Source organism: Carassius auratus, unplaced genomic scaffold (genome assembly GCF_003368295.1).
Source record: "Carassius auratus strain Wakin unplaced genomic scaffold, ASM336829v1 scaf_tig00214575, whole genome shotgun sequence".
Taxonomy (NCBI): domain Eukaryota; kingdom Metazoa; phylum Chordata; class Actinopteri; order Cypriniformes; family Cyprinidae; genus Carassius; species Carassius auratus.
In genome coordinates this window covers 1,039,008-1,111,096 of record NW_020527719.1, presented here as the reverse complement: position 1 = coordinate 1,111,096, position 72,089 = coordinate 1,039,008, and the positions used below count along the sequence as shown (strand labels likewise).

General features: G+C 37.1%; 1 protein-coding gene across 1 annotated transcript; it reads right to left on the bottom strand.

Annotated features, from left to right (window-relative positions):
• Nucleotides 1–23,622: 23,622 nt before the first annotated feature.
• LOC113092385 (zinc finger matrin-type protein 4-like) lies at nucleotides 23,623–61,581 on the bottom strand. The gene is made up of 4 exons (XM_026257976.1): nucleotides 61,531–61,581; nucleotides 55,477–55,569; nucleotides 30,997–31,156; nucleotides 23,623–23,840 (listed from the first exon to the last, which is right to left on the bottom strand). Exons 1-4 carry the CDS (start codon nucleotides 61,579–61,581, stop codon nucleotides 23,623–23,625), a joined length of 522 nt encoding a protein of 173 aa, XP_026113761.1.
• Between the last annotated feature and the right edge of the window lie 10,508 nt (nucleotides 61,582–72,089).

Genomic DNA, 72,089 nt, shown 5'->3' with positions numbered 1-72,089 from the left:
GCTTTCATCCTCTATTTCCATTTTTGTCACAGGGTGAGACAAAGGTATCTTCACTCACATTATCGTCACACCCAGAAAATGGGTCAGCGAACACTGAATCCTGAGCTCTCACGTGCCCAGTCCTCACCATCTGTAGTAAAACGCCACACTGTCAGCAGTCCTGCTCTCGCCTGCACTAAATCAGCGACTTATCCAACCGCTGGCCACGTACTACAAATCTCTTTAATAGTGCTGACGAGCAAACAGAGCTCAGGTGAAAGCCCAGTCGAGTAATGTAGCGAGGCCGGAGCCGGCCTGCCTGGAAGATAAAGGATGTGTAATCACAGCAGGCCAGACCTGTGCGCTCCTGAGCTGTAAAAGAGATAAGAAAACACTAGCGGGAAGAAAAAAAGCAGAGAGCGCTGTGACGATGAGTGGACTGGAGCGGCAGATATTTGCACTCCTTGTTCAAAGTGTTCTGTAATCACTCCGCTCCAGCTCCGCTTCAGGTTTTCTACATTGCCTGTCTCTGTGCTCAAAGGTGAGAGAAATTTCAAGTGTGAAGCTCCATTCACACCAAGGATGATAACTATAACGATAAGTATATAATCGTTGCAATGGCATGAAGAACAGGAAGTCCGCACCACAACTAAAATGGCACAGAGGAACATTATATTTGGACTCACTTTCAGATTTTCTCTAGGTGATGAATAAAAACAATGACAGCCAATCAAAATCCACCTGAGATTGAGCTTTTGAAGAGGCAGAAGTCCATAGGAAGGTCCTTTATGTTGTTTTCAAAAATACCATTAACTTCTATAATGTTCAGTTTTGTTTATCTATTCAACCTGTTTGACTCCAAGGCCCCAAATATATTAAAATAATTCAAGAAAATAATTACAAATTATTTATATTTTAATATTCCATAGCTTTCAATAGCTAAATATTCTTCAGCATTCTTCATTTTTTCTCCAATTTATTTACATTTACTTTTCTGATTACAGGGATGTCTAAAGATATTCTTCTAAACCATAAAAATAATAAAAATAAAATAAAAAAATAATTCACATATTGCAATATCTACCTAATAAAATATTTTAGAGCTAGACATAACTAGAAAATAATTTTAGATTTTTATATGTATATTTTTATTTATTTATTTGAATATCAAGGTTTTCCAAGGGAATTACGAAATATAATATCACTTTATGTCACTGAGATCACATCTTTTTTTTTTTTTTGCTTTATATTATTTTATTTTGTTGTTTGTTTTTAATTTGTATTTTTATAATATTATAACAGACTACATATCTGAAAACAAAGAGTAGCCTGGTTTCCATATCACCCCAATTTATTTGATTTATGCAGTATTTTATTATCTGTGGACTCGAGAAAAAAAAAAAAAAAAAAAAAAAAGGAAAAGTCCACACTAGCCGCATTTCCACTGCCAAGCCAGTGCGAGCCAGGGCTTAAAATGGGCCGGACGAGGTTAATAGCCTCGGGCCAGGAGCACCGAGGCCAGAATAGGGCACCGTTTCAACAGTTGGTCCTGAAGCTCCACTGCGCGTCACTAAAACACGCCTCTCAGGAACAACGTCACGCAACCTCATCATTTCACCGGCAAAGAAAAGTTATCAGAAAACTAAGAAATAAGTCACTGGAACTAGCGCTATCACACACGAACATGATAAAAGCGGCCGTTTGATTGCATGCTTTGTTAAATATTCAAATTAAAAAGCATCAATGTTTTACTATAAGTGATACATTGAGCATAATGAATTAATTTAGAATGAATGATAATATCTCTATTTTTATGAAAGCTCCCGAACAAAAAACATAATATTTTAAGAAGCTGATGTCTGTTTCTTTAAACGGTCACATTTACAATGTTTACTGTGGTAATGTTAATATCTATCGTGCATAGTCTTTTTACATCGCTTATAAATATTTCTGCCTTGTATGGTGATAATAATCCACATCGGATCAAGTTATTTCAATTTTTTTGAGTTTTGAGCTCAAATTATTTAAACAAGTCTGTAATACTGCAGTTAAAGCTGTTATCTCTCTGAAATGATCCGCAGCGCTGAGCTCTCCAGACGCGGATAAACTCCGCCTTTGTTCATAACCACTCCTCTAGCCCCAGATGGCCCGCTTTGACTATTTGGTTGTCTCTGCACCTGTGTACATTTGTCTTTGATCTTTACTGTATATTTTGTATTTTTATAGTTTTCTGTCCATTAATAATAAAAAGTATGTTTATTTTCCCATTCTGGCAACTACTACTTTGCCACTGTTGCATAATGGCCCGTTAAAATGACATGCACAGCTGTATCAGAGTGATCCTGGAGCAAGAGAAAACACAGGCACTTTGACTTTCAAACAATTCACTCCTTGCTCCAGGCTAAATCATGCAACTCCTCTTCCACGCTTCTACTCTTTACTGCTCATATACTCTAGTGGGTGGAGAGGGGATCCAGTACAGAGGATGTGCTTTCAGCTCCCAAACACGTGTTTAACTCTTAACCTGACTTTCACCTGCAGAGCACATCCAACTGGCAATCCAACAACTGAAACGCATGACAGAGTTTAGACTGAGGCAGTAGCATCCATTTTCACCTTCTGTTTTGATGGAGAATATTAGAGGGAGGGAATGTTATAGATGAGCTGGAGTCTGCAACTGCAGGAGGAAATGAACTGAAATCAGAGCACTTATTGTCTGTTTTGGAGACCACAAGTTCCTTAGGTAACATACTTAACGTGCAACTCTTATGAGCACAATGCATCTAAGAAGCATCCTGTTGGAAAGAAAATCGCAAATTAGGTCACTTCAGTGTATCAGTTGTTTCTAATACACCACTGAGACTAAATAAAGAGCAAACGGAGACTGTTTAAATATCCTGCTTCTCAAACCTTTCACTTCAGTGAAACACACCAGTAATTTCACTTGTGTCCTTTAAAGCAGGTGTTTTCACACTCTTTAATGCTGATCCTGTTATATTCCTCTATTTTTACCAGATTATATTTTTATACATTATAATATTAATATTATACAATTAATATGGATATACTCATATGCATAGTAATGCATAGTAACATTGAGGTAAACTTTTTTAATTATTACTATCAGTGTTGATAACAGTGGTGCTTAATATTTTTTGTGCAATTTATGAGACACCTTTTCAAAATTCATAAATAGAATGAATAGAATGCTCAAAGTAATGGCATTTATCTACTCATTCCCACCTAATCTGACTCGCTCCGCACCCTCAAAAATGTTTATGCGTTCTTAAAAGTCAAACACGGAGCCTTTTTAAATATGTATGCAGCTCTAATTGTATCTTAGTGCTTGTCTCATATGTTTCTATTTTTGTGGGTCCTAGGAGGGAGATGTGTGCGTTTTGAAACCAGTACTGTGTGGTTGTTGCATCTTGGCTGACGTGTTGTGGTTGAGTGAGAGTTTGGGTGTTAGCGGTATGACTCAGCTGAGTTAGCGTGACGCTACAGAAAATGATGGCCCAAGCCTCACTGGCAGAAAGAGAGTGGCATTATGCTTTTAGAGGACGCAGTGGGAGTGGGACGCAGATGTTAAACCAGTCAGTCTTTCTCCAGCGGTGCACCCTCGAGCTCTAGAGAGGGTGACACTAGCCAGCGGCGGGTAAGCACTGCTAACACATTCTGTCAGCACAGCCTGGCGTGACCCTGTACCACAAGCTCTCTGGTCACAGTGAAGTGAGACAATCACTGGCCACCAACTGCGCTTCAGACAGTATCATCTGTCTGTGGCTGATTATAACAACCTGTCTGGCAGTCTGCAGGGGTCAGAGGTCAGTGCTGGGGACAGTGAGTTACTGCATCATCCACTCTGGTAAATCAGAGCCGGAAAGATGTGCAGACAATCACAGGGTTCTTTGAGGATGTAAGAGCACAGCTTGAATCAAACTGCTGCTCATTATCTGCCATATCATTATATCCCTAAATTTGGAGTGTGCTAAATGTGCATTTGAAGAGACAACGATTCAGATCCTGAAGTGTTGAAAATGCAGGTCTGGGTGCAGAAGAAGAAACATTCACACATACTGATTGTATTGATTGAGGTTGCTGAGTGGCTGCATTGTATTACTAAAAAGTAGCATTTATTTATTTATTTATTTATTTATGTATTTATTTTTTAGCTTTATGCAAGCATTATGATTTTATATATAATATATATGTTATTTATTATTTATACTTAAGCTAAAAGACGAATATGGTAAAATGCTAATAAAACTTATAATTTTTGAAGTAAAAAGATTAAATTATAACCTTGGGGTAATATGCCCAACCCCCCAATTGTATAATGAATATAATTAGTGGGGTTATTATTCAATATTTCCATTAAGGGTGGACGATATACTGGTAGACATGATTAACCGGTAGAAATTTGTCAACAGGTGAAGATTTTGGACTATTGTTCTTAAGTGAAAGCAAACAGCAGCAAAAGAAAACGTGTAACTGTATATTGGATCCGGGCAGCTCTTAAAGTGACAGCAGTCTAATATTCCTATCGTTAATGTTAATCAATAAACAAAAAAAGAGAAAATCTCTCACTGCTCTTAACTAAATCACTTTTGTCATTTTAATAAGAAGAAATATATAATTAATTTAAAAAGTAAAGAATAGCAGTGTTTTTATACATTTGATTACTTTATATAATGTACTGTATGTAGTATTTCTTTATTTTTTCTACGTTTTTCTTTTTCTTTTTGTCCTATTGCTTGCAATTAGTTTTTTATTCTTATTTTAATTGCTATCTATTTACCTGTCTTTAGTGAGCTTTTATTTATTATTTATTATTATTTTAGGCTAGTATTAGTTCTTTTGTGATATTGACACTGGTGAATTGAATTACGAAATATCTGTTAAAAATGTTAATATCATAAAGATCTTATTTAAAGCAAAGAGCTTTGTCCATCATCGGTTGTTCAAATAAATTGTCAAAATAAAAATGGTGAGCATAATAGTTGATTTAATAATTTATGATAATGACACTAGTGTACTTCAGTGTATTCACTGTTATTTAAAGAATCGTTTCTTTTCATTTGCATGAGGTTAAACTTTTTACAACTTTTTTTTTTTTGCATTGAAGGACACAGCCATATTGTATCCCTTCAGGACTTGCTGTCACTCACATTGCTGGAAACTGCAAACTGCTGAAATCTCAACTGTGTGTGAATGCCCCATCAGCTGTCCTACAGTGTCACCTTGAAACTAAACTCTGATATAAGCAAGAGGCTAAATGCTGCTCATGCAGAAGAGATGCTGATGGTTAGGTGTGCTGAACCGAAAATGCACCGTATGCGTGGCCATCTGATAGCGCTTGATTACTTCCATCGTGATGAAAACCAGGTAGATTGATGCAAAAATGCACATTTCACTCACCACTGGAGAAGTTCACTATAATCAGAGTTCTGTAATTATGTACTCAATTTGATTTGAGAAAATAACAACATATGGATTTGAAACAACATGACAATAACTATAAGTTTTGGATTAACTTTTCCATTAATCTAACACCAACGATTTTGTGAAGTCTGCAGTAGTGACAGGTGAAAATTTAACTTCAGATTGAGAGCTCATTCCACATACGGGCTACAGCAGGGGGTGGCAGGGTGTGTGACAGCTCTTCCTCCGCCTCTTAAAGCAGGAAGTCTCTCAGACGTTCCCTTCCTGCTTTTCAGATAATTATAGCCATCAGAGTTTGGACTGTCATTGCTGGTCTTCAAAGGAACGCTTGATTGGGTAATATGAGACTGAACAGTGGAGAATAAGAGGAAAAAGACAAGAAACATCCCTTAAGTCAGAGAGGACAGGCTGAGCATTTAATCTGTACATTGGTTTCCAATTCTACATTTTTCACCATTAATCAAGAGACAATAGTTAAGCTTTTGTCTGTAGTTCAGACGCTCAGATCTCCAACTAGCCTGTACAGCTGAATGGGAATTCATGATTCATTTATGACTTTTTTTTAGACTGCTATCATTATCCTTCCTGGTCTTCAAAAATCAATTTCCCTCACATTAGCAGCAGTTCCTTCTGGCTGAATTTTCCTCTTATTTAATGGCGTGAGAAAAAAAACACTTTACGACTCACAGTATATTGAACACTGATTCTATAAAATCTTTGTGTCTGCATTCAAAAAGTCAGGTCTTTTTTTTTCTTTTCTTTTTTTGGTGCAATAGAAGCACATTTTCTATCTCTTATTGCACACTTGACAAATTTACTATGAGATTTTGAAAATGATCTTAATAACTATGATAATGACTTCACAGATGAGCTTTAATTCCCTAAAGTTTAAGAGCTTAATTTGATAGAAATCATTGGATATGGATTTGTTCGTTTTTTATTTTATATATATATATATATATATATATATATATATATATATATATATATATATATATATATATATATATATATATATATATATATTTTTTTTTTTTTTTTGTAGCCATCTGCACCATTGATTATTATTGCTTTTATCTGAAGTTTGTTTTGTTTTGGAGGTTTGGGGGTTTTAAATTATATATTTTTAATTTAAGTTTTTATTGAAAATGACAATTTTTAGATTTTACTTATTGGAGGGTTTCCACTTTTTATTTTATGTAACATTTAGTTAGTTTGTATAATGCATTTTTATTTTGTTTTATATATTTAAATGTAAGTTGTAGTTACATTTATGGTGCACAACAAATTTTTTATTGTGTGTATATTTTTAAAAACAGAAATTCTTATATTTCAATTTTCCATTTGTTTTATCATCAGTATTTTTTTTTTTTTTTGAGTTTTTATTAATTTACTTATTAATTTACTCATATAAGCACCACAGCATACTGCAGTTTAAATGTGCCATTGCTGATAATTTAGCAGTAAATTGTAATACTGTAACTCTGAACATTTATGATTCAGCAACTTTGACTGGTTCCAATCAGGTCTGGTGTCAGTCTCAGAATGCCCACAGAAAACAGTATACTATCTGATTTACCATAAAGACTGACACCAGACAGAAACAGTCATGCGTAATGCAGGTAAATCTCACAATTGTATTTAATTGTTTCTTTCTCATCCTGACTCAACCTCAATTTGTAGTTTTTAGGTTCAAAACAAAGATAAAATTGTAGTAAACACAGCTGGGGTTTCTATGAGCATCTGCTGTGCCTTTTGTATGTGATAATGGTTCATTACAATTCCAAATATGACCTTGAACATTTAAATAACTGTAATAAGTTAGTGAAGCTATCAAAAGAAAGAGTTCACCCAAAACTATGCACTTTACATAAAAAAAAAACACATTACAACAACAGGCCAGACTGTAAATGCTAAATTTCTATTCAACACTCTACAATATCTCCCAGCATGCTGGCAGTTTAAAATGAAATCAGGTGGTTTTTGCCTGCTGCCCTACATAATGAAACCAACCTGGCAGATATTACACCCCTTTTGCCCATCTGCTGAGCATCAGTATGAGCGGGACGGGCCCCTGGAGCTCCTCTGATTAGAGTGTGTGTCTGTGTCTCAACATGAGAGATCCGGGCCTCTGGAGTCCCTCTGATGAGTGTGTGTGAGGGAGTGTTTCTCAGCATGAGAGAGAATTGCCCCCGTAATGTTGTGTGTGTCTCAGTGTACTGTATATGTCATCATTCTGAAGGACAATGGATGCTATAATATAATAAAATAGACTGGATGCTACTCAGAATTTAAAGTAGCTAAAACTGCTGACAAACATAAATATATGCAATGTTTAACCACCAAAAGGATAATAGCACGGATTTTTTGTTTTGTTTTCTTTTAAAGCATAAACCAGTTCAATTGTCCATACAAATGGAAAAAAAAATTGGGCTTACAAATGCAACTTGAAAGAGAAATTTCATTTTAAGATATATTGTATTCACTGCTAAATGCAGGTTGGCAAAGCATGTTAACGGCTGTGGACTGCAGCGGTTCATTTACAACAAAGAAAGTTAATGTGTATGTAGCAGGAAGCTGCTCGTGTTGTGCACAGATCGGAAACGCTGTCCTCCCACAACAGCATCCTGAGCACTGATGTTCTGCAGGAGGGTTACAAGACAAAAACTGTCCTTTTTTTGCTGTCTTAATGCAAAACAGACCCTTACATGAACTTTTCCTCTGCTTAATCAGAATGCGCAGCGACCCGCTGCAGCGACAAGATAGGGAAACATCCTCCTTAATCAATACTCTTCCTGGCTGTCAGTGATTCCTAGTACGAGAGGATGTAGCTCTAATTACAATTAATGATTGTAAGATAGTAGTGATTTGGATTTCAGCTGGAGTCCTCCTGCCCAACCCCGACTCTGTTGGCATGTTAATCAATTGGTTTATTGTGAAGAGCAATTAGGGGTTGCTGGAAGCAGTTGTAATCGTCTCACAAAGCTTGCAGAAACGGGCCAGCTGCCTCGAAGTGAAGACGATAACCACAGGCTCTAAACCTTACAGTTCCTCGTATGAAGGTGGGTTCATTTCTGTCAACCGTGTATGTGATTGGACAAACAGCGGGAGCTCTGCTACTCCTTTTCCTCTCTCTTACTTCATTTTCTTGCTTTAAATCATTTTTATTTCATTATGAGGTTGGTAGGCATGTCCTGCTAGAGGCGGTTGGGTGTATTTGGAGGCAAACGGGGTGGCAGATCAACTAAACACCACTGCCGATGCACAGAGGACTCTGCCAGACGGAAACAAGAAGTGACTTTAATTGTTTCTAAGTGCTCACAGCTGGCAATGTTTACCCACCTCGGTCTGAATAGAAAACATCATGTTATACCAACCTGCTTAAATAACCACTGTAGTCTAGCATGAACCTTTCTGATGGTTCAGGCTAATCTAGATGTTTAGCTAAAATGTTTACCAGCAAAAATTAGCTTGTGAAGCATAATGATTTTTTTTTTGCTGTTCCTTCACTTAATCAGAAAGAAAACGAGCTGGTTAAAAACATTTTGCTGGTCAAGTTAACAAATCCTACTTTATATATTTGATATGCAAATCAAATTTATACTGTAAATATTTGATATGCACATTTCTAAGACCTCTGATGAATTACACGCTATCAGAACTTTTTGCCATATAAATATCAGCAACTGTACCAAATTCCATATTTTTGCTCAGAATAAATTTAGGGGTTTGTTCCTACACAAGTGGAAATATGAGCTCCATATTTTCCTATATCCTGCTATATGAGCCATAAAAGCCTGATGTATCAAATACACTCAACAAAAATTCACCTGCATTTTATTTCTTTATTTTATTTTATTTTTGTAGAAAGGTTCAATAAACTGTTCCATTACATGGTTACCTAAAAACCTCCCTTAAAGAGACTTTAGTAGAATAAGATGAAATTCAAATTTCCAAATGACTTGTTGACTGTTTACAGTAAGCATAAAAAGTCTGGTTTGATGACTACATTTAGTCACATGAATCAATTATATTTATAATAATTTATCTACAAACATTTTTTTATTTTAAAGCTACGGTGAAACTTCTCCAAAACCTCTCCTTGTGTGAGAAAAATCAACATATGGTACAACCTGAGGGTGAGTTGTTTTTTAAATTAACTGTCCCTTTAAGAATGCTAATGGGAATGTAGCATCCCATGGTTCTTAGTAGGAAGCTGTGCTTTGAGTTCAAAGAAAGAATGAAACTGATGTTTTAAAATTGCAGCCTTAAGTCAGAGTGTTTTAATCACAGATATCCCACCGGTCAACAGCAAACATAAAGGTATCCTGCAGGATTTGACTGTGCGTTGTGGAAAGTTATGGCAGTATTTCATTGATTTCTATTGAACTCAACAGGAGGCAGGAGACCTGAGCAGACTATGATAACTAAGGTGACCACTGATTTTCCCTTTGAGGACAGAAGCAGTAGATGTCAGGTTGTGTATAAGAAATATGACCGATAAACCAATCTTAGAGAAGACATGAGGGATTAAAAGAGATTTAAAGAGAAGGATGAAAGTTTTTAAAGACTGTATTGATATACACCTGTTGTGAAACAGGAAGTATGGGTTTGTACTAGGCTAATAACCTTAAGTTTTATAACAGTAATATTGTTGTAATATTGTTTTGTATTTTATTTTAAAATATTTAAAATATGTATTTATTCTCGTCACAGCAATGCCGAATTTTCAGCAGTGTCTCATGATCTTTCAGAAAACATTCTAAAATGCTAATAGTTATATTTCATATAATATAATTGTATCATCTGTTTGCAAACACATGTCTTTTTATATGCTACATTTTAACAATGTCATAAACGTCAGTCAGATTTGTCAAGACACAGATGTGTGGAATCAAAAGTAAAAAAAATAAAAATAAAATATTTCTGTGTTTTTATTTCTGTTATTGTAAAAAATGAAATATTAAATAATATTTAAAAATTTAATATGAACCATTAATGGTAACTCCATTAACCTCCTTGACTATCAAGAGAGCAGTTTCTTGGAAAGACTTGAAAGAGGGGAGTATCATTCAGGACACTCACTTGTTTTGGTGTTTGGAGCCCTGGAGATGTGCGTGATACTGCTCGATGGAGTTCAGCACTACGTTACAAACACTGCAAGAGTAACTCCGGCGCAGTCCTGCAACACAAAGCAAAAAAATGAAAAAACAAACAAACTTGAAAGCAGAACAGAAACAAGTCCCCACTGAAATGCTCTTAAAATTGTTTGTCCCATTTCTCGTTTTCTTTTGAGCATTATTGATTGCTTTTTGTTTTTGAGATTGCCTTGGCTGATAAAGAGCAGAGAAATCTATATTTAATCCCTGTTGTTTTGTTTCTCTCGACATGACGAGGGTTTTCTTTGAAGACTCCATTCTCTGTGTGTTAGAAAAAAAAACGCACCCGCTCATAATACGACATCTCATTCTACAATCTTCATGGAATCCAGTATTAGCAGTTTTAGCTTCCTTTTGTCCTGATGACCTTTTGATTTGGGGGGTTATGCTTCATGATGGTCTTTTACATCGTGGGGGCGCCAAGTGCATCAGTTTGGGAGAGAGCGAAGCAGATGTGAGCTAATTAAAGGCTTTGCAGGTGGTACCACCAATAACGAACAGCATTGGACCAAAAATAGATGGATGTGAAGAATGGGGGAGAGATGTAGAGCAGAAATGCATAGAGGCTCGTTCATCACATGTGAAGAGACCATGTGTGCTCTTTCTGGGCAATATTTCTCTCAGACATCTGCAGAGTTATTTTTGATGACAGTGTTGTCTGTTCCTCGATCTGTTCAAAAACAGGCTTTCCACAACCTTTACATTGTCTCACTATCACACTCACACCATCAGGAACAGTTCTCAGGTTAGGAAAGACGATTATATAAAGGAATGCATATGAAATTATTATACTAATCAGTATTGCTATCAAAACGATTAATCGCATTCAAAATAAACCTTTTTGTTTACATTATACATGTTTGTGTATTTTGTATATTTATTATGTATATATAAATACACATACATTATTTTGAAAACATTTACATTTATACATTTATATATTCAAACCCTTATATTTTATATTATATATAAATATATTTAATATATAAACATATGTTTTTCTTAAATATATGCATGCATGTGTTTGTATTTATATATAAATACATAATAAATATATACAGTATACACACATATTATATCAATAAAATATTTTATTTTGTATGCGATTATTCGCGATTTATTGTTTGACAGCTAATCAGACAAATTAAATGCATTTTATGTATCAGAAGATTATACTTGTATAAAATCCAAATTTTAATTCTGAATGAATGAGCTGCATTCAATGCTAAATGCATACTTGTTATGGCAAATTTTACTGTTTAGTAAAGTGACAAGTTGCTACAGTGTGTTGCTTGGAAACCGTAAACTGCTTATAGTGAGGTTTTTCTCACACCACATGCAGAAGCAGCACATATTTCGACATATTGCTAGTAAAAGGACTGCAAAGCTGCATGAAAAGTTTCATGCTGAGTATATTTTGACTCAGGGAAAAACACATTGAAAAGTCATTGTATACAGATTTATCAACACAATGGACGATTGTTTTAAAAATGTCCATTGTTTGAAAAGACTTCTCTTAGACTTGAAGCTACACATGCGGTGACAGGCACATAAACACTTTCTATTCAGTAAATCTGACTGAACACAGACAATTGAAGTAGTTTGTTAAATGTTCACTATTGTTCAGAAGTTTGTGATTTGTGAGATTTTTTTTTATGTTTTTGAAAAAAGTATTTTAGGATCAACAAGGCTGAATTTATTTGATAAAAAATGCAGTAAAAACAATCATAATGCGCAATACTATCATAAGTTAACATAGCTATTTTCTATGTATATATTACTGACCCCAAACAAATCATTGTACCTATTAACTAAACATTGGTATATTTTGATGATGTTAGGTTTTGTGTTACAGCGACTTTACCATGGTTAAAGGAGCTAGAACAGCCCTTAAACATGGTAAAAACACTGTGATGCTCATCCTTTCATGGCTTACATTTGGTACTCTGAAAATACACAAGACAACAATTTTCACCAATTTGCTTCCATCAAGGTCTGGAACACTTGACAGAAATCATCTGAATGCTTATTACAAAAGTAGACAAATCAAATGAAGACTTTCCCCTATTCTTTAGTCTTACCAGGTCTGAGCAAATTCTGAGAGAAATGCTGCACTTTGATACCTGCTTAATCTTTGATCGATTATGTCATTTAAAGTGGCTTTTTCAAGGGCATCAAGAGATTATTCTTTTTTTTATTTTTGCCGGTGTTGTCAGCATATTGATTTGCATCATATTAGTTTAAGGACAAACATGTATTTATGACTTCCAGCAGCCTTTAAGTGCTTTTATTTCAAACTTATTTTTGAACATCTATACTTCATCATCACTGAAATAGAAACACACGTACATTGTAGTGATTCATTCTGGATGCTTTCTGTGAGTTGAGAGTGATGTGATGCATGTTCACAGACAGCTTGTGGTGTCAGTACACCAAACATATGGTGACAGCAAGTATGTGTAATGAATCCAAAACACTATTCATAGTAAGCTATTAATATGAACAAGGATGTATGGCATGACAGAGGAATATTGCAATACAATTTAACTGACGTTATAAAACACACTTTACATGCTGCTTAAATTAGTCTGAGAACAGTTTTTTTTTTCAGCAAAACTCTTGCTACTTTGCCATGTTGTTATGCTATTTAAACTTATTTTTATTTTTATTATTATTATTCTTCTGAGAAAAAAATTCTGAACGCTACTCCTCCTAGGGCTTTAAAGCCACAAGCCCCAAACTCGGCAGACACCTGCGGGATAGAGGGGTGGTGTGTGCTATATCTTTTCAGAGTGATCAGACTTAAAGTTTTTTTTTTATTAATTTTTAAATGTAAAAAAAAAAAAAAAAAATTGCGCCCCTACAGTTGCAATGAGATTTAGGGGCGGAGTCGGGTTTCGTTTCACTTTTAAACTGGTTAAAAATACTGCTGCTCAGCCCAGGCTGTCTACAAGGAGCTCACAACGAGCGAATTCATTCTTATTTAAGACCTTTTAAAAACGCGATTGCACGCAATCCACACCTTAGAACACACCAAGAGCTAAATTCAGATGTTTCTGAACTGTTTAAAGTAATAACATTATATATTCGCGGCAGCCAACTGCTCGCGAGCTGGCGATGTATTTCTCTGAACACTTGAAGTCCACAGAGAATTTACAGCCTTTCGCATTAAAACACTGCAGCGAAACGGCACAAAACAATTTGAATAATATATTAAATGGTTTTAAAGTAGTTTTGGCCACTGTCACGCTGGTCTTAGCTGGTTTCTAACTGAATCATCAGGCTGAACGTCACAGCGAGCTCGCGATGTATTTCTCTGAACACTTGAAGTACACATTTACAGCCTTTCACATTAAAACACTGCAGCGAAACGGCACAAAACAATTTGAATAATATATTAAATGGTTTTAAAGTAGTTTTGAGATTTAGGGGCGGAGTCGGGTTTCGTTTCACTTTTAAACTGGTTAAAAATACTGCTGCTCAGCCCAGGCTGTCTACAAGGAGCTCACAACGAGCGAATTCATTCTTATTTAAGACCTTTTAAAAACGCGATTGCACGCAATCCACACCTTAGAACACACCAAGAGCTAAATTCAGATGTTTCTGAACTGTTTAAAGTAATAACATGATATATTCGCGGCAGCCAACTGCTCGCGAGCTGGCGATGTATTTCTCTGAACACTTGAAGTCCAAAGAGAATTTACAGCCTTTCACATTAAAACACTGCAGCGAAACGGCACAAAACAATTAGAATAATATATTATATGGTTTTAAAGTAGTTTTGGCCACTGTCACGCTGGTCTTAGCTGGTTTCTAACTGAATCATCATGCTGAACGTCACAGTGAGCTCGCGATGTATTTCTCTGAATACTTGAAGTACACATTTACAGCCTTTCACATTAAAACACTGCAGCGAAACGGCACAAAACAATTTGAATAATATATTAAATGGTTTTAAAGTAGTTTTGGCCACTGTCACGCTGGTCTTAGCTGGTTTCTAACTGAATCATCAGGCTGAACGTCACAGTGAGCTCGCGATGTATTTCTCTGAACACTTGAAGTACACATTTACAGCCTTTCACATTAAAACACTGCAGCGTCCGAGCATTCAACACATCAAGTTGGCTTCAGCCCCGCGCTGCGGGAAACTGAACTGAGCAGCTGATGGCGCGTGTGCACGAGAGAGAGCAAGTATAAGTCTCAGAGAGAGCCGCGCATATCGCGGACAGGGACAGCAACACACTGACAAGTAGGGGTGGAGAAAAAAATCGATTATTGATTAATCGCGATTATGTTATGGACGAGTATGAATCGATTATTAAATTTTCAAAAATCGATTTTTTTTTTTTTTTTTTTTTTTCATTATTTTATTTTGTGAAAAATTTTATACCGGGAGTTGAACGTCACGAACGCGCCCAGTTCCAGTTAGCAAGCAGCCAGAGCAGGTGTGTAAAATGGAAAAACCAGGATCGATCAACCAACCGATCCACCCAGCTCCATCTGGGCTCAAAGCAAGCGAGTGGATTCAATTTGGTTTTCATGGCATGAGCTCTAGCCCTCTTGGTGCCAGGGTCGAGTTACGGCACTGAATAAAACGTACGATTTTGTCAAATAGGGTGTCAAATTTCACGCGACCTCCGCTGCACCAGATCGCAGACATGTAGTACTTAATCTCTGACTCAAAAAAACGTCATGCTCCTTAACAAAATCTTCGAGAGCGCAAAAAAAAAAGCGAAAAAAAGCGGAGCTAGTGTGAGAGTGAGCCATTTTATCTGACCAATGTTGTCAACGTCAGCGAGTATTGGCATTAGATTATTATTATTATTATTATCTAATGGCATCAATAAAGCTTCAATAAACCCGCAATGAAGTGTTGGGACTTCTGTTCGCGGACACTGATTCTGAAGGGGAATATCTGCATTCAGAAGATGACGGTGATACTGAAAGTGAAAGTATAGCCCTACACCAAGCACAAACGGTGAATCCTTTGCCCAATGTAAATGGTCCTTTGCCAAATGTCAGAAGTGTGAACAATGTTTGCAGGGGTCGGAGTGTTCATTGCGAAATTAGCAGGCGTGTTATTGTTGCGGGGACGAGGCGGGAGATTTTTTCCGCGCTAGACATGTATATTTGTCTTCTGACCGCACCTCTCCGCAATCGCGGTGACAGTATTGTAGTGGAGACTTTGTCTAATGCCTCTGGGTATATTAGACGAGGTCGAAGTATTCATAGGACAGTTAGGAGGCAAGGTGGAGAGTAGCAATGCCACTGACTGTAGTCCGAGCTGTGCACACTCGGCGCGTGCGCGAGGCAGATCTGGCCGCGCTGCTCATAGCAGAAGCAGAGGCGATGTGACACGGGGCATAGATTTTGAACTAAACCGGTCTTGTCTACTTGTGTTTGTGTGTCATATGAATAATATATATGTGCCCCATACATGGAATCAGAGTGCCTGCTGCATGTAGTAAACTGAAAATCCCAACCGCTACATGCATTCGGTTTGTTTCTACCATTTATTAGTAATGATTTACACAGTTTGTTTACTACTTACTGTTGTGAAACGGAAAATCAATAATCGCTAATCGAGAATCGTTAATAATCGAAAATCGACTTTAATCGAATCGGGACTTCAATAATCGTAATCGAATCGAATCGGGAAATCAGACAGATTAACCACCCCTACTGACAAGCTAAACCAACATATGTTATTATTACCCAATCGGATCTCATTAATACATTATGTCTCAGGCCAAAGAAACAAGAGAAAGACGAGAGAGAAATGAGCACTTCATCAACAGCCCATATGACAGCGTAATACAGTTTATGAATACTGGAAGGAAAAAAAGTCAGGACAGCCTTTTAAATTAAAACAGTGCAGCGAATCAACACAAAACAATTATAAGAATATATTATAGAGATCAAAATGAGTGCTTGTGTGATTTTTTTTTTTTTGTCTTAGGTGAAAATAACATCCATCTCTCCATCTTCAGAGGACAGTGGTCGGTAGATCGGTCAAATCAAGTACACGATTATTTCAAAATTCATAATAGCTTGGCGAACATAAACTGTTGAGAAATAAATTGAAAATGGGTAGTATTAATGCTGGATTGAATATTAAAACCCCTTTACTGTCAAACATCGCCGACGGCCCCAGTTTATTATTGTTTCACTTTCACAGCACGTTAAACATCACTAGGCTACTTTATCTAGACAAACTGTGCATCAATTGAAAGTTTAAAGACTCAAGCTTCGATATTTGACGAATATTTTGATAAAACGTTGTTGCAGTGAGAGTTATTTAGTAATTTATGTCAGGAGTGCAAAATAATAAATCCGTATTATGCAACATTTTGAATAGAAATTCACCACTCATTCATATTCATTTACATATCTGATTAGTACAGGGGTTAGGGCTCATTAATAATTTATTTCTGGGCAGAGAGCAGTAAAAAGGACGAGGCAAGAATCACGGCTGATCAGCTCAGTCATTGTCTAAATGGAGCTCACAATGATCGAATTTATTCTTCTTTAAGACCTTTTTAAAACATGTTATTACTTTAAACAGTTCAGAAACATCTGAATTTAGCTCTTGGTGTGTTCTAATGGGTAGATTGCGTGCAATCGCCGATATAATTTAATTTGAAAAGGTCTTAAATAAGAATAAATTCGCTCCCTTGGTCGCAGCCTTGGTCTGCGCTGATCTTCATTTACAAACACGTCATTAAAATGAACTGTAACTCCATGAATACACAACGAAGAGACATGAGAGATATTTCTATAGAAAGCTTGACATGTCTACTTTTAAACCAAACAAGTGCTGCCGAACAAATATTCTGTGATAAAGTAATCCATATCAAAACAACGCAATGTCCTTTTTTCACGTCTAATGTGTATGGAAGGCCAAGAGGGTCAAATATACGTGAAAAATCAGCGGGTATTTAACGTGTATTTCACGTGTTAAATACACGTGAAGTAAACGTTAAAAATCAGTTTGAAGAGGTCAATGTCATTGGCTGCTGAGGACTTGGGTCAAACCACTTCTGTGAGCTTAGAGGGCTGTAGGCTACCATTCATAGACAGGCAACCACCATTTAACATGCTATAGATCAGCTTATTCAGCCTTATTATTTAGTCTTTTTTCTTTTCTGTTTTGTATAGCCTATAGAAATAATATATTTAAGTTTCAGTTTTATGAAATATTTATTTTATAATAAATATTAATAAACATTTTGTGGTGATAGTATAAAGTTTATAAAAGTTACAGTATTTTGTAATGAAACAGGACTTTTTGTTTAGCTCTTGACACGCCTAAGTATACTATAAATAGTGTCCCTTCTTAAATTTTTCAGTAATGTGTGATAACTTAAAATATGTTGTCAGTACTATTAAAATAAGATTAAATTGAATGGTATTTAGGAGATTATGGTTTTTGCATGACTTTTTTTGCATTCAGCTAGACAACCCTGTCTTAGCTGTTATCATAGCTTAGGCTTTTTATTAAAAAAGAAAACAGCAATGGACCATGGAAAAAGACTGTTGCAGGTGTATTTTTTTATTACATTACACTTACATTTATTCATTTAGCTGACGCTTTTATCCAAAGCGACTTACAAGTGTTATATATGTCAGAGGTCGCACGCCTCTGGAGCAACTAGAGGTTAAGTGTCTTGCTCAGGGACACATTGGTATTTTATGGTATTATTATTTTATTTTTTTGCAGCGGGGCAACTCAAGAATGTTGGGCACACAAGTACTGTGGCTCTTTTGCCCCATGGCCAAGATGGCCAAGCCAACATCAAAGTTAGTTCACTAACTTTTAATTCTAGTTAAGAATTAGTATTTAACTGAAAAGTATTCAGCTATTACAGTATATCAGTAGCTGGAGAACCAGTCTCTTTCAAAGATTAAAATTGTAAAACTTGGCCTTCAGACTTCATAAGTAGCTTTACTGAGTGTTTGCTTCTGTGTGATGGGATTTTCCTTCATGTAGGACCCCTGATGACCTCTTAGTGTGCTACTCATAAACCAGCCATAGAAGACACTGTGGTGGCTTTTAATCCCAGTTAATTAAACCGACAGAGATGCCAAAAGAACCATAGAGAGATGTTGCTCAGGGTAAGATGAATGTTTACTAGGAGGAGATTAAAGTTTGCTCCTAACTGCTGGCTTGTGGGAAAGAGGTCTCACTTATTTCCAACAATAGGCCATCAATCAGTTTCTCTTCTCTTGCCCAGGAAATTGCTACCGAATAGATGAGACACTCGTCAAATTCAACTCAATTATTAATCGTGCCCGATCAAACAGAAAGAAAGACTTGATTGCTAGTGCTATTTTACTCAGAATTTGAGTATTACATTAGAACTCAGCCGAAAGTGCCTCTATTTCAATAAAAAATAAGGAAACTTTGAAAAGTAGGTCAGAATATACATATACATATTATTTTGACGATTGTGTGGAAAATGATTATTGTTAGGTAAGATGAATTTTGCTCGTAAACGCTGTACTCTAAATCTTAAACCATTCCCTGATGACAAAACATTAGCTAGTTTATCTATGTATTATTAGTTCTGAGAAAAAGTATTTTTGTTTCTAGATGGCACTTTGTATGATACACTATATGCATTTATGTATTCATTTATGTCATTTATGTTTTTCTATTTATGTTAGCAAGCTGAGTTAGCTGAAAATATACACTTATATATTGTTCGATGTACAATATATAATTGTTCAAATGTCCATAGTTGTGTGTGTGTGTTTTTTTGAAAGAAATTAATAATTATTATTTATTTTTTTTTAGCAAGAGTCTGTTAAATTGATCAAAAGTGGTAGTAAAGTAAATGCTGTTATTTCTATCAAAAAAAAAAAAAAAAAAAAAATCCTCCAAATTTTCCCAAAAATATAAAATGTCACCATAATAAGAAATGTTTCTTGAGCAGCAAATGCAGCATATTAGAATGACTTCTAAAGGATCATTTGAAACTGAAGACTAGAGTAATGGCTGTTAAAAAATTCAGCTTTGCCATCACATTTTTAAAATATTAAAACAAAACTCAAAACACCAAAATATGAGAAAAGAATGGTAGCATAAGCAAAGCCTCAGCCTTTGCATTTTACTGTAGCAAATCTAATGATATTCTAATGATCTAATCATGTACTACCAAAATTAATACATCAAGATAATTCCCAAGATGATTCCTCCAGCAATTATACACATTTTATGGAGGATTCATATCTATGTTAATCAAATCCTACATATCACAATCGAGACCATTTCCACTGGGTTAAGATAATGAATTCCTGTACTCAATTTTCTAATTCTTTCATTACTTTCAAGCACAGAGGTTCTCTTACAGTCACGCCAATAATAATCTAGTATGAATGTCAATTTTAATCCTGCCTGTCAAGGTGGATATGAATGGAGCAGGAAGGAGACGAATGCTTGTTCTTCACTTTTTACAGATTCTGTGAAGCACATAAACTACTCTTGCAATTTTAAACAGTGCAAATAGCTGCACTTTCAATATCCCCCTTCACGAAATGGCAGGAGGCTGTTCAGCGCCGAGCTGGTATTTACATCCTAAAGCTTGTCACTCTCCCTGCTTTTTTTGTTTAGGGGGAAATGAAAACCTGTTTGCAGCAGGAGAGGTCTGTGCTGCGCTCCAATTTTCTCAGCAACAAAATATAGCCTCAGTTGGAAGGCAATTACACTGAAGTGTTCTCCATGAAAATAGCCAAGAGTCTGGGCCGGGATCCGCTAGCAGTCACCTCTCAGATGAGCTCTACCAATGGCTTCCTGAACCTGATGAGAAGCTCGACTGGTAATGAATAGCTGCATCCCTCTGAAAAGCTACTGTATTCCTTTTGCTTTTCTCCAATTTTTTCAGTCTTTTCCTTTTAAAAAAGGACATGTGTGTTTGTCTGTATGTTGCATGTACCCTTTGTTCATGTGAAGACTGCTAATGAGGATGATGAATGAGAGAGGACAGGCCAAAAGAAGTCTTGACAGGCAGAGCTCAGGAGATCGAGGCACTCTAGACTCTGATACAAAGCTGGGCAGTGTTTTAAATAATGTCATCTTGATAAAAACCTATCCTCAGTCGGACCCCAAAGTGAGTCTGTCAATTCACTGTGACCTGTCAAGCTCCAAAATGGACCAGAAAACACCATAAAATAACCAAAATAAGCCCTGCGTTTAACATGTGGGCCAAAGTATATAAATCAAGATCACAAATTAAGAATTAATTCCTTAGTTGTATTAAATTGTTGCCTACTATTAACTATTCATTCCATCATTTTGGTTAATTCATGGCCACAAATTAAGAATTTGTTCCCACAACTTAATTAATTCACTCATTTTAGTAAATCATTGCCACATTGTTCTAATTCGTTGCCTCATTTTAAAATAAATAAAACAAGGGAACAAATTTGTACAACATGGCCAAGATTTACTAAAATTGATTATATTCATTCTTAAATGTGAAATTATTATTTATTTCAGGTTTGAAATGACATATTTTGACAGAAAATTATAGAATTTAATATAGAACTCTAATAAGAAGAAATCCTGCTACTCTATCATACACATTTTTGTGATCTCAGTTTTGTTTATTTATTACCCTATTTATTTAAAATAATTATTGGAATACTGTATATGCACTATATGAAATTAGGGTTCCAAACCCATATTTTTAATGAAACCTGAGAGGTTTCTGTATCTCGATTGAAAGTCCATGTAACCAAAGCCTAAAAGATCCAGAATGTTTCTAAATGCACCATACAATGAATCCATATGAATAGAGTGGTTTAATGTATGCCTAGTGAAGAGAGACAATTGCTTTATATGATGAACAGAAAACACGTACCTTGATAAAAATCATCAGATTTTGCCCAAAGCAGAAAACAGTCAGAAATTATGACTGCATTTACATAAGCTACAATAAAAAATGATTCAACTCACATCATCCAGCATTACAAACAGCTATCGTTTGGGGTCCAAGGGGGATACGGTTTTGTGGGGATTTGGCAGGACCGCATAATAAGCTGAACTAACAGCACCTTTCCATAGATGTGATGTTTGGAACACCTTGATGAAAGGCTTTTGTAATCATTTCTGTTGATATTTCAATAGAAGTGACATTTACAGAGAAAAGCTCCTGACAAGGGCACCCTGCTGTGTCACGGCTGGGGAAAATGATTATTTCTTATACAGAATGCATTCATTTTTGTTGTCTCTAGTCTTGACAAAGACCAAAACAACTGCAGATTCTACAGGATTTTACTTGAAAGGAAAACACTTTGCTTCTCCACACAAGATATGTAAAGCACAACCGGTTTGTCCCCAAAGACCTTTTAAATGCATGACATTATGATAGACTCACAGGATTGTGAACAGCGGTTAAAAATAAAACATGCCTTCTTGGCTTGCTCATCCTCTGCATTGTGATTTGTGTGTTTCTATCTCTGGTAATGCAGAATCTCAGTTACCTGCTGAGCCTTGGCACATTTTCACATGCTGTTTTTCAGACAATACTGTTCACTATGACTGATTTCCCTTGAGACCGAAGCTCAGATTACCCTTGGACTGATCAGTTTGCAGGTATTTAAGAGAACATCGGCCAGTCTTTCAACCCTCACACATCAGTTATCTCTGTCTCCTTCTTAATACCTTTGCCATAGTTTTTGCGCACATAATAGCTGATGCTCTTAGGTCTTATTCAGACTTGGGTTCAGCTAAAAAACTGGCACTTGAATGTGTAAGTGCATGATGTCACATGATTGTGATATGGAAGCACTGAAAAACTAAGTTAATACAAAGTTATCATATGTTTTTTTTTTGTTTTTTTTTGGAGACTTGGAATATAGTGCACAAATTGTGTGGACTATTTTTATGAGACTTTTATGATGCTTTTATGGATGTATGCAAAATAAATCACCATCCACATTTCTTACTTTATGGGAAACAGAAGTATTTAAAGTAACAGTTCAGCCGAAAATTTAAATTCTGTCAATATTTACTTGTGTTTGTTCCAAACATATAACACAAAAGAAGATTTTAAAAGTTAGAGGGGTCCAAACAGCATTGTGTCTACAGTATATACGTTCAGTTGAGATGCCAATCATCTTGATCAGCCAATCAACATTTTATGGAAGAAAACATTTTTCTTTTATATTCCACAGATAAAAAGAAAGTAATGCAGGTTTGGAACAATATGAGGGTGAGTAAATTTCTGATTTTCTGATTGAACATTCCCTTTACAATCCCTTATTGTGTTTTTGATTTAATTAAAAAAAGGATACTCTATCTTCTGTTAGGTTTAGAGCTCTAAAATTTATCAACCAAATTATTTTCGTCAAAGTGTTCAAAAATGTTCTGATTTCTACAACTAATTGGAATGGTTATGCAGTTTTGTTAAGTATTGCCACTGAATCCATTTTAAAACATCTACTGAACAAAAGAAGCCTGAATCGGACTGACTTGTTCATTTCAGTAGCAGGTGAATCAAAATCAAAGCATTTTGAATCTTAGTTCCTAAAGACAAGTGACAAGCCTTTTGCTAATTTGCCTTGGGGAAAGTAAGTCTCACGGCTTACGGTCTAGTTTTTGAGATGTATCCGAAGGCAATACTCAACTCGACCTTGTTCAAACCCTTGAGCAAGCATTGCGATGTGACTAATGGTTTGTTTGAACTGGCTTATGGGATCTGTCAGGATACCTGGATCACACACTGTATGACTAACATGTCTAGTGATTACGGCAATGTGAAGTATGAATTTGAAGAGCACAAAGTCACTGACAGGATTCAACAGTGGGGAGCAGAAGTAGGGAGGCTATTTAACAAAAAAATTGTGGCTGTATGCAGGTTACATGAGAGCTACAAAAAGTGCATTGACACTGAATTCCTTGTAGCTCTTTTGCCAGTTTCAGGGCAACAACAGGCTGTTTTCAGCTAAAAAAAAACAAAAAAAAAACGTATTCTTATTTTAGATTTACTATATTTTTTTTTCCGTTTTTGCTTTATTTAGTGTAGACTGACCTGTGCTTTCATTGGCATCCAGACTGCCAGCCAGCTGCTCCAGAAGTCGCGCCCCGCGCTGCATTTCTCTTGTGTTTCTTGCCTTCGTAATGTTGCTGTGCCATCAGTGGGTTGTTAAACCAGGCGCCACACAAGCAGCAGTACTTGCCTGCCTCGCTGTGATTGGCCAGCGGCTGCCACGAAGGAGGGGGCGGGTCTGTGGTCTGAGGGGTGGGCGGGGCTGACTCTGCACACAACAGAATATACATTCACCATCTATAAATATCCATCAATATAGATAACCTCATGAGCCTATTCAATATCAAAACAAACAGAGGGATTCAGTTGAGTGCAGCTGAAACTGTCCTGCTGGCAAACACTCTGATGGCTCCAAGCCAAATCTACTGAAGAGTTATGCGGGTCAAGAGAAGGTCAGCACATGTGGAGATAAAAATTTTCCCCTGAGTTAGGTTACCCTCCTCCATCTTATGAGGAAAAAGCAAGCAAATGGATTGATCTTCCAGGTGACACTCTCGAAGACACCCTGGGACTTGTTACCATGGTTACCAACCCCAAATAGCCACAGGCCACAACACTGCCGCAGGTTAGAATGAGCTAAACACACTGTGATTGTTTACAGGACTTTTAAATTCAATAGATACCGAAGAAAGCTGTAAAGTACATCGAAATATTTCGTTTTGTTTGTACTTTTTTTATTTTCTTTTTTGTCATTTATGGAATGGAATTGAATATGCTTAATTGAGTTCACTGAATGGACAAGAGAAGTGTGAACATTTTGCTACATTTTTGTACCGTATTTACCCGTAAAAGGTGCAATTTAAAGGTACATATTTGCTTCATTATAAAGTATACATATTATCACCCAAATTGTCCTACATTTTGAAAAGGTATCACTCCCGTGACAGATTTTGTACCTCTTTTTCAGATATTAGAAGAAAAAATGCTATATTAGGCTGATGATATATGGGCCAAATTTTTAAGCAATGTTGCAGGGCAACTTTGGGCAACGTTGCTGTCAATGGGCAACAAAGTGAGACACAGATAGAAATTTGTTACTCATTCTCAATGGCGAAGTTCCCAAGCAACATTGATCACAAAAGTTGCCCAGCAAAATTGCTCACAAAATTGCCCTGTGTATCATCAGCCTTAGTCTTTCTCCCAAACTTAAGCATTTACAGAGAGCTTGCTTTCTCTTAAAGGGATAGTTCACCCCAAAAAATTACATTCTATCACCTTCCCCCATGTTGTTCCAAATCTTTATGACTTCCGTTCTTCTGTGGAACACTATAAGATATTTTTAAGAATGTTGGTAACCAAACAGTTTTGCTGACCATTGACTTCCATTGTATGAACACTGTGACATTTCTCAAAATACCTTCTGTGTTCCACAGAAGAAAGCCATACAAGTTTGGAATGACATGAGGGTGAGTAAATTACAGAATTTTCATTTTTGGGTAAACTATCCCTTTAACTCTCAGAGACCCAGTGTAGTAAAACTAATACTCTATTTAAATCAGTAGAGTAACACATTTTTAATAGCTAGGGGTTATAAGTACATATAACAGCAGTTTCAATTCTGAAATGTATCATAGCAACAAGTTTGGCAAAAAATAAAATAAAAAAAATACTCTGAATCTACCCAGCATGCCAAAGTCACTCAACATGACACCGCTGCCATCTGTTTGATCAAAATTTGGCAATATCCTTATTCTTTTAGAATATATACAGATCTCTTATGGTTGCATGAAAATTTACATTGGATGATGGTTGCCAAGAAGTTGATCATTTGATTTAGTTGATTTGTCATACTTTAGCAACCAGTAACTACACCTCTCTGTTCTCACCACCCACATCTCACTCACATGAGCAAAGATGATTCACATCACTGTGCATGGATCACTTAAAATCAGCTTTCAAGGCTCTGAAAAAAACAGCATACACACATTAGAAATAGGTCAGAAGTTTTTTCTGTTGTTGTCTTTTTTATCTGTAATATTGAAAAAAAAGAAAAGAAAATACAGAGGGCTTCTCAAACAGGATTTTTAGCTTGCTGACAGTGTGCTGAAGTGCCACTGAAGTTGCGTCTCTAAATTCAATCCTCTCTAAAGCACTTCCGCTGCACCCATCAAAGCACCGCTTTTGTAACAGATTCACAGAATTCAACAATACATTTCTAGGCAATTATGAGTCTTTTTAGGAAGATATGTCATGTGGAAAATGGTTAAACTTTTAAAAACATCTTGAGACCCTTGCTTTTTGTTTCGTTCTATTGAGCTTCTTTTATAAGCGAGAATGCATGTTGTGTGAACATCCTTTTAGCCTCTGATCAGGGTCTGTTGGATGTTTTGAAACTGGGCTGAATATAAATCCATTTTGCACATCACAAACACACATATCTATGTATGTATTCCTGAGCACCGCATGATGTGCAGAGACAGATGTTACAGATGAACCCTAAAGCAAAGATGGAGTGACAAGATGAGCAGAAATGGGATGGGCAGGTAAAAAACTTTCTCAAGGGCAACTCCATCACATCCGCTTTGACTGTCAACACCGATCCTCGTCTTATGAGTTTTTTCCTGAGCGAACAGCACTCTGGGTTTTCACGAAGGTTACTTTTGACTCTAATCTCCGCTGAAACCCCCGTTTCACCACTTTCCCTTTAAATCTGTGGAAAAGTCATTTCAAATTGCTCTGCTAAAGCCATCTACTATGTGATCTCCATCTGAGATTCATCTAAGACAAAAAATTTGACATAAAGCTGAGAGTGAACCACAATGATTGCATTCTCACACTCACCATTGAGCACTACATATAATATCTACTGTACATGAGCACCAGGAACATTAGTGGAATTAGTTTGGAGGGCTGTAACAAACACTACCCTTCTTGATTGAAATCATTTCCCATATGACAGGAAATGAAATTCAATAGTCATCGACAGGCTAAAGATAGAAACATATGCCTGCTATTTTTCCTGATGCCTGCAGTAGACATCTGTAATCTGGTTAAGATCATTTTAAAGTGAAGCGTAATCAAATATGGACAGAGAGATTGAAAACGTGTTAAGACAAATTTGTCTGACACTAAATACAGCAGCAGTTTGAGTCCAGGTTTAGTATTTATTGCCACCCACATTGATCATTTTCTACACTGGCAAATATCCACCGACCAGACCTCAGATGATTGAAAGTGTCCATTATAAATCAGTAACCTTAAAAAAAGTGCAAAATCCAATTGAGAGGTAATTTGATGTTTGTTGATGCTGATGGAAAGTATAATATAAGTTGATATATACAGTACAGACCAAAAGTTTGGACACACCTTCTCATTATTCTTATTTTCATGATTATGAAAATTGCAGAGTCACACTGAAGGCATCAAGGGCTATTTGAGCAAGAAGGAGAGTGATGGGGTGCTGCGCCAGATGACCTGGCCTCCACAGTCACCGGACCTGAACCCAATTCAGATGGTTTAGGGGTGAGCTGGACCGCAGACAAAAGGCAAAAGGGCCAACAAGTGCTAAGTATCTCTCTGGGAACTCCTTCAAGACTGTTGGAAGACCATTTCAGGTGACTACCTCTTGAAGCTCATCAAGAGAATGCCAAGAGTGCGCAAAGCAGTAATCAAAGCAAAAGGTGGCTACTTTGAAGAACCTAGAATATGACATATTTTCAGTTGGTTCACACTTTTTTGTTATGTATATAATTCCATATATAATTCCACATGTGTTAATTCATAGTTTTGATGCCATCAGTGTGAATCTACAATTTTCATAGTTATGAAAATAAAGAAAACTCTTTGAATGAGAAGCTGTGTCCAAACTTTTGGTCTGTACTGTATATATATATATATATATATATATATATATATATATATATATATATATATATATATATATATACATACATACATACATGCATGCTACTGTTATAAAGAAAAATGCTGAATATCATCAGTTGTGGCATTGCTTGCAAACAATAAGCAACAAACACTTACGCCTTTTTTGCACTAGGTGGGTGGATGGTTAGTTAGGTAGGTTCATGGATGAATGGTTTGATATGGACAGATAGGTGGAATTACTTGCTCTATCTTTTATTAACCATTATTCATTTATAAGCTCAATATAATTTTACAGTAAGTTTTGTACATTGACATTGACCCTGAGTCACACAAATTCACGCTGCTTCAGGCAGTTCTTGCACAACCTCATTCTCAGGCAGTTTTGTGCTTTAAACAAGAAAAGAGATACTAGACCATTCTGCAGTCTGATCTGACTGACTGTTTCTGCAGCATACATGCATGCTGTTTATCATTGTTCACGCTTCATCTCTTATACCTCCTGTGCATGAGCTTGTCCTCTTTATCACGTCAAACACAGTTTTTTTCTCTACACTCAAAACTTTGTTGTTATTGGAAATCTAATTATATGATGATGTTGTTTAACTGCTATAAATCACATTATGTTCAGTCATCTGTAAACAACCACGGTTCTGAATTATTCATTGACAATGAGCAAAGATAAAACTATTTGTTAGGATTATGAATATCATCAGAGACATAAACATAAAGTTTTGATGTCAGGAGTTTATAACTGTGTTTTCCAGGCTGCACTTTATTAGTATTCCTTAGGCATTCTGCTTAATGCTCTGTTCTTAACACCAAACCCAAAGTGTTAAATTTATGCTATTTAATTCAGATGGTATCCATTTAAATGTTGTTTTCTTTACTATGTCAGCCTTTTGCATGCTTATGTGATTACGTGATTGCAATGTGGTAATGGTAACGTGGTAATGTTAATTGCATTTTTTGTAGTTGTCCATTAAGTTTCTAAATTGACAAAGTTCTAGATGGACAAAATTTATATACTACTTGTGCAAGACATTTTTTTTTACAAACGAGCCAAATACAATATTATAAAGAAGAAAAAATAATAAAACTGAAATATATACACTACTTTTCAAAAGTTTGGGGTCAGTAAAATATTTATAAATATTAAGCAGTACAACTGTTTTCAACAGTGACTACGTTTACATGCAGCCAATAACCCGTTCAAAACCGGGATATTAGCAATAACCCGGTCGCGCACGGCCATGTAAACACCAGCAAAAAACCCGGATATGCTCATATCCCGGTTTTTAAAAACCGAGATATTATACCCTGGGGTACCCCTTTTCTAACCCGAATATTTGTTCTTGTAAACGCGTTTCGGCATATCCCCCATCAAAATGTGTGTTCTGCGCATGTTCTATTCGCAAGGAATCTTGGCCTTTTGAGTCTTTGGATACAGGAAGAAGAATCGGAAATGACGCATATTGCATCTTACGTCCAGACGCTAACCGTATGTCGCCGTTTACATCGGGATATTGGCGACTGATTACAGATTCCATGTATACAGGAGTAACTCTCTCTGCTCACGCATGTAAACGGGTTATCCCGAATGTTTCGGAAACCCAAATAGTGACCTTAACCCGACCATAACCCGAATTTTAACAGCTTGTAAACGTAGTCATTGATGATTAAAAGGCATGTATCTTCAGCAGAAAATCAGCATATTAGGATGATTTCTGAAGGGTCATGTGACACTGAAAATGTCAGCTTTGCATTACATGAGTAAATTATATATATATATATATATATATATATATATATATATATATATATATATATATATTTTTTTTTTATTATTCTTTTTATTTTGTTATACTTTTTAGTTCAAACAAGGCATCAGAATAAGATTCAGCAGTGACACATGAGATTCTAGATCATTCTGATCTCATATTCTGAACATCCTGTGACTGTCTTTAATGCTTAATGCTTGAGAAAGGCTTTCTTATCACAGTTTTGCACATTCAACAGACAGCTACTCAATATTCTAAAGTGCAGTCTTACTGTATGTTTCTAGATGTCTTATGACTGTGTATACCTGTAGTGTTGTACTACACTCAATGCAGCTTGTGTTGCTTCATTACCGCTGCACACACAGCTGGGCTGATGGAAACCTTTCAATGTAACATACAGTGCATAAACAAAGCCTGCATGACAGAGCTGAACTTAAGCACTCTGGGTTTCAAGCATGAATCAGTCTCTTTATTCTTACAGCTGTGATTCATAACTTTCTGAACACTAGGGCTGGGACAACGCGTCGAGGTCATCGATGACGTCGACGCAAAAAATACGTAGACGCAAAATATGCGCATTATATGCGAATATGCGTTTTTATTTCTCTAAAAAAACTTTGCCAAACGTTTACCTTATGTGCGCTGAATATACGCGATGGCCGGATCAACATTCTGTCCAACGTGATATAACCAATCCAGGGGTTTTTCTGCATTGATCTTTTTTTTTGTTTTGGCGGCTGTCAAAGCCTTATTTGATCACTGTGCCTGACGGGGCGCGTACGAGGGAGAGCCCCAGCTGCGCGCGCACACTCACAGTCTTCAAACAACACGAGCGCTCCCTTGTGCATATTAATCAAAATCATTAAACACGATATAAAAAGGGCGAAACACCAAAGTTTCACGCGCGCTCGCGCACTCACAGTCTTCAAACTACACCAGCGCTGTCTTGCTCTCCCTCTCTCTCTCTCTCTCCCTCTCTCTCCCTCGTGCATATTAACCAAAATCATTAGACACATAGAAAAAGGGCAGAACGCCAAAGTTTCACGTGGAGCATTCAGAGATTTTTTTTTCCTCCATGACAGGCTGCTGGCTCCCACTGTTAATTTTTATTTATTTATTTTTTTTGGAAAAGCACTCTCTGTATTAGCTTAAAGCCCTCAAGTTTACATTGGTTACTGTATTCTTTCAATTGCTCTAAACAAGTATTTTGGGTGACCTTTTTATTGAATGCTACACTTCAAGTTGTTGTTATTTTCATCTGAAAAAAGAACTTTTTTCAGTAAGCTAGGCCCTATGTGTTCAGTAAGCTTGTTTCAGTAAGCTATGTGTTTTCAAGGCTTCAAAGTTTTATTGAATGCTATCTCTATACAAGTGCAAAGTAATGCATTCTTAGTCAGTCTTTTATATTGTAATTTTAAGAGCAATAAACATATATTGCAATGTTAAGGAATTTATGTTTTTTTAATTCAGATATGTAAATCAACATGTATAAATTGTTAGTAGTCAATTAATGGGGAGATAATCGAAATCGAATCGGTCTGGAAAAATTAATCGTTAGATTAATCGATGCATCGAAAAAATAATCGCTAGATTAATCGTTTAAAAAATAATAGTTTATCCCAGCCTTACTGAACACACTTCTGAGACTAATCCACTACTACTGTTTATCTACTCTCAGTAGAAGTAGTTTCCAAAAAAGAAAAGAAAAAAAGAATCAATCAATCAACAAAACAAGAATGCATTTAGTTAAGTGTTTCTTACCTGTGGGTGTAGGCAGACTTGGCGTCTCCCCCAGTACCAAGCGAACTCTCTTAGCGTGTGTTTTGCCCTGGTAGTGTGACTGAGCCACAATGGCAGATGTGAAGAACATGTTGCAGAGCGTACAGCATTTATTTCTGTCCACCTCATTCTCTGCACTGTCCTAAAAAAGATAGAAAAACAGGACATACAGTACATGTATAGTTCCCTCTCGAGGCGGTAACTCAACATTACGTCAGCTAAGACGTATATGGGAACTCTTCCCTTCTCCACTTTCACTGAAATCTTATTGGCTAACGCCAGCTGGGGACAGCTGGCCAATTGACGCGTAGCATGCAAATACTGGCGGGTAAGCGTGCAGTATAAAATGCATGGGCGCGAAAATTACGTCAGAATCTCTTTCTTCACGCTAGAAGTCTTATCTAAGTCATCGTGGAAGTTGCAATAGAGGACTACTCACCCTGTTTTTCCTCTCCGCATCCGATGGCTGCTAATGCTAGATTCGGACCTTCAACAGTTCTGTGTGACCTGCTTGGGATTCTCACACGGACAACACTTGCGCCCACTGTACCGAAAGCTGCCAGTGCGCGCCCTCAGAGCCAGAGTGGCTCGGAGGACGGCGGGAATGAGGCCCACTGCCGCCAGCGAGCCGCTGGTGGGCCCTCCCCCGCCCGAAGACGAGTTTGACGTCGGCGTGGTGGACTATAGCTTCCGCGAACTTCGTCCTCTTCGGTGCTGGCGAAGAAAACGACTCCATGTCGCTTCGACGTCGAAAAAGGTTTGGGCCTCTCAGTGGGACCGCCCCGACCAAGAGGGCCCTGAGACCTCCAGGAGAAGCTCGTCAGGGTCTTCGGAAAGGTCGTCTCGGAGCTGAGTCTCGCTTGCAACGCACATGACGAACCTGTGATAGGTAACTAGACTCGTGGCTCCTCCAGTATGCAAGAGCTCGTGGTGAAATCGTGGGCTGCACCCCAATCGGCGCGCACCCACTCTGCTACGAAGGCCATATCACGCACGTGGACGGGACGGAAACCCTCCCCCCCCCGTCTAGGAGACTGTTACCACACACCTGTGCTCGTCTCCCTCTGCTTTTGGTCCGGACCACAGTCTAGAAAGAGCGAGTGCAGCTTCTGCTCTTTGCCAGGGCAATACTCCAGGTGTTTCAGGCAAACGGCGGCACAGTAGCGCTGACGTCATCAGGATCGCGGCAACTGATCTCGCGCTGATTGCTATTAAGCGCTCTGCTCAGCTGTTTCACGGAGCTCATGGTCATCTTTACAGGCACCTATGGCTTCCCTAGCTGTCCTGAAAGACGCGGACCGTAGGCCGCTCCTAAACGTTCCAGTTGCTCCCTCCGGCCTCTTTAGTGACGTCATGGAGCTATTCTCAGAGACGCAGAAAGCGCGCCAAAGTATGAGCCATGTGATACCCCGTCGCTCACCCCAGTCCTCTTCTGCGAGATTCTTATGCACCGGGCCAGGCTCTGAAACCAGCTAAAATAACCCGCAGTGGCACCCCGCTCTGAACCGGACGCTCGTTTCTGCCGAAACCGGCAGTGGTCAGAGCCTGGAAGGTAACGTCAGGGTCAGTTGAGGACCCCGCGCCGCGAGAGAGCCAGCGCGCCATACGAGCCGTCTCCCTGACGGTGAAAGAGTGAGTGAGCGGGAGGCCCCGCCCCCAAGCGCCATGTTCATATGCATCATGTCCCCCATTTCCTTCGGGCGACGATTGCTATGTCTGTTTGAATGCTGTTTGTGTGAGTTCCACAATAAAAGCAGGTATACAATCAGCGAAAGAGCTTTACTGCCTCTTACACTCATCTCTGTGTCACTCGCCCTGTCTCAGAACAGTGCAGAGCCACAACCCATGATTATACTGGCCTCGCGAGAGTGCCAACACCACATAAACACGGTGTCACCCTCAATGTTCAGATGCATCATGTCCCCCATGTTTCTTCGGGCGATGATTGCTATGTCTGTTTGAATGCTGTTTGTGTGAGTTCCACAATAAAAGCATGTTACAATCAACTAAAGAGCTTTACTTCCTCTTACACTCATCTCTGTGTCACTCGCCCTGTCTCAGAACAGTGCAGAGCCACAACCCATGATTACTGGCCTCGCGAGAGTGCCAACGCCACATAAACACGGTGTCACCCTCAATGTTCAAATGCATCATGTCCCCCATGTTTCTTCGGGCGACGATTGCTATGTCTGTTTGAATGCTGTTTGTGTGAGTTCCACAATAAAACAGGTATACAATCAGCGAAAGAACTTTACTGCCTCTTACACTCATCACTGTGTCACTCGCCCTGTCTCAGAACAGTGCAGAGCCACAACCCATGATTATACTGGCCTCGCGAGAGTGCCAACACCACATGAACACGGTGTCACCCTCAATGTTCAGATGCATCATGTCCCCCATGTTTCTTCGGGCGACGATTGCTATGTTTGAATGCTGTTTGTGTGAGTTCCACAATAAAAGCATGTTACAATCAACTAAAGAGCTTTACTTCCTCTTACACTCATCTCTGTGTCACTCGCCCTGTCTCAGAACAGTGCAGAGCCACAACCTATTATTATAATGGCCTCGCGAAGGAGCGAGAGTGCCAACACCACAAAGACACATGCATCATGTCCCCCACATCACTATGGGTGACGATTGCTATATGTGTTTAAATGATGTTTTTGTGAGTAAAAATTGTACTAAAGAAGCATATATACAAATTCTTGCACCCAACGTTGTGTCACTCGCCCTGTCTCAAACAGCGAAGAGCCACAGTCCATGATTATAATGGCCTCATGATGGCGCAAGAGTGTCACACCATTTAGCGACGCGCCCGCCCTCCCGCCAGTGCTTCCAGCCTCGCGGGGGCGAGGCCCTCATTAAAATAAGCCATCAGTGGCTGTAGACCTAACGCGTCGGCCGTGTCATCTCATGGACGGTAAGAGGGCTATCCCGGGCGTTTCACCGTGGATACTGGGAATAATTCACGACGGATATTCTCTCCAATTCAAACGCAGACCTCCCCGCTTCAATGGCGTGGTCCCGTCACTGACTTTGCCCCAAAACCGTCCTGTTCTGCGACAGGAAGTTCTCAGTCTGCTCGAGAGAGAGCGATAGAGCGAAATTTCCCCTCAGATCGAGCGGAATGCGCATGTTGAATTATCTGGACGATTGGCTGATTTTAGCCCACTCAAGAGATGTGCTATCAGTCACGTGGAAACAATGTTTCGCCGTTTGGATACGCTGGGACTGCGTGTGAATATGCAGAAGAGCGTGTTTTTACGAGTCGGACTGTAACATATCTGGGAATATGTTTGGACTCGATGGCGATGCGAGCCCATCTCTCTCTAGAGCATTTCATCGACTCTGCGCTGTTTCTGACTGGGCAGGTCGTTTGCACTGAGGGAATTTCAGAGGCTTCTGGGACTGATGGCGGCGGCTTCTTCAGTGTGCCATCTGGGTCTGCTACATTGCGGCCGCTACAGTTTTGGCTGTAACTCGAGTTCCGCCGAGGGCGTGGTCTTCGGTCCACAAGCACTTACGGTCATTCACAGTTGCGTCAGCACTCTGAGACCGTGGAACAGCCCGGTTATGTTCAGCCCAGGAGTTCTTTTCTCTACGAACGCGATCTAGGCCGGGGAGCAGTCCGTCTGGGCCTGTGGTCGGAGTCACAGAGAAGGTGACACAAAACCGTTTGGAATAATGGAAGCGGTGTCCTAATATCCCTGCAAGCCTTTTGGTCGAAATTGGAGCGGAAACATGTACTGATTCAAACCGACAACACGTCTGTGGTCTCGTACATAAATCGCCAGGACGGCGTGCGCTCCAGAGCTCTATTCAAACAGGCAGCGAGTTTCCTGTTGTGGGCGGACCGACACTTAATCTCCATAGGAGCGTCGCACATCCCCGGTACTTTGAACCGTGGAGTGAGCATGCTTTTGAGGAACGGGATTCCTTAAGGAGATGTTGGCTTCACCCAAGATCAGATCTAATGATTTGGGAGTGAGGAAGTGGATTGTTTGCCACGAGCGAGAACACGTTTGCTATCTCACTCCCCCCTGCTGGGAGATGCTCTGACATCGCGCTGGCCGGAAGCCAGGCTTACACATTCCCTCCTGTGAAGATTCTGCCTGTGTTGTGCAAAATCAGGGAGGAGAAAGCTTCAGTTATACTCGTGGCCCCGAACTGGCCGAATCAGCCCTGGTTCGCGGACCTGAGAGAGTTACTGATGGCTCCCACATGGCGAATCCCCCTCAAGCAGGACCTGCTGTCTCAGGCGAATGGCACAATATAGCACCCCAGCCCTGAGCTGTGGAACCTTCATGTGTGGCCGCTGCGGGGACCCTAATGAGCGGGACTCTCTGCACTGACGAGTGCTAAACACACTTACTGAAACGCGAGCATCATCAAACATTCGCTGCTACTCGGAAGTGGTGAGTTTTCACAAAATGGTGCGAGAACATTTATATTGACCCGGGGACCTGTTCCGTGTCGGATGTTTTGCGCTTTCTACAGCACAGTTGGATAGCGGGAGTTTGAAACCATCCACGCTGAAGGTGTATGTGACCGCTATTGCCGCTTTCGTTCCCCGGTTACGGGTAAACGATCGGTAAGCACGCCCTGGTATTCAGTTTTCTCAGGGGAGCAAGTAGATTGTGTACTTCATGGCCGCCATCCGTGCCGCCGTGGGATTTCGCTCTAGTTTTGAGGGCTCTATCTCTTATTACCGTTCGAGCCATTAGCTTCGATTGCGGTTAAGGAGCTTCCCTGAAGACTGCCTTGCCTCTTGCTCTCGCCTCAGCGAAGTGCCTTGGAGAATTTCGTGAGTGTTTGGTGAACGATATTGCATTGGTTTCGGGCCTGGCGACTGTAATGTCACTCTCCGGCCGAGACCGGGTTTCGTTTCGAAGTCACTCAATACACCGTTTTGTTTCCCTGCCCGCCTTATCTGTTGAGCCGTCAGCCTCGCGCGACGCTGATACTCAGAGCGCCGGGACCCTGTTAGGGTTTTACGGATGTATATGAATTGCTCGGCCGCCTTTCGTCAGTCGGACCAGCTGTTCGTGTGCTTGGTGGATGTAATAAGGGACGTGCTGTTTCTAAACAGAGACTTTCTCACTGGATCGTGGACGCTATCAAATGCCAGGGGAAGGATTACCCCCTCAACATCAGAGCTCATTCTGCGAGGACATTATAAATGCTTCCTGATGGGCCTGGTCTAGAGGTATGTCTGTCCAGTATTTATGTTTTGCTGCTGGCTGGTCTTCCCAGAACACAATCGCCAGGTTTAACAAGCTGGATGTTCCCTCTGTAGCGTCACATGTTTTTCGGTGAGTTAAGTTTTATTCATTAAAGCTGTTATAACCAGCTATACAGTAGTTACCATGGCTGCTAACTCTGTGTTATGGTTTAAATGGTTTATGCAGCAGTCACCGCAAACGCCGTCGACTCTGTTTAACTCTCATGCTTGAGTGCTTATTGCTTTGTGTCTACCCTGGTTAGTGCAGATTTCGATATATTGCTTGAAGTTATGCATATTTTGTTAGGGTCGGAGCAGATGTCTCATTGGCCTAGTTCCGCCTATCAGATGCAAGCACTCTTAGCGACACGGCCATTGGCTAGAACTGTACTGCTTGTGTGAGGGTGATTGACTCCGTTCAGGGCTTATCTTCACTGCTCTCACGGCGGGATTTTATACAGTTCCCATATACGTCTTAGCTGACGTAATGTTGAGTTACCGCCTCGAGAGGGAACGTCTCCGGTTACTATCGTAACCTCGGTTCCCTGAGAGGCGGGAACGAGACATTACGTTAGCCGCCGTGGTCGCTGTTTGATCAGCTGTGCTAGCGTTCAGTCGTGATTCTGACGTAATTTTCGCGCCCATGCATTTTATACTGCACGCTTACCCGCCAGTATTTGCATGCTACGCGTCAATTGGCCAGCTGTCCCCAGCTGGCGTTAGCCAATAAGATTTCAGTGAAAGTGGAGAAGGGAAGAGTTCCCATATACGTCTTAGCTGACGTAATGTCTCGTTCCCGCCTCTCAGGGAACCGAGGTTACGATAGTAACCGGAGACGTTTTCCTCCGAGGTGTAAAATACATGAACCTTTTTGATGCATTTATGAAACATACAATATTACACATGTATGTTACATTGAAAGGTGTTTGTAACTGATGGTTTATAGGGTAATGAATAATGAGTTTAATTTCAAAAAGTTCAATCTTATCTAGTCTCTTGCATAAATGATAAAAAAAAAATTGGGGTACAGGGGTACAGTCTTTGTGTGTGTATTGAACAAATGTTTTTTATTAAATGTGTGTATATGAAATAATTATTATATACATTTTGTAGGGTATCAGAGTGAATCAGACAATTTAAGATTTGATCAGATTGGTGTTGGAATAACCCAAAGAGCAAAATTTCACAGAGATGCCCAGGATAACAAGGCTAGGTCATAAATCTAGCGCCAGTCAACCTGAAGTTAGCCTAACCAACCAACTCCACAGTTCGAACTGCTTGCAACATTAACACAACAGAACACTTCCCAGATAGCAAATGACATGTGGCCCAGTTCTGGCCCACATCTCCCATATTCTTCTGGCCCACATACCGCGCGGAATGACGGCGATGACTCAACCTGAGTCTGGCTGACATATGTCAGCCACAACTGAACCAGATCTGGGCCACATCTCAGAAATGGTGTGGGTGACATCTGGGCCAGATCTGGCCCAGTTTTGTCTGACAGAAGTCAGCCACAACTGTACCAGATCCATGCCGCATCTCACAAATGGCATGGGCGACACCTGGCCCAGATGTCAACCACGCCATTTCTGAGATGTGGCCCAGATCCGTCCCAGTTGTGGCTGACTTCTGGGTTAGATATGGCCCATATTAACCCTTTCTAGACACAAAAGAATATGTAATTCATCCAGAATAAAGAAAACACTCATGTAGTCTAAACTGCTTTATTAAAATATAAAAATTTGACAAATATACATACATGAATACAACTGCATGTATAGATATAAAACAAATACATTTACATTATTACAAAATAAAAATACAGATAAATATTTATAAATATAGTTAAATACACATTAACATTACATTTACATTTAGCAGACACTTTTATCCAAAGCAACTTACAAATGAGGACAATGGAAGCAATCAAAATCAACAAAAGAGCAATGATATACAGGTGCTGGTCATATAATTAGAATACCATCAAAAAGTTGATTTATTTCACTAATTCTATTCAAAAAGTGAAACTTGTATATTATATTTATTCATTACACACAGACTGATATATTTCAAACGTTTATTTCTTGTAATTTTGACGTTTATAACTGACAGCTAAGGAAAATCCCAAATTCAGACGCGGCAGAGAGGAGTGAGTATGAGAAACATTCAGATACACAGGCTGATTCAGTCTTCTGAATTGGGAGTAGCGAACATGCATTATAAACTTCTTTCAAATTAGAATCTGTTGGAGAGATAAAATGTGCAAGATAACGTATATGTACTAATAAAAACATCAAACAAAAAACGTCAAACAAAAAAAATGTATCTTTTACTCTCCAGTACTGAAAGCAGAACTGATAAGGGAGCCCTTGATACTGTGACACAGCTCTTTCAAATTAACATTACCTTTTTTGCAGTGGCGGTAGTTTGTATGTCCATCTATAGTTGCCATCATCTAAGGTCTTTTGAGTACTGGTATCATCTGAAGTCCTCACAAGTCCTGTGCTGTGCAGTTTCTAATAACCCTGGGATGGACATTTGCAGAAACAGGAAGGCAAAGGGAGAAAGATTAGCATAGCTGCTGTTCATATCATTTCAGGCAATGTGCACTTTTTACTATTTCATCAATGGAGTACATTGAGTACTATTTTTAATCTAGTAGGTTTAAACTGAAATAATTTTTCTAGATACCTTAATAAACATATTATTTGTAGTCTGTTTTTGGGGAACAAACACAGTCTCTATAGAATGGACTGCATATGCCAGAGTCACATTTAATACATTTTAATAAAATTTAACTGGGAGGAACATCATAACTGTAATTTACACAACCATTTAAGAGTTTGGGGTCTGTAAGATATTTTATGCCTTTATAAAAAATCTCTTATGCTCACCACGGCTCCATTTATTGAATCAAATTACAGTAAAATAGTAACACTGTGACTATTACAATTCAAAACAACTCTTTTCTATGTGAATATTATGTTAAAATGTCATTTATTCCTTTGATCAAAGCTGAATTTTCAGCATCATTACTCTAGTCTTCAGTGACACATCTTCAGAAATCATTCTAATATGATGATTTACTGCTCAAGAAACATTTCTGATTATGATCAATGTTAAAATACAGATGTGCTGAAATTGTTTTTTGTTGGATTCATTGTTACATAGACTCTAAACATTTTAATGTTAGTGTTACATGCATCAAATTGTTCAAAATCATCTGTTTCAAATAGTGTTCCTGTAGCTCAACTTGTAGAGCACTGCGCTAGCAAGCAAGTAAGCGCAAGGTTGGGGGTTTGATTCCCCGGGAACACATGATATGTAAAAATTGATAGCCTGAATGCACTGTAAGTCGCTTTGGATAAAAGTGTCTGCTAAATGCATAAATGCAGGTCTTTTGAACTTTGTATTCATCTGTGAATCCTGAAAAATAAAATGCATCACAGTTTCCACAAAAAAAAATGAAGCAGCACAACTGTTTCAACGCTGTTAATAAGTTTCTTGAGCAGCAAATCAGCATTTCTGAATGATCCATGTAACACTGAAGACTAGAGAAATTATGCTGAAAATACAGCTGCACATCACAGGAATAAATTAGTTTATAATGTATTCACATAGAAAACAGCTATTTTAAATTGTAATAATATATCACAATATTAGTCTTTTTACATATTTTAATCAAATAATTACTACAGTGGTGAGCAGAAGATCATTACAAATTGTATCAACTTCAAGCTTTTGAACACTAGTGTACTGTATATTTGAGGTTTGACTTACTGTACTAGTCTTGTGGTCAATAGCATCTTGGAGATGTTGTCTTACAGTAGGTTCACTCCGACTCTGCTGGATGCAGCAGGCCATCAGCACTGAATAATCTAGGAACAAAACAAGCAATTTGACACAGAGCCAACAATATTTAGTCTGCAGTTCCAGGTTTATTAGATGGAAACAAGCTAGAGCAGGTGAGATGCAAAAAATAAATAAATAAAATAACAGATTCATTGCGATATATGTTGTGAAAAAATGCATATTAGGTTACTTAACCTTTTCAGCGCTTCCTACATCTCTGTCAGCAGCTCCCTTCAGAAATATTGAAATCTTGGACACTCCCTTCTGTTGTAGAAGGATTATTTTGTCACTCTTGAAATCGCAGAACAGTTTTGTTTACCATAAAAGATCAAAACAACTTTAGTTTTCTGCCAATTTTCGCGCTCCTTGATAACGTGACGTCATCGATAAACAGTAAAGTGTAAATGTTAAGGTTAAATAAATTAAGCAATTTCCAATCGTCCATTGAAAGATTACCAACAAAACAGTCAAAAGCTAGCATCTACAGATGAAGATTTGATTAAAAGCCCAAACTTTCATAAATGAGACCACAAAAGAGTTATCATACCTGACGATACGTCGTCTGAAAACGGTAGAAACGCTAACGGACTTTTTCGAAGACATTAAACCATTCCTATAAAGTAAATAAACAACAGAAGCGAGTCAAATACAAGTAAGAGAAGTGTCAACAACAGTTTATAAGTAGTATTTGTGTGATTTTATGGACTTAACTCACCTGAAAACAGTGAAATCAGCGAGAAACGGGGTGTTTCCTCGTGACATTTGCAGTGTTGCGCTCCGTTTCCATGGCAACTCCATCCGGTCCGCGCGCACGCCCATGAAAGGACGTCACGAATTAAAAGTCACACGCTTACGTTACATTAATAAACATATGAATAAACATATGCGCCTTATTTTTTTTTTCTGTAAGAGGGGGCGCGGCCATTTGTAAATTTAATGTGTCTGGCTTTCGGTGTCATTCCAGCTATATTAGCTGTACAAACAGCTTGTTTTGCTGTTTACTGTTGCAAACTGCTTTATCTTACCATGTTATTTTTAATGTATTGTCTTAATTATGAACGAACTGGTTTGTAGTGCAAACAGTTTTACCGTTTACTGCACTTTGTTCTTCTTGTTATTTCCCTATAACCATGACCATAAAGTCTCACGCATTCACATACAATTGCTTGGTGGATAGAATTAGATCACTACATAATTAAAAATATCATTCAATCATGATTTTGGTAATTTAAAATTCATTTTGTAGTTCTATAGCCTAGTGCAAAATGCCAGGCCTGCACATAATAGTGGGACAAAGTGGCACTTTTATAGTTTAAGATTTTGTATTGTTGCTTTTACGAACACTCATATATGTATGTATGCCTGTGTGTGTGTGTGTATATATATATATATATATATATATATATATGTATATGTATGTGTGTGTGTGTGTGTGTGTGTGTGTATAAGGTGCATCTTGAAGAAATGTGAATATCATGAAAAAAGTTCATTTTTTGTAACTTTTTTTATTTAAAAAGTGAAATTGTCATATATTCTAAAGATTCATAATTTATTTTGATTTCTTTTGATGATTAGAGCTTAATTTAATGAATGTAATTATTACATTTAAAAGTAAAAAAAGGAGTTAAACAAATATTATTTAATTATTTAAAATGATTTTTAATGAAACTTTGTCCTGTGGTGTGACAGTACAGGTGTCAAAATGGAGGACTTTTTTTTTTTTTTTATCACACCAAAGGACGTTTCAGCCTTTTCTGTCAATTAATGACCTTGCTAATCCAAGCTAACCTGTCATTAGTGGCAAGCAAGGCACATTTGCAAAACTTTCTAGGATTATGTAGCTTAACATGCACTTTTTAATAAAAAAAATATATATAATTTAGGGGTGTCATATTAATGCACAACAAAGCATAAAACATTTTTAGTGGTTCCGAAAAAGTTCAAAGGACATGGTGTCACACCAGAGGACATGGTACAAAAATGTAAAAAAATCAAATAACATTGCTGCTTCATAACAGGTCCGTGTAGGTCAAATAAATGTGTGTATGTATTTATATTACGTGTCCTGAAATATTATGGGCGTCCAGTACTCAAAATAATTTTAGAACTACTGACTGGTAAAGTAAGGTTATCTGCCAGGACGTGTCTTCAGGAAATGGCACATCTGGTCACCTGGTATAGGCCATATCTGGCCCACATACAACAAGCCAGAACTCAACATAAAACCGGTTTGTCACACATGGGCCAAATCTGGCCCACACACAGCAAGCCACGACTCAAAATAAAGCCGGTTTGTCGCACACGGGCCAGATCTGGCCCACACACAGCAAGCCACGACTCAAATTAAAGCCGGTTTGTCACACACGGGCCAGATCTGGCCCACACACAGCAAGTCACGACTCAAATTAAAGCCGGTTTGTCACACACGGGCCAGATCTGGCCCACACACAGCAAGCCACGACTCAAATTAAAGCCGGTTTGTCGCACACGGGCCAGATCTGGCCCACACACAGCAAGCCACGACTCAAATTAAAGCCGGTTTGTCGCACACGGGCCAGATCTGGCCCATAAACAGCATGCCGCAACTCAAACTAAAACCGGCTTGATGTGTGTGGGCCAGAGATGGCCCATATAACCTTTGCCGCTGCCAGAACTGAGCCAGATGTGCCATAGTTGGCCCAGATGAGGCCCGGATATGTATGCTATCTGGGTTATTGAGAATCCCAACTCAGGAAGGAGATTGTACATTTTGGGGTAAGCAACCAAGATTAAAGGTCAAAGAGGTGACACAGCATGAGCATCAAATGTAAATGAATGAGAGAAATAACGAGCTAAAGACTTCCTCGGATTGGTTTCCCCCACCCAGGACAAAGACCAGGCTCCTTCTAGACCTTTTGTTCCCCACAAAGCACATCGTCACATTCAAAGAACGACAGAGAGACTATCTTTTACAGATATAGATGCACCAAAATCTTCTCAAAAGGACTTATAAATGAAAATCAGTCCACTGATTAACTCCATATCATGTATGTGACCCACACATTTGACTATCATGTTCTAATCACTCATTGTGTCTTTATTTTGAATAACTATTGATTAGTTTATAGGATTATATTCATGTTGGGTACTGTATGTATGAGTTTAAAAATTTATGCTGTAAATGTTTCTAGATTTATAATATCTGTTATATTTTTGTTATATAAATCATATCCTAATTATACACTGCAAGAGCGGGAAAATTCGGAGCATGTGACTGATAAGATAACATTTTGATTTATGTATTCGGAAAAGAAACATAGCAACACCCCAAGTTAAGACAATGTCTAATTGGTAAAGACACTATTTGGGATGTGTCCAAAATCCCAGTTTATAAACTCAGGACACCGTCAAATTATGCTTTTTAGCTTTATGCTTTTTTCTACTGCATTTTGCCAGTGAATTCTTCGAGTGGCATTTCAGAGTGCTCTGCAGGCTTGCATGCCAGCAGCTTTCCCCAAAACCATGAGGAGAAACACCATCTAGTCACATCAAACTTTACTCTTTTCTTTCTTTTACTTTAGTTTCCTTTCTTGTCTGTTGTGTCGCTGAGTTCACCTCGAGTCTGTGACCACCTTAAAACTTCAACCAGCCCACAACTCTGCATCTTCATCCAATGCCCAGTCACTGGCTTTCCAAGACGTCACTTCGAACGACAACTGGACTTCCAGCCAATCAACAAACTTGGGAAACCCCTTTCTGCAATGAGGACAACAAGGGAACCCTCTTAACAAGCAACTCAAATACCTCCAGATTCTAGCTGAACTGGTGCATCTAATATAAATTATATCCTCATTGAGGAAATCAATGCAGGGGTTCATTAAATGATTGATGGTTGTTCAGGTCTAAGCAATTGCACATATTTCTATGAACTTGGGATTTCACATTTTCAAACTCAAACTCATACTTTCTTCACGTTCTCTCTTTCTGCAACTTGTGTGAATAAAACCTTATATCTATTGAAAAGAGAAGTAACTTGTTTTTGGTGCTTACCAGTTAATGTCTTAATCTGCTAATCTTGTTAATGTGCTAATTAGTGTTTTCACTATATTTTGGATTTTAATATCCAAGCAGAGTTGATGTTATACGGTTCGTTCAATGAATCGCTGGCTGACTTAATGATCAGCCGTAAAACAGTGATTCTGTCCAAATTGCCAATAAAATCAAAATAATTCCCTTTGAGCTAAATTGATCTGTTTCCCTTACAACTTACAGTATAAATGTATAACAGTATAAAACATACAGTATATATATATATATATATATATATATATATATACAGTCTTGTTCAAAATAATAGCAGTACAATGTGACTAACCAGAATAATCAAGGTTTTAGTATATTTTTTATTGCTACGTGGCAAACAAGTTACCAGTAGGTTCAGTAGATTGTCAGAAAACAACCAAGACCCAGCATTCATGATATGCACGCTCTTAAGGCTGTGCAATTGGGCAATTAGTTGAAAGGGGTGTGTTCAAAAAAATAGCAGTGTCTACCTTTGACTGTACAAACTCAAAACTATTTTGTACAAACATTTTTTTTTCTGGGATTTAGCAATCCTGTGAATCACTAAACTAATATTTAGTTGTATGACCACAGTTTTTTAAAACTGCTTGACATCTGTGTGGCATGGAGTCAACCAACTTGTGGCACCTCTCAGCTGTTATTCCACTCCATGATTCTTTAACAACATTCCACAATTCATTCACATTTCTTGGTTTTGCTTCAGAAACAGCATTTTTGATATCACCCCACAAGATCTCAATTGGATTAAGGTCTGGAGATTGGGCTGGCCACTCCATAACATTAATTTTGTTGGTTTGGAACCAAGACTTTGCCCGTTTACTAGTGTGTTTTGGGTCATTGCCTTGTTGAAACAACCATTTCAAGGGCATGTCCTCTTCAGCATAGGGCAACATGACCTCTTCAACTATTTTAACATATGCAAACTGATCCATGATCCCTGGTATGCGATAAATAGGCCCAACACCATAGTAGGAGAAACATGCCCATATCATGATGCTTGCACCTCCATGCTTCACTGTCTTCACTGTGTACTGTGGCTTGAATTCAGAGTTTGGGGGTCGTCTCACAAACTGCCTGTTGCCCTTGGACCCAAAAAGAACAATTTTACTCTCATCAGTCCACAAAATGTTCCTCCATTTCTCTTTAGGCCAGTTGATGTGTTCTTTGGCAAATTGTAACCTCTTCTGCACATGCCTTTTTTTTAACAGAGGGACTTTGCGGGGGATTCTTGAAAATAGATTAGCTTCACACAGACGTCTTCTAACTGTCACAGTACTTACAGGTAACTCCAGACTGTCTTTGATCATCCTGGAGGTGATCATTGGCTGAGCCTTTGCCATTCTGGTTATTCTTCTATCCATTTTGATGGTTGTCTTCCGTTTTCTTCCACGTCTCTCTGGTTTTGCTCTCCATTTTAAGGCATTGGAGATCATTTTAGCTGAACAGCCTATCATTTTTTGCACCTCTTTATAGGTTTTCCCCTCTCTAATCAACTTTTTAATCAAAGTACGCTGTTCTTCTGAACAATGTCTTGAACGACCCATTTTCCTCAGCTTTCAAATGCATGTTCAACAAGTGTTGGCTTCATCCTTAAATAGGGGCCACCTGATTCACACCTGTTTCTTCACAAAATTGATGACATCAGTGATTGAATGCCACACTGCTATTTTTTTGAACACACCCCTTTCAACTAATTCAACTAATTGCCCAATTGCACAGCCTTAAGAGCGTGCATATCATGAATGCTGGGTCTCATTTGTTTTCTGAGAATCTACTGAACCTACTGGTAACTTGTTTGCCACGTAGCAATAAAAAAATATACGAAAAACCTTGATTATTCTGGTTAGTCACATTGTACTGCTATTATTTTGAACAAGACTGTATATATATATATATATATATATATATATATATATATATATATATATATATATAATGCAATGACTGCTATTCATTCAAAGGAGTCAGTAATGGGCTTAAATACAATGTTTCAAACTTGTTCCAAGATTGTGGTTGTCATCGCATTTATTTTAGATGGATGGCAGGAAAACAAACAAATAAAACATTCAGCCAGTGTTTTCTGGCCATCGAAAACTGATTAGATGTGCTTCAGATTCCAGAATCTAACAGCCAGAAGATATTTTGAATATTCATATGTCAGTAAAAACACACACAGACAAGCGTACAGTATGATTACGGCCACATTGTGTGTGCTGGGAGCTGCTGTCAGTGGCTTGAACTGTCTTTCTCGTCTCTGGAGAATGGACTGTGGATTACGGGGCCACTATCTATTCTAGCACAGACGAGGCCCTTGGCATTCTCCCAGCCCCCCGCTCTCAGTCAGGTCCTGATCCAGTGCAGAAGGAAAGAGGTCAGCTTTAAGTAAATCAGGTGAAAAGAGATGCCAAGAACTGTCCCAGTTCACCGACCTGCCTTTCAAAGCAACAATCCAGCTTATCATCTCTTATAAACACATCAAAATTAGTTACTGGAATGAACACAAAAAATTCTCCTTTCGAGCAGCCTTAGATCAGTGGATCCCAAGGGATGTTTTATCAGGTTTCATGGGAAACTTGGAAAGATTTTGGACTGTTAGACCTACATAAAGTAACAGCAAAATCTTTCAAATGTAATTATCTGTTTAATGCTCCAAATAAATATTGTATATAAATGAATATTAAGAATAGTAATAATACATGGTTTTGTTATTGCAGTATCTGTATGTAATGCATAATTGTAGGATATTTTATTGATGTTTCTATTTATATATCTGAATAAATCTCTAGAGCCTCAGTTCCAGCAAGAAAAAAAATCAATATCTGCTGAGTGCAATTAGAATCAGAATCTCAGCGAAGAGAGCAGAAAGACCTTGAACCTTGAAGAAGTGACTGACTGATTCCTGTTGTGATGTAGTGTGTGTATGTGTGAGATCTTTCCAGATTGATATCAGAGGAAATGAGGAGTGGAAACCCTGAGAGCATGAAGGAAGCTGCATGGAGGGTGAGTTTAAAACAGACAATCTGTGATGTTTACGATGATTAAGAGTGTTTCGAAAAAAGATACTGGATTGTGTCAGGTTACTTTAATGCTTCAATGTTAATGCTTCAGTATACCAAAAATTCTTCACATTTTCAACATTTTTTAATTAAAGTGATAGTTCACCCAAAAATGAAAATTATGTCATTAATGACTCACCCTCATATCGTTCCAAACCCATAAGACCTGCATTTATCTTCGGAATACAGTTTAAGATATTTTAGATTTAGTCTGAGAGCTTTCTGTCCCTCCATTGAAGCTGTGTGTACGGTATACTGTCCATGGTTAGAAAGGTTATAAAAACATCATCAAAGTAGTCCATGTGACATCAGAGGGTCAGTTATAATTTTTTGAAGCATCAAAAATACATTTTGGTCCAAAAATAGCAAAAACTACGACTTTATTCAGCATTGTCTTCTCTTCCGTGTCTGTTGTGAGCACGTTCACTGCAGTGTAGTGATATCCGGTTCGCAAACGAATCACTCGATGTAACCGGATCTTCTTGAACCAGTTCACCAAATCGAACTGAATCTTTTTAAACGGTTTGCATACGCATTAATCCACAAATGACTTAAGCTGTTAACTTTATTAATGTGGCTGACACTCCCTCTAAGTTAAAATAAACCAATATCCCAGAGTAATTCATTTACTCAAACAGTACACTGACTGAACTGCTGTTAAGAGAGAACTGAAGATGAACAGCGAGCCAAGCCATATAACGAATTAACGATTGACTCATTGTCCAGCACTAGTCCTAATTAACCTCAATTCAGCTACAATGCATTTATGTGTGTAAAAAAAAATAATAATGAAGAAAATAACTGAATTTACATTTAGCACTGTGCTAAACTTTCCATGATAGAACACGAAAAAAAAAAAACACATCATCCAGTTTGGAACAACATAAGGGTTAGTAAAATTATGAGAGATTTTTCATTTTTGGGTGAACTATTGTTGTTCATTAAGCAAATAGCATCTGCTCGATATGAATCAGACATTTAAAAATAAATCAGCCATATTTTCACTCCAGCGTAGAGAAAAAGTTTGGCTCAGACATGTTGTGTCAGACTTCCCAAGTCTTAGGCCAGGTTTGTATCTATGCATTCTGCTCAACCATCACTGCTGAGATGTCTGCACTTAAAAAAAAGGTGCCCGTGAAAAAAATCTTTATTAGCATTGACAGCTCTGTTCTACCTCAGCTTGTTCAGTGAGTTTGAAAACCTGGACAGCACCCATGACAGCATTGATTGGACACTGCATACCTGAGTTATAGAAACTTCCTGTTTCATTGTATTAATAGCATGTTTTAGCAAATTAGCTACAGCAAGTGTTGTCAGCATGCTTTATCATATTTGCAGCATGTAAGAATTATCCTACACAAGTTGGTTTCTCAGGGAAATGTTTATATATAAAAAGGTTAATACAGTAAAAACATTCTTAATATTTAATGAATATGTTTGTTTCATTATTTATAGTATTTAAAAGGAACACTTCTTATCAAATTTTATCCAAGATTAAATCTTCTGCACATTGCTATCGATATTAATTGTATAGCTCTATACTGACTAAATGACAACACGTGTCTCATTAGTTTCCATTTTTTATTTCTCAAAGGGATTTTAGGAGAAACATCTGAGACTGTACACACTAAAAAGAAACAAATGAGAGCTGGTCCTCTGAGCTCTGAAAGAACAACCATTGAGCAATACAGTGCTCCTCTGGGTCCTGTCCTACAATATCATTAGATAAACCCAAACCCCTTGGCTCCATAAAACAATACTTTTTGTTTTAGTGTGGTTAAAGTTGATGTATCAGACCTTGCAATGACAAACAGATGCTCAGCTGTGCTTTGCTTTCACATTCATTACAGTAAAATCAGCATTTCAAGGTGAGTCCAGCCATATATGAGTGAACGCCTTCTCTTTTAGTTTGTGCTGCTTGCACCTGAATTCAAAAATATTATATATCTCAGCAAAAATATACACTTAAGGCCTGTTCATGCCAAGGACAATAAATTTAAAGATGACGATAAAGATATAGAAACAATATCGTTCAATCATTAAATGTGAAATATTTTTGCAATTTAAAATAACATTTTACTACTACTACTATTTTACTATACTTAAAATCTATCTATCATTTATTAAAATATAATATAAAAATGTATGGGAGGAGTTTATTCAAATGAACCATGCAAAGCATTTAACTAATATTTGCGTTCGTCAAATTACTGGTATTTACGCCATCATTTAATGCCCAAGAAAAGCATGTCTTAAACTATTTTACGCTTGAAATGGCTGAAATTATTGTTGTTAGAAGGAGGCACCGCAGAGAACAGAGAACAGAGAGCATATGTTTGAAGGGAGAGTATTTTTTTTTTTTTTCAACTTTACTCCAAATATATGAACTAACCTGTTTTGAATACTTTATATTTAACGTGTTAATTTATGTCCAATATTAGTGTTAAACTTTTGGAGTTTCAATGAAATCTACTATTGATTTTCATCGTTGACTGATTCAGCAGAACATTCAGACTGATAACTTCTGTTTGTGTTCTTGCATTAATTTGAATAAATGCTTTAATTTAAATAAATGCTTTCATTTTTTATTCCTGAAAGAATTCTGAAAAAAAAAAGTATCACAGTTTTCAAAAAATATTAAGCAGTAAAACACAAGTTTCCAACATTGATAATAAATCAGCATGTTAGAATGATTTCTGAAGGATCACATTAAGCTGACGTAATGGCTGATGAAAATCCAAAGTTACTTTAAATTATAATAATCTTTCACAATGTTATTATTTTTCTGTATTTTTGATCAAATAAATGCAGCCTTGATGAACATTAGAGATTTCTTTATATTTAAACCATTAAAAATCATACTGATCCCAAACTTTTGAATGGCAGTGTACTGTATATGCATTGTATATACATGAATTGCCGAATGCCCTGTTTTGTTATGCCAGAAGTGGCACATGCTGGCACATTTGAGTGAAATGTGAACCTGTTCTCACTGCACTCTTTGTCACACAGGAGCAGACTCTCTTTTACACGTCTGGGCCAGAGTGATTTTCTCAGAGCTATGGCTGTGTTTGTGTGTGTGTTACAGGACCAGAGTGTTTTGCTGTCACCTCCCTGCTGAAAAGAAACAGACAAATAAGTTCAAACTTCATGGCCTAGTTCTGTTTCTCTGTGCGTGTGACCTGATTCCAGTGAGCCGGCCAGTGAATGTGTGTTCTGACTGCTGTGTGCAGGAGAGGTGAGTGTGTGGCGCTCTGAGCTCACAGACATGTTTTCCCATCCCACTGCTGCTCCGCTCATGTAAAACAGGCCGATTGCAGCTCACTGTCACAGCTCAAGCTGTGCCCATTACTGTATATGTGTGTTTGCATTCATTATGATGTGTGTTTTAGTGCTTCATGTGATCTCTGTGCAATGCATGCAGCTCAGTTCAGTTTGTTTTGGAAGCCAAGGCACTTACTATACATTGTATAAAGGCTGAGTGACATATAATAAATTTTTTTGTTTTGTTTTCATTTAGAACTTTAATACTTCAATTCAGCAAGGATGCATTAAATTTATCATAGCTGACAGTAAATAAAAAAACAAAATTTATTTAAAATAAATGCAGTTCCTTCCTACTTTATATTCATCAAAGGATCCTGAAAAAAAAATCTACAAAAACATATTTTTATTGAGATTTCCATATACATTGATATAATAAAAAATGTGTCTTGAGCATCAAATCAGCATATTAGAATACAAAAAAGACTTAATATTTTACAAACCAAAAAGTTACGGTCACACTTTATATTAGGTGGCCTTAACTACTATTTACTTACATCAATAAATAAGTACAGTGTACTTATTGTGTTCACATTTTATTGCAATTCACTTTTGCTGCTACTGAGGTGGGATATGGGTAAGGTTAAGGTGTAAGGGACGGGTTAACAGTGTAATTATAAATGTAACTACATGTAGGTATTTAAAAAATATATAAGTGCAATGTAAAACATGTATGTACACAATAAGTGTATTGTAAAAAAATATTCGTTTAAATGTAAGTACTAGTTAAGGCCACCTATTTTTGATTAAATAAATGCAGCCCTGGTATAATAGATAATAGACTTCTGTTAAAAACATTTTTTTTGACATTCTTTTGAATGGTAGTGTATATTGGATATTTAGTTGTGCACTCACATTTTCCTTATTTTTACATTTAGATTATTTTTGCTGTCATCTAAAAATAAAATAAAATACATAACTTAAGAACAATCTTTTAGCCAATCTTAAAATGATCTGTTTTCCATACTGTACATCATAAATGTTATGTAAGGTTATGTAGACAAATTACAACAGAATGTTAATATTTGCCATGTATCAGTTGTTGGCCATAAAATGAAAATGATATTATCATTTGTTGGTTCTTCAGGACACTGTTAGGACACTGAGAAAGATGTAAATAAATAAATAAATAAATAAAATGTTAATTTTGCATTTAAGCTGTTTGGTTGAAATGATGTTTCCTCTGGGTGAAACAAAACCATCCTTTTCAGAGAAAATGCTGACAATTATCATGATAATGGTTTTAGTTATATCACCCGGCTCTAACCGTATATGCCCTTGAAAACCATAATCAGAATAAAAATAAGATTAAACTCTTTTAAGAGCCCATCAGGGCTGCAGTGGTCCCCAGCAGGGACTGAAACTGTTTGAATTTGATATTTTAGTTGCTAAAAGCCTGCTTTTGGTGATTCTTTGCTTTTCAGGCATGTGTGTTGAAATCTAGCATACTCTCAATAGTTTTCAGGTCCGCAGGGCCTGTGCATATGGATTACTATGATGATTATGATCCCAGAACAAGGGCAAACATTTTCTTTGCTCCTCTAGAGAGGACAAGCCGAGTGTAATCCAATAAATAACCCTGTGGAAATCGACGCATACAGCAACATCTAAAATAAACCACCAAACACAGGTGAGAAAGACCAACAGACACTGAACATAACTGAACTCCTGCTTGATTAAATGTGAAAGTTTTTTTTTTTTTTTTACAGCATTCATTGAAAAAGATGAATGCAAGTCGATTTTATATTTCCTCTCGGTTTTTCATTCAAACTTGTCATTTTCTTCCTCGCTGGTGAATTGTCAGCTACACATTACATTTACATATGACCTATTTTAGGTTTGATAATGAAAGCAAAGTGAGTGAGTGTGTGAGCATGTGTGAGTGAAGGTGCTTTCTGTGTGAAGTTATGAATATGTTTAAGCGTGTGCGTGATGCTCTCGCAGTGTCTGGTCCTGTTCTGTTGTTAACAGAGCATTTAATTAGGAGTCTGTTTATCTCTCTCCTCCACTCTCTCATTCCTCTGTTGTAATGTTGGGAAGGGTGTGAAAACAAGCTAAAAATAAGAGACAGAAGGAGGAAAGTCACAGAGGCACATTAATTGTGCCGGTTAAAAACGGCATACAGAATCTAGATTTAGAATAGAGGAGAAAAAAAAAATGATTTAACATCCTTCGTCATTCCACTTAATGGAGAGCCACTAAAGCAAAGAAAGATTTTTATTTTTTATATATATATATATATATCTCCGAGCACCTTTCTGACCTACTTTCCTCTTTTGTTCTTCTCCTGCGAGTCTGTGTACTTCTGCTTGACATCTTTGAAAAGGAAACTCAAACATGCTTTCCACAGCCTCAGTGTAACTCACTTCCTCTCTGAAGAAGTCAAGGAGTCGGGAAAACAAGGAGAGTTTAACTGAGAACGAGACTGAGTGTTATTCTCAGGGGTGGCTCTGCTTTTACACGCTGGAATGGAATGTTATGGAAGCCTGATTTCACATCGGTGAAAAAAAAATGGAAAAATGTTAATTATGAGGTAAAGTTTAAAGACTGAAATAATGGCACGCTGTAAGATAAAGCCACTTTTAGAGATAGGAAGTTGGAAGATACGAAGTCACAGTTTGTGATATTTTAAATCACAATAATGAAAAACATAGTTTCCAAGAAGTTTAGTTAACCAAGAAGATACTGTCTACACATTTTCAAAATGACAGATAGTCCTAAAGTTTGAATTTGGGGATTGGGTGCAGTATGAACATAATGAGAAATTGAAGCCAGAGAAAAAATTTTCATGTAACTATTGACTTTCTTTCTGATGTGTTCTCTTAAAATCCCTAAACAAAATCAGAAACATGTTTGGTTTCATATTGAATTGCCTGACTTGTGATTGTAGACTTGGGTAATTTGGCAAATCTGGGCACCGTTTGAGACACTGAAATCTATTTTGAAACTTTAAAGGAGACGCAAATGAGATAACTAGTCTTTTTTATCAGGAAAAAGCATGGGTTTCAATTTTTATCTCCATTTAATCATTTCTCTCTTGACGGAACAATTGAGTCTATGACGGTACATGTCTTAGAGAATAAAAGCAATGTGAAAGGAGATCTTGTGATTTTCTGTCCTGTGGGAGACGCCATTGACAGGGCACACGGTGTCTCTGACTGATCCCAGACTGATAGCCGAGCAAATGTGAGAAAGATCTGCTTCAATCCATCTATTCTTGACAGAGGAGTCTGAATTGACTTGTGTGAAATGGACAAAAAAGTTGTGAAGTGACAGGACTCAAAGTTTCAGTCGGTGAAATGTTGACCAGCGCTGGTTTCTTTAGGCTAGAGGCTTGTACTTTCTTCATTTTGTATTTGGTTTTGATTTGTGGCCCGTCGGCTTTGCTTCACTCAGATGGAGGGTTTGAAAGTGAAGACGCAGTCGTGGCCAAGGACTGCCTGGTACCAAAAAGAATTATTCATAAACAGTCCCACTAATGAGCTCTGTAGAAGAGCACAGACTACGATTGAAACAGAATGGTAGCCGGGAGGTTTGACTGAATGCGAGTGATAAACATCTCCACCCCTCAGAGACCCTTCAGAAAGCAATTACAAGAGCTCAGGCACTTCATAACCAGTCAAAACAACCTGTATGCGTCTGTATGTCAAATAATCAATTCCCCCTGGGATCATTAAGATGTTTTATGGTATATTCAGCACTGCCAGAAAAGACTAAAGAGCCCTGGAATTCTACATCTCCTGGTTTATAGACTCTCCAAGTCGTCTATCTGCTTTCTAAACAGCTTGTGTTAATCATGGCTTAATTCAGAGTCCATGAAGACATTAAATGACTGCTGTGCCGGTCATTTGCCTTTTGGGGGAATGGAACATTAACATTCTGTCTCTGAGGAGTGAAAACAACAGAAAAATCAAAGCCCAGGGCCTGTAATCTCCACTGTCCTCATTTAGCATTTCACTGAAGACAAAAATGTCTCTCTTGAGGTTAATCAACTTCAGTATATTATCCGAAAGAAATAAAATGCTCAGTGTTTTTTTTTAATAGATCAGTTGTTCTCAATTATGACAAGTTGGATATAGTAAGAGTGTAAAATTAATGTTGACAGCATAATTCAGATATTTTCATGAGATATATCTGAGTTCATTTTTAGATCTTTGACTTTAGTATCTTGGCAAATCTAAGCACAAATTTAGAAACTTTCCAGATGAGGGTAAATATTTTTTTCAAAGAAATAACTGAAGTTTCAATTTGCTTTCCATATAATCTCATTGTTATCTAGGAGAAATGATTGAGAGAAGACTTTATTAGTGATTTTCTACCTTAAGGAATATCACTTATCATTTAAGTATAGCTGTTTGGGACTTCATGAAATATCAAAGCACATGGCATTTAGTTAACAGGTTTTTTTGTTGTTGTTGTTGTTGTTTTTTTGTTTTTTTGACTGCTTAGTGCTTACAGAAATAGTCAAAACTTTGCCTTTTCTTTTTCAAACTTTACACACAAATCCAAGAATTGCACACACAAAATGCAAAACGCCTCACATCTCTTTCAAAAATGAAGCACTGCATTCAACATATCACACAAATATCTCAAAAGCAAACATTTCCAAACACCTTAATATTATGCCATAACATAAACATGCCATAATATTAATTCCAGATAGATTTTTGTGTAGAGAATTGTGTGTTGTGTTTTGTGAATTAGTGTTTAGTTTTGCAGATTTGGTGTGTGGTTCTGGTGTTTGGGTGTCAGGTTTCAGAAATTATGTGAAAAGAAAATATTTTGTGTGTAAGCAGTTGAAAAAAAAACTGATAAAAAATATTATACATTTTAAACTTATCACTTGTAAAAAATTGCACAAAAATACATATATTTTAGGCTTTACATTAAAGATCATTTGCAGATGCCACTTGGCTTGGTATTGTAATGAAATTATGAAAATACCGGATTGTCTGGTCTCAGTCTTTTGGATGGTGGACCTCCATCTTCTGGGTGGAGCATGTAGAACAGACGCACTTTGTTGGCGTGTTTCTTGCTCTGTTGTGTGTGAAATAGAGACAGAAAGGTAGAGTGGTATTAACACATAATAATCCAAAGTGTTCTCACTTGATTTGGCATAAATAAATAATTCTTTATGCAGGAAAAAGACACCCAGTAAATATGCAATTCTGAAATACTTAAAATAATGCAAATTATCAAACATCCAATCTGCAATGCAGAGGATTATACTGGACAATCAATCAGTTATGAAATAAAAACATGCATACTTTTGGTTCCTACTAAAATGACTGAAAGTTCTCAAAAGAAAGTTTGTGTTTGTATGAGACTTTTTTGTGCAGAGCGTTTGAAGTTGCTTGTTCCCTCTAGCTGTTATTGATTTGTTGTGTCTGTGCAGTTCTGACTATCATCTTACATATTACATACATCATGTGCCTTGAGTTTTTTCTTTCTCTGTCAAACTTTGCAGTGCTTGCAAAGCAGGATTGTATTGATATTCTTAAAACATTCTGGTTAAAAAACTCCTTTCAAACTTTGTAGACTTCAGCCATAGCTGTTATCAGGTTTTGGTTTGATACGAAAAGTTTGAACGATTCTTTGACAAAAGTGCACAAATAGCCAATCTTATATCACACCTGCCTGTGATTCAGAGATAAACATGAGAAAAGTGATACATTTTATTATTTAGTATTTTCACTAATTATTTTATATAGTTTTTTTTTTTTTTTTTTTTTTAAACATTTTATATTAAAATCATAAGGCCTCGTGTCATATACACTTACTTCTATTTTCATCCTGAACGATTTTTTTTTCATTTTGCCTTGTCTAAAGGACAATTTAAGTAAAAAAATGCTGCATTTAACCCCATTTTCTCGTGCTGATTCTTGTGTGCAGCCGACTGAAAATAAGACGTCTGCTGAGTGTCATGACAACAGAATGCAGGATTCTATTTACTCTGAACCAACACACCAGCTTATACTGTTCTTTTGCTACTATACAAGCTCTAATATTTACTTCATATACTGTATGAAGGAGACGCACAGACAAACACAGACAGACAGACAGATAGCATACACTACAGTATAAACGTGTGTGTGTGTGTGTGTGTGTGTGTGTGTGTGTGTGTGTGTGTGTGTGCATGCGTGCATGCATGTGTGTGTGTGTGTGTGCTCTTGTTTTTGTGACATATCAGGACACAACTTTGTATAATGACATGGGTATGACACAGGTATTACAAGGAGAGGGTGACTAATGAGGACATAACCCATGTCCCCATTTTTCAAAATGTTTATAAATCATACAGAATGAGTTTTTTTGAGAAAGTAAAAATGCACAAAGTTTCCTGTGAGGGTTAGGTTAGGTGCAGGGTTGGTAAAGGGCCATAGAATGTACAGTTTCTACAATATAAAAACCATTATGCCTATGGGATATCCCCACTTTTCACAAAAACAAACATGTGTGTGTGTGTTTATGTCATCTACATTTTATATTAACTGCTGTCTTCTGTTACTCCACCCAAACACTTTGATTATTTCATAGGAATCTGATGATAGTTTGGCAGTCGGTTGAACTTTAAAAAATGCATGTGACTACTTAGCTTTCTTAACATTTAAAGCCACACACATATCAAATAATCAAGGTGGGCCAGAAGAGCAAAGCCCCAGTGACCTGCTTCGAGACTTCAGGGTTCAGTCTATTGTGACTTTTTTCATTTTTTTCCCCCCACTTGTACTGCCGGCTACCCGTCCTTATCTGACCCTATATTATATTTATTAGATAAGGCCATATATGAAACAATATGAGATGTAAAGTGCACCATGTTGCCAGACAGACTTTTTTCCATATTCTCGTTTTAATACAGAACTTAAGGCTGCTCTTCATTTTCAAGTTGGGCTGTGACAAAACGCTCCACTTCACACAGCGTTTATGCAGAGCTGTTTCTCTAGCTCACTGAGGGAGGATATATTTCAAAACACTGCTTTTAAAATGTAATAGAAAAATGAAAGGCTTGCAGTATGACATTTCAGTTCTGTCTCTATAAAATCAAAGAACATATTTACACAGTCAATTACAGAGATGTGCTTCTGCAAGCAGAAGTGTTTGTATTAACAGAACACGTAAAGCATGCTTTTGTTCCATGTTATAGAGTAGGTTGATTTTTAAAAGTTGAATTATTTTTAACTCATCACAGCATCTTAAAAACACTACAGTCAGGACACTCAAAAATGAGCTAAATGTGTGTGGCAGTGCTTTAAATTGGAAGAATTTCATAGCAAATCTATTTCCAAAAAAGTGGACTATTCAACCTTGCTAATTGGTTGTTAGAGGTTTGGCCTGTCACCACATCCCCTCTCTAATTAAAACTAACCATTTTAACCTGTATTTATGGCCTATGTTTGTTTTGAGCTCATTTGAGTTTTGCACATTTTTAGTAACACACGCTGTAGGCAAACTCTGTGGGACTCAGTTGTGAGGCAAATCTCTCATTTGTTTTCAGTGAGAAGATCTATTTATGCTGTGTATAGAATGTCCGTAAAGTCACCCACAAGGTTCTGTTTCAGGTAGCTGTCTATGTAGGTAGCATGCAGCAAGTCAGTTTACTAGGTTTTGGAGCCCAGCCACATTTGCATAGATAAGAAATCAAACCTGAACAGATTGTTAATGCTCTGATATCACTGTGGGTTTAAGATGAATAGCTTGCATTTGTAATGTAATATGCAATATGTTTGATATTAAAAACTGGAAAGTGAGCATCTGTGGGTATTAAAGAAATGACTAATATAAGTTTAGTCAGAATGCGGGAAAGTTCTGCTTGTTCAGAAAAAGGCTTGTACGAAAATGCTGATGTAGAGCCAGACCCCTCATGAGAACTGAAGAGTTCATTAAGATACGACATGAGAGGTTACCATCTTTACTCTTAACAAAAGAACCTATGTATATTGTTTTGTTTTTTCTACAAGGGATGTTAAAAACTAGGTAACAAAATTGAGTAGTCAATGAATAACTGGTCACATATCAACCTTAAAGAAACCATGCTTCATTGCTTTAAACCAACCAAGAAGTTGTTTTAAAATGATTCTCTGTTGCTCTGTTTGATATTTTAAATTTTATGTATTATTACACTTCTAAGAAATGTAAAAACTGTCCTTCAGTCGTTAAGGAATGCGTACTAGTTTAATTTAATCTAAAACATGATTTAATAATTTGGAAAGTAAACGTAATTAAATAAACTGCAACGAACCAGCGGTTATTAAAAGCACTGGCATCTGCAGAATGTTATTAGGCTTGGGATGACACACGATAGATTTCTGATGTCATTTAAAAAGCAATAAATCCCCATGAAAGCCAAAGCATTCCCATCTATGATTTGTCGTTGAATTTATCTCCAAAGTAATGATATTTAACAGTTAAGGGAATGCATTTAAAGATGAAATTCCCAAGTAGGTTTTAGTGTGCTGACAGTCAGTCAGAACGCTAAATCCCTCTCCAAAATTTAGCCTCTGAATGTATCCCCTTCAAAGCACCACGGCTGAAATATTTTATATCACTCTCATATAAAAGAAGCCCTTTCCACAGATATCCCAAATATATCTGCCACAGTATAAACTGCCTGCTGTTGCAAGATTTTCACTTGTGGACACATTTTTACCGTCCCACAGCATGAGTGAGTTAAAGACTCTGATAGACTTGGAGGAGAGTGAAGGCACAGCTGGGCTCAGGGTGAGTTGAGTGAGATTGAGAGAGAGAGAGGAGAGTCTCTGTTGTCTCTGAAGCAGTCAGACTGGATTACACTGGTCTAGTGAAGAGCTCAGTGCTGAGAGCGGATGAAAGAGGCCATTGATACACTCAGAATGAGCTAAAGACCAGACAGAGGAAGAGAAAGAGGCAACATTTGGTCTGGGAAAGATTTGATGGTTTACGAGGAGGCTGAGCAATTAATTCAGCTATTAAAAATGTTGAGTTGCGTGGTATTTGAAATTTTACAGTGGTAGTAGTGCAAAGCAGTATGACAGTTCAGTACAGTATGTACATTTGGAGATAGAAATGTGTCTGAATGTGGTTGAGATTGTGCTGTACCGTTCATAATGACAAACTTTTTGATGCCAAGGAGCTAAAATGATGATCCCCTTGCAATATAATAACAGCTATACAATTTCACATAAAAATTAGTACTGTGTAAGAAAATAAATAACCGCCATATTACATCTACAATAATTGGCTTTTATCCTGTCATTTACCGATGCCAAAGCAAATTATTAAAATATTACCTGATTAATATTTACCTTGTGTTCAAATTGACATCAGATATTCTTCCTAGCCACTATATTAGTACTGTTAGATGTGTAAATGTCTAATTTGGTTGTGCTGTATTTTAAGTTGTCATTTTTACATTGTAATTATATGTTTACAGGGAAACCAGGTGAATGTGAGATGAGACATTAAACCCAAGCTTTTAGTATATGTCCGTTAGCTATCCATCAGATTATCAGCACTGCGCACACAGGCTCACATGCAGCATGAGAAACTGAAAGAGGAAAAGGCCCCGAGATATCCGAAAGTCCATTAAACTTGCTCGGATATGGTGGACAGAGTTTGTGTGGTTCAGTCCCAGGGGAACGACTCGAATGCGTGCTGTGCTGTGGCAGACTCATGTTATCACACAGAACTCTGTTTTTCTCTAATTCTCTCCCTTTCCTTCTCTTCACCTCTCCAGGGAAATGGCTGGTTGGTTCGGGCCTGAAATGAACTGGTCACAGTGACGAGTTCATCGACTTGGAGTTGCCTTGAGGACACACAGTTTTCTGGATACTTGGGATAAAATTGTTGCATTATTTGTCATCTGAAGTGTATGGTGTATAGGGATGATATATCAGATTTTATTTTCATCATTAACATTATAAAAAAAAATCTAAATGATTCAACAATGTGAACATTGTGATTAGGCAATAAGCTGACAATAGGCCAGTTTCACACTGCTGAATTGATTCCTAAATTAATTCTCGTTACTTGGATATTCTTAGTTAATAGAAACATGTATTATGATTTTTAAATGTATACATTTTATTTAAATGTACAATTTTTGAATTCATAAATGTATTATTAAATTTATTATTTATTACTATGTCTGCTCATCATCACTACAGATTTTCAAGTTGTCTATTTCAATGAATAAATAAATTTAATGAAAAAGTACCTTCAAAACATTTCCCCATGTGTCCTTTCTCGTATATGGTAAAAAATATTATTATAGAATATGTGATTAGAAAATGTGTTAATATAAATATTTACATTTACTTTTATGCATGTAGCAGATGTTTTTATCCAAAGCTACTTACAGTGCATTCAGGCTTTTTTTTTTTTTATCAGTATGTTAATAATATGAATAATATAAAAATAATCTTTTTTTACAAAGCATAAGGAAATAAACTTCTTATTTGATAAATGTTAAAAAAAATCTGTAGTAAAAACATTTATTTAATATACAAAATAAATAGAAAGAAATGTTTGGTGAAACACTCAGTCAAACTTATTTAAAATGTATTACTATTTTTATAATAATAATAAGTTATGAATATCAGAATTTCTTCTGTATATTTTTTTTTTATTTAATGCCTTATATGAATAGCACACTTTATATTTTGTTATATTTGGGCATATTACATGTTTAAATATCTTTTTTTTGTGTGTGTGAAAAGCATTGTGTGAAATACGTCATGGTTATTTTGAAATAAATAATGTCATTTTACTTGGATTAGTCATTTTCAGCTGGTTGAAATGACAAATGTTCTTCTGACTGTCAAAAATAACCATTCTGAACCATTTGAGGGAAAATTTATCATTGTATTTAAATGAATACAAGTAAATCCAGCCTTCATTCACGCATAATTCAGGATGTCGGCCTCACGCCGTGACATCTGAGAGCGTTTATTCAAGCCGAGGGATCGTAGGGATCAATGACAGAGAAGCTAAAGTGTTACCATAACACTGAATTTAGCTCACTGGCTTCTCTTCGTAAACCAATCTGGCCAAATGATCCTGTTGAACAGACATGTTCCCACAGCTACACTGATTTTGGAGTTTGTACTCATTAGCGCGCTCATTAATCTAGTGATTGCGTACTCTGTGGTCTCAGGAACCGCGCGTTAGTGATGTAAATAATGCAGGACGATGATTATTTAATGGTCAATCATTGGATTACTTATAAAGGGGTTGTGGGTCTGAGGAAAGGTGCACTGCATTACGACTTTAAAAGCAGCGACTGAAAGATACATGAGAGAAGCATTTAGGTTACAAATGATTATTACATTCCTGATGATCAATTGATGAGGCCTGCTTTTAAAGTAATGTGTGTCACTGCTCTCTCTCTCTCTCTGTGTGTGCTCACCTCATAGTGTGCAACGCGCTGGGACTCAGAGATCAGCTGAGCGTTGCAGATGTTACAGTAGCTCTCCGTGAAGAGTCCTTCATCACCAGCTCCGGCAGACTTCATCTGATCAAACACACACACACAAACACACACACATACACATAAAGAAAGGTGAGACTCACAAAGTTCCTTCGTATCTCATTTATTTTAAGTTAAGACTGATTTGACTTATTTTCAGGTCAAGTCAATGTTGGTTTATTGTCGCTTTTCTTCAGTTAGGAAGTACAAGGACACATTCATTTTCTCAAAGTTGTAACAAGACCTTGCATTGCAACAGCATGTGACAAATTACATAAATATGGCAATAAATAATGTGTATACAGATAGAAACAAAGACATTAGAGCTCTCGCTGCTGCTGGTCTTACATAGTCAGGAAAGTCTGATTGGTTGTTTTGAGAGGTTTTGGTAACTGGTTGGTCAGTCTATAAGAGCAGTTGGACTACAAGCTAAAATTGGTTGAGTCTTTACATTTTTGTCTCTCCCCCAACAGGGTTTTCATTCTCAATCCGATATGGGAATAGTTTTTGAAAATTTTTAAACATCATTTTAACACCATTATATAATATGTATGGGATTGCTTTATCCATGAATGATACATATGATGCTGTATTGGAATTTAGCTTAGGTTGTTTCTGATATACGCTGCATAATTTTTAGGAAAACCACTGCAGTGAGAACACATAAAATGTTGTCTATGCAGCTCACTATGTTTGGGAACAAAGCTGAAGTTTGCAGTTTCGTATTCCTTCCACTGAGGTAGAAAGCTATTTTTTACTGTGCGCTTAGAAAAGGTGTGAATGTTTGTCAGTCCCTGGCACGGGCTACTGTTTGCAAAGAGCTATGCAATGTGGAAACTGAACCTGCTTTTCTCAAGGTCACACATACATTGAGAATGTGACCAACATTATGGCAGCATGCGATTGGTTTACTCCCACTCTTTTATTAAAGAGAACAACAGATTTTGATTGATGTTTGAAAAGATATTTCACATCTCATTGTTCCAGTACATTGATGTTTTCTTACAAAGCCCATGAGTCAGAGGAAGAATTGGCATTTAGCATTTATCACAGAAGAAAACAAGGCGCAGGTTTCCTCAAGAATGAATAAGATATTCGAAGAAACCACCCATCAAACCAAATCCTCGATGTATAATTGAAAAGCAAAGTGTTGTAAGACTTCAACATCGCTCTTTTGCCATTTGTGAGTTAGGGTGATTCTGATGTGCAAATTCAATAATTTAGAGTGTTGCACTTGTGAAATTCAACTGTGGTTTAATCTTGGTTCTCGAAGAGACTGAATACAGAGCTGAGGAGTTCAGGTGAAGTTAGTGTGCAAGGACTGATGGGTACACATCAACCTGACAGCATGTGTCACACCAATGACTCAGAGCACCCAAGAATCTCTGATAAAGACCAAAATATGAGTTACTGAAGGAACACGGAGTACACAATCGGATATCAGATTGTCCTTATCATGACAGCGGAAAACATCCTGGACCTCCTCTTCAGGATACTGTCATTGTTTGCTTTGTATCAAGCTGATCAATAATGTCTTACCTGTGCAAATCTTTGAAGATATGCAGGTACACTAAATAGTTATAACACAGTATTTCAACGTAAAAACCCAATATGTTATATGAGCTGGTATAGCATTTCACTATGCTACAGTTAAGTACATTAAATTAGCTTATTATTTTTTTTTTTCTTTCAATGCAAATGATACTTGTTAATGCTTTTTTGTGTCAAAATTAACATTGGTATTATTGGCTCTATGTAAATGAATGTATGTAAGAATTATTATGTAAAATGTGGCACATTTTTAAGGATGCACCATTATCAAAATTCTGCCTCATACTGTTAAGTGCAAAATATTTTTTTTATCATATTGATGTTACCAAAGCAATTTTATAACAGCATTATAATGTACCGTATGAAAAATTGACATTAATTTGAGCTTACTTACCTATTGCAGTCTTTTAAAAGGTTAACTTAGTGAAGATAGTAAATAAAATCTATATATAAAAATAGAGAAAAGAATGAACAATTAGTAACATTTAACATTTGTCAATAATTGATATGATTTAATTTTGAGTATTTTAATTTCCTAGATTTTTTCATTTATTAATTGATATGGTATCAATAGTTTGTGCATCCCAAGAGTTTTTTTGTTTGTTTGTTTTGTTTTTAGATATATATTTGTGTAATTTAAAAAAACTGGCAGTAGTATTTCATTAAATTATGGAGATGAGCATAATAATCAGACATACAGTATGACTCCAGAGTACAGTTATTTTTGTTAACTAAAACTATTAAAAACTTTTTTGTTAATTGAACTAAAGCTGAAATAAAATATAAATATTAAATGCTAACTTAGCTAAAACATTAGGCTGAAATAACTTTAAGTAGAAGCACTAAAGTTACTACTGGAAACAAATAAAAACTGGAAATGGAAAATGGAAATATAAAAAACACAAATATTAATATTTATAAAGAACACAAAACAAAAGAAATGACAAAAGCACATAAAAAAATAATAAAATAAAACAACTAAAATGATCCAGACACAGTTTAGTCAAGCACACTTTTAACAGTGCATTATGAGGTGACTCAGGTGTCTGTAGCATTCTCCATAATCTACAGCAGCAGCCCGCAAGCTAGGTAAAATCCCTTACAAACAGCACCAATTTTGTAGGCACTATTACCTGATTTGCATAATTCCTTTATTTTATCTGGTGCTAAAACAATGCTGACAGTGTGTGCAAATAAACAACATTATCAGCAAGCACAATTCATTCTTATTGAATTCCCCCCTCAAGAGTGTTGTTTGAGCCACTTAGTAGCAACTGAATGAAATAAATTTGATCACACTCATATATTTCACTTGTAGTCTCTGATTTCAGATGTACCTGTCCCTAAATGTCAGTCTCTTTCTATGTTACTGGTTCAAGCCACAACATTAATTAGATTTGTCCAGTAGTGAACTGTTTGTCAATGGGAGATTAATGACTGAACATTTGCTTTCGCTTCAAGGATGCATTCCTCAACAAAGATGCCAGTTGTTAGAATATTGATGAAAATATTCTGGAAGGAAAATTATCCTGTGGCATAATAAAGTTCATTTCTGATTCACTCTGCAGTCTCATTAGAGACTTCATTCTATCTGAGCAATGAAAACAAGCCCTCTGTGTGCATTCAGACACAAAACTTGTTTCATACGATTTAATATTCTGTGATTATAATTGTATTGTGACACATCAGTGATCTCTCACAGCACCTCGATGACAGTTTAATTGAATACGACACAGAACACTTTAAAGTGTTCAGGCAGTCAATGCACTATTTTGCCTTTCGATCAAGGACATGACCACAAAATGAATAAACTCTATACATCTTTGAGATTGAGATTTCTTAAATTGTGGGATATGACTGTAAGGTCGTATTTTAATAGGGTCAATATCACTGTAGGGTGCCTTTTGGTGTCCTGTACATAAATAACTAATTTGCCACGATAAATTAAAAAAAAAAATGACATAAGGGTGTGTTATATTAGGCTAAGTTTTTATATTCATAACAAAAGCATTACTTAGCTCTTTAGATACATTTTCTAGATTTTTTGTTTTGTTTTGTTTAAGACAATGCATGTTATTTTGCTGTATCCCATGCACTGCTCATTAAATTTGAATGATAGTAGAATATTGTCAAATCATAAAATAAAATAAATATAGTTCTCCTATTATTATTTTGTTAAATAAGAGTTTACTAAATTTGAGTATATTGACCATTTGGTAATACAAACTATATTTTTATACTAATTAAAAAATAAGAGTTTGTCCATGTCCCTTGAATGGTTGTCCATCCTGTCTTATTGGGGAATCTGCCCCTTTAAGAAAAGGCCATCCCCTTTAGTGACATCAGGACAACAGATTTTTTGTTTGTTCAGTAGCGGGAATTTCAACTGGAATTTAAATTGAACATTTTTCTTTGTCTGAGTCTGCTTACTTGCCTTGCCAAAGCTTAACATGTCCACCCTTGTGGCATAAAATATGCCAGAAGTGATTTGAATACAGTATTTGCATACTTTTTTTTAAATAACCCTGTTTAAGAAAGGGGCACCATAACTTTCAGAAAATATAATTTGCAATCAACTTTGCAATGAAAATGTATTTAACAGTAATATATATATGTCCATGACAGGGTGGACATATCTCATGGTTTATGCTTCAAATAATGTCCCATAATTAAAAATAAATAAATACAATGTGTGGGAGCTCAGCTAATATGTTTCTATTGTACTTGAGTGTCTACTATTTATGGTATGACATAAAGCGAATGGGAAATTAAAAACAAAAGTTTAAGTATTGTGAGTGTTGAAAGGCACTCTATGGTGATATTAACCCAATAATGTGATTTGAGTTATTAATGATGGAGACTTCTAACTATGTACATATGAAACGGTCACATTATTCTCTAATTGAAATCTTTCAGAAGTGCAATATCCCTTTACTTAATACTACTACCATTGACGTGAACCATTTTCACTATATGAGAGTCGAAGAATCTACAGCACTGCTGTGTTCCACTCCTTGGTTTCCTATGCAGTGAATCAATAGCCTATAACACGAACACAGACTCAGCACTAGAAAGTTTTCACTACTTTCATCTACAAAACAGTGAGACACTGATGACTCAATTTCCTGCAACAAGACTGTGAACTAAGGATCTGACTGAGACACTTATTTATAAAGAGCAAGACATTGTAGATAGATAGATAGACAGAAAGATAGAGGCCCTCTACGATGAGTTTGTTTTGTCATTGGAACAGATTTGGTGAAATTTAGCATAAAATCTCACTTACTTAAAAATGGTTCATCTGCAGTGTGAAGCAAAAAGCTGTGTGTTTGCTTTCTTTAGCATAAAAAAAAAAGAACAAAATCTTGTCAATCCCAAATTAGAAGAGAAATATGCACAGATTCCTTCACAAGACGTTATTTGACTGAATACATTCATGGATTACTTGTTAATTATTGTGATCTTTTTATTAGCTGTTTAGACTCTCATTCTGATGGCACCCATTCACTGCAGAGGAAGTGAAGTAATGCTAAATTTCTCCAAATCTGTTCAGATAAAAAAAAAAAACAAGAGTCAAACATTTATTTCTTGGATGACCTGAGCATGAGTATTTCTTCAGCAATTTTTCATTTTTGGGTGAACTATTCCTTTAAGTAAATATGTTGATCCTCACACAGCCAGTAGAAAACATTTCTTGTGTTGCCCTGCAAGCACTCCTATTTCTCATCTAGCTAGTAAATCATCTCGAAATCTCATGATCACACAGGCGCAAATAAAAAACCCTCACAAAACATCCCACAAGATGTTTCTTTCCAGACTGCGTCCACATTTGCTTGCGTAAGTGTAAACGTACCACACATCAAGGATACATGATTTGGATTCGTGCTGATTCTTGTCTGTGGGATGTGGCACACTTCTCTAAAGCACTTCGCTCACGAAAGTCCTCTTCATCATCCCTCCTCCTCCCATCTGCTTTCTGCTCTTCTGACAGCTGGATGTTACTTTGTGGAGGTCATTCTATCATGACAGACATGCTGATGTTGTCCTGTTTATTTCACAGCCCATGTGGTGAGCCACCAGCAGCAGCTTCATATTCCTCCCCTACAGCTCTCTCTCTCTCACTCCTTTCCTCTCGCCTCATGCAACTGTCAGACAGAGGACTAACACACTTGTTTTCTTGATAAAGCGTGGTGTTCTACAGGGGGAAAAGGCAGTGATGGATGATGGGACAAAGACACAAAGGAGAAATGGGCCGCCCTTCCTTTCTGGATGCAAAAGTTAATGCATTGCTTTAATCACAACTAAGGCATTCAAAGAGCATTCGCTCTTCAAAAGAACATATAGGTCCAACAAAGTAAGAAAATAGTTTCATTTATCTTCAATGCAGATGGGCTTCAGCAGCTTTTTAAAGGAAGGAAGGAACAGAGACGTTGCGTTGCGTTGGTGATGACCGACAAATTGTAATCACAAATCATTGGTCTTCATGGACGTGATGCTGAGAGAGACCAATTTAAAGGGAACCTTAAAGGTAACACTCATTCCCTGAAAGAGGGAATGGAGACATCATGTCTGTGATGACCGACGAATTGGGATCCCAATTTGTAGGTTATCAACGACGTGACGTCGAGAGAGACCAACTGAAAGGGAACTGCAAAGACAGTCAATCTGTGGTTTAAGTTTATCTTCCAACGTTTGCTTATGTCCAGTTATTCCCACGGCTCTCGGCTCTGACCCACTCATCACAAATGCCAATACAAGGATCTGAAGTATCGAAAAAGTGTCACGATATATGATTGTATCTACTTAGCCCTCATGAATGACCTTCAGGGCTCAACGAGAGAATGGCACAGACATCTGCTGGCACAGTAAATGAGCTGAAGTTTTCCACCACATGATATTATTAGGCCTCTTTAAATAAATGTGCTTATAATGTCTAGAATGGCAATTACAAATACCACCGCAAAACAGAGTGTAATGCACCATGTGCTGCCATATGTATCAAATGATGCAGAGCGCTGTTTTGTGCCTAATATAGAGAGGATTATTTGATTGTCAGCTGAAGAGATACACATTGACAGTCATTCTGGACGCTTTCCATGTAATCTGATAATCAGCACTATTACTTGCTTTAGTGATTCAACTGTACGGACTGGGGTTACAGTATCAAAGATCATAGTTTTTTTTTTTTTTTTTTTTTACAGCATTCCATATCCACCCAGCAGAACATCAGTCTCTGCAGAGACTCTGATATGAAGGTAGAGAAACGTGTATGTAAATGAAATTAATTTTGGCAGGCTTGAAAGCCTCAGGCTCCCATGACCTGCACCAAATCCCACAGCCACTTCTCTTCAAAGCGACCCTAAAAAGTTGATGAGAACTTTTTTTTTTTCGCCCATCCACCAGCACGAGAGAAGCATTAAAAATACATCAGCTAAAAGACGAAAGAGATCTGGGCCTCGGTCCTCCCTTCGCAATCTCTTTCCCCACCAACCCCACAGAGAAGAGCACCAGAAATCTCTTCATCTGCTTCGCTTTCTTGTCGCAATTAGGAACATTTCCTGTCTGATTCCGTCCCACAGGTTGACTGGCTGCTGATTAAAACATCAGCAAGAGGGGTTCTCCCTTTTACAGTGATTTTAAACCATGTGCTGTATTGCTGCAAACATTGTCGGCCTGTTTCCATCACTCTTGTGTGGTAAATTAACAATCATGAATGAAAGCAGCTCCACTAATGTGCCATGTCAAGTATGTGAGGTATTTATCTGCCACACACCCTCGCATCAGAATAAATGAGGAGCGACAGAAACACAAGTAACAGTGGTTTATATACAGTACAATCCCTACAGTCATTTCATTGGCTGAGGGCAAATAAATTATAGAAAAATATGTTTAAATAGTTTTTTCAATTTCATAAAATTGTCACTTTTCATTTAACCTTAATTCCAAAAATGAAGTACTTGTAACTAGATTATATTATGTTTTAAAATGCTTGTAAGTTACTATCTAATTCTTCTTTTTCATCTTTAAGTTTTTCGATTTTAATTTTAGAATGTGAAATGAGGCATCATCATAGATCCATAAATGTAGAGCCATATGTGCTACAGTGTGGTCTTCATCATATGTTATTGGCTTATGCATGGTTTTACAGAGATGTGTGCATGCTTTAATTTTAGTAAAACTTATCAAGGAGACACACACTATGTTCATGAAACATTTTTTCCCCCAGAAATCAGCTAACGCTATCAAAAATCAGTGACATTTAAATTCAGAGCCGCAAATATAATGCAGTGACTCACCTGCTCATTAAGAGAAAATGCCACCTAGCCAGTGAGCTAATATAGATTATTCCCTCTCACTATTTGCATAGTCAGATACAGCACTGTATTAACTGAGGACTCCAGCGAGGAGTGAGCTACTGTATTCTTCCATTGCAGAGGGTAATGGACCAGAACATTAGCATCACAAGCTCATTTACAAACTACAGACGGCCCCAGAAGAATGCCTCAGATGGACAGAAACATCATTAAGTCCCCTAAAAAATACACATGCATGGAAAATGTGCCGTCTTGTGTTCATTAATAATCATATATGGGCTAAAGATGCAGTGAACTGACACAGAATGCCCCCTGGCCCGAATATACAGTACATTTAGTTAAAAAAAAAAAAAAAAATGCTATTGTATGGAATTTAATGATTGTGGAACAATAAATTATTCTTTTGAGGTAAAAGAAAAATTTGGACAAAATAAATGCAATTCCATTGCCAATAATGCAATGCATTTATCTCAATAATAAACATACAACAACTCTTGCAAAAAAATGTGTTTACACAGACTTTTAAGGAATTATTATTTTTGGTCCTACATAAATTAAATCCAATACATTACAAATTAAAAAATAACTGGCTTTATATTAAAAAACAATATTGAAAATAAATATATATTAAGAAACCCTATTAAAATGAAGAAATGTGATGTGACTGTTTGTGATAAATGTGATATATATATATATATATATATATTTTTTTTTTTTTTTTTTTTTTTTCAATTGCGTTCATATCTCACAGTTCTAGCTTTTCTTTAATTTTTTCCTCAGAACTGCAACTACCTTTTTCCATAAAAACAGATTGTAAGAACTTAGAATCGAGAGAAAAAAATTAAAACTTGTGATATGAAAACTTGGTCAGTTTCTATCTTGCAATTCTGACTTTTTGCAATAGTTGGAAAGATAAGTCAGAATTTTACAATAGAACTCAGTTACCTTTATATATCCCACAGCAGAAATAATATTCCATAGTTAAAAAATAAAAAATTCGATCTTAAAATGTCAATGTTGAGAAAAACTTTTTCACTCCTTATTAGTAGTTTACTAATGTTAGCAAATTAAACTTAACTTTAAAATGTATTTTAACTTGTACTTCAAACTAGTCACTAGTGTTAGTTAGAGATGTGTGGTGGGCGTTCTGGCGCAATATGGATTCCTCCTTCCATGTCAAGCACTTTGAGTACCCAGAAAAGTGCTATAATGTAACAAATTACTATTTCATTATTATTATAGTATTTAAAGGGGTCATCAGATGCCCACTTTCCACTTGCTGATATGATTCTTTACGTCTTAATGAAAAGTCTGTAACATAGTTTGGTTAAAACTTCTCAATGTGTAAAACAACACCCCTCTCTTCCAAGCCGCTCTCTGAGGCTATGTATACATTAATCCACATACATTTGAAAATGGCGTTTTCGTTTTAAAACGCTCTCTGTCCACACTAGTATTTTCAAGCGTTTTCCAAACATCAGAAAACTTTAAATTCGCTTTCTGCACATGTGCATGCGTAAATCATCAGAAAAGCTCACTGCAGAGGATAAACACGGAACAGACATGAGACGTTTTCATGACGTTTTTCTGACGATTATTTTATTTGTGAAAATAACTCACCATTCACTGACGCGTCCAGGTCACACACACATGATTGTAGGTATGATCTAAAATGCAACTGCCATCATGTTTTGCTGCAAATAGCCATCGCAAGTAAATTTGCTTTCATCTTTGCAGGACTGTAATATGAAGAGTGTACTAACTAACATCTATAGCAATAGTGTGAAAGTGGATAGCACATAACGTGCACAATACCAGTATAAACACGACTATCTATTGCTATAATATGCGTCACATGACTGAAATTGCATCATCATTTTCAAAAGCCTCAGTCAAGATGGCAGGCCAAAACAGATGCGTTTTCGAACTAAAACGTATTATTGTGGACAAGGCCTGAGGCACTGTTTACTTTAGCTGCATTCATCAGGAAACTTACTAATTAATGATGTCAAACAGCATCTGAGATCAGCTCAATTTGAGAAAGGGGAAATTATTTAGCAAGATAAGAAAAAAAAAACATTGGGTGGATTTTTATCATTATAATGTGGTTGTGTACAAACACTGCCAAAACACATTTCAGTTCAGACAACTTGTAAAAGTGCATGTACCATCCGATGACCCCTTTAACTATTTTAAGTGCATGTATAAATATAGTGTTCATGTAAATTATAATGAGTGATACATATTAC

Coding starts and splice junctions, on each gene's coding strand:
- LOC113092385 (XM_026257976.1), bottom strand. CDS start 61,581: ATGTCTGTTCAACAGGATCATTTGGCCAGATTGGTTTACGAAGAGAAG. Junction 31,157..55,476: donor GACTGAGACCAGACAATCCG/GTATTTTCATAA, acceptor TATCTTTTTTAG/GACAGTGCAGAGAATGAGGT. Junction 23,841..30,996: donor AAGTCTGCCTACACCCACAG/GTAAGAAACACT, acceptor TGTTGTGTGCAG/AGTCAGCCCCGCCCACCCCT.